The sequence below is a fragment of the Triticum dicoccoides genome, chromosome 3B (genome assembly GCF_002162155.2).
Source record: "Triticum dicoccoides isolate Atlit2015 ecotype Zavitan chromosome 3B, WEW_v2.0, whole genome shotgun sequence".
In the NCBI taxonomy this organism is placed as follows: Eukaryota; Viridiplantae; Streptophyta; class Magnoliopsida; order Poales; family Poaceae; genus Triticum; species Triticum dicoccoides.
Window position 1 is genome coordinate 516,346,423 of NC_041385.1, and position 72,089 is coordinate 516,418,511.

General features: G+C 48.2%; 1 protein-coding gene across 1 annotated transcript; it reads left to right on the forward strand.

Moving 5' to 3' along the window:
- Positions 1 to 35,499: 35,499 nt before the first annotated feature.
- On the forward strand, positions 35,500 to 38,848 carry LOC119281473. The gene is made up of 3 exons (XM_037561984.1): positions 35,500 to 35,797; positions 37,104 to 37,178; positions 38,530 to 38,848. Exons 1-3 carry the CDS (start codon positions 35,584 to 35,586, stop codon positions 38,625 to 38,627), a joined length of 387 nt encoding a protein of 128 aa, XP_037417881.1. The 5' UTR covers positions 35,500 to 35,583; the 3' UTR covers positions 38,628 to 38,848.
- The last annotated feature ends 33,241 nt before the right edge of the window (positions 38,849 to 72,089 follow it).

A 72,089-nucleotide genomic window follows, 5' to 3' on the forward strand; every position in this document is an offset into this window, starting at 1 on the left:
ACAGATCACCCCTACCCCAAAGTCTCGGGAGAGAATAGTATTCCTCCCTCATTTCATCCGCGGACTAGGATTTCCACTCCACCCGTTCGTCTGCGGGCTCATGTACTACTACGGGCTAGATTTCCATGATCTAGCCCCAAATTTTGTCCTCAACATCTCGGCGTTCATCGTCGTGTGCGAGGCCTTCCTCCGCATTAGGCCCCACTTTGGCCTGTGGCTGAAAATCTTATGCGTGAAGCTGAAGATCGTTGGTGGCTAGCAGGCGGAGTGCGGAGGCGCCATGGTGGGCAAAATGCCCAACGCTACATGGCTTGACGGCTCCTTTTTGGAGACCATGAAAGGGTGGCAATCGGGGTGGTTCTACATCACCAAGCCGCGCGACGCCAACTGGGTGGCGGCCCCCAAATTCCGATCTGAAATCCCTATGCGGCTCACCTCATGGGAGAAGAAGGGCCTGGCCTGGGGCGAACCTGAGGAGCTGACCGGACTCGAGACCTACATCAAGAGTATGAGGGACAAGAAGATCAAGCTTGTCAATGTGGTCCAGGTCATGCTCGTCTGCCGGATTCTCTCGTGTCAAAGACAGACATTCAATATGTGGGAGTTCGATCCGGCCGAACACCAGATGCTGCATGAGCTCTTCAGCACGACGCATAAGGACGTCTGGAAGGTGTTGTTCAAGACCGGCGAAGTTCCTCCTCCCATTTCGGAGGACCGCGGGCTCAGCGAAAGTGCCTCGCCAATTCGGTAAGTCGTCTAACCATCACAAGATGTACCTTTCCCAGCATGTTCGTGGGAGGATTTTAAGTCACCATGCTGACAAAACAGGAGTATGTGAAGACGGCGGAGCAGATCGACTGTCCGGCTCCGCTGCCCGAAGGTCCAGCGACCGCACTCCTAGCGGAGATGCTGGCTCTGGTGTCTTATAAGGTGTCGGAGAAGAAGGCCGAAAAGAAGGCCACGGGGACCAGGAAGGGTCTCCAGTGCGAGGTCGCACCGAACGCCTCGCTTGAAGATGATGAGGCGCACTCCTCACACGAAGGGGAGGAGAAGAAGAGGAATAGGGCCGCCCCATCTGGGGAGGCCGAAGGGTCCAAGAAAGCGGCCGCGGGGACCATGAAGGGTCTCCGGCACCGGGTCGTAGTAGACTCGTCGTCAGAAGACGGCGAGGTAGATTCCTCCCATGGAGATGGGGAAGAACATGAAGAAATGCCCCCTCCCCACACGGGGGAGGAGAAGAAAAGGAAAGCCGCCCCACAGGGGGAGGCTAGGACGCCGAAGAAGGGAAAGGTATCTGTCGGTGTCAAAACCGGCGGATCTCGGGTAGGGGGTCCCGAACTGTGCGTCTAGGCGGATGGTAACAGGAGACAAGGGACACGATGTTTTACCAAGGTTCGGGCCCTCTTGGTGGAGGTAAAACCCTACGTCCTGCTTGATTGATATTGATGATGTGGGTATTACAAGAGTAGATCTACCACGAGATCAAGGAGGCTAAACCCTAGAAGCTAGCCTATGGTATGATTGTTGTTCGTCCTATGGACTAAAACCATCCGGTTTATATAGACACTGGAGAGGGCTAGGGTTACATAGAGTCGGTTACAATGGTAGGAGAACTACATATCAGTATCGCCAAGCTTGCCTTCCACGCCAAGGAAAGTCCCATCCGGACACGGGACGAAGTCTTCAATCTTGTATCTTCATAGTCTTGGAGTCCGGTCGATATGATAGTTCAGCTATCTGGACACTCCCTAGTCCAGGACTCCCTCAGTATCCCTTCTGGACCACTCCACCACAATCACCTACAGCGAGGAGGAGTGGCTGCCCAGGGGGAAGCCCCAGGCAAAGTCGTAAGTATCCGCACTCTGTAATATTTTCGAGCGACTCTAACTTTCTGGTTCGTAATAACATCGAACAGGTGTATGCAGTCTGGCCAGGTCCAATCTCAGGCATCCTCTTCAGATGGGTCCTTGAGTGTGTCGGAGATGGATTCGCTCCCGACGGCCACCTCGCCACGTCCTGCGGATGACATCAAGGTGTTGTCCCAAAGGATATCGGAGTAGGGGGCGATGCTTCCGGAGACGCCCCAAGGCAAAATCCCAGATGCCAGGCACATGGGGGGTAAGACCCCCATGGATTATGCGGACGGGAGCCGTAGCAAGTCTGGCTCCCCGCCAGTTACTGCACCGGAGCCTTCACGGGTTCCGGATTCAAGTGAGCAGCCCCTCGCTAAGGAGGGCGAGCCGGCCGTGCCGATGACCTCCACCCAGCCGGAGGCACCGGATAATTTGCTGGAAGTGCTTCGCAGCGCTTCCCTCGATGAAGAGCACCGTACTCTCCTGGGTACGGTGATTGAGAAGGTCCGGTCCGCCAAAAGCGGGTTGACCGAAGCCTGTACCAGCCTCCTAACAGGCTTTGAGGCAAGTAATGAAAAGTGTGAGAAAATATCACCCAATATACAGTAGCCCCTGATAATCTATTTGGTGTTTCGGAAAGAAAAAACCAAACGGAGGGTCAATTTTTAATCCGCAGGAGTCTGACCATTCTTGTCTATGGTAATGAGCATGCGCTGCTGCTGACCACCGCTGCGCGCACAGCTGAGGTTGCCGGACTCAGGCAGGACCTGGGGCAGGCCATAGAAGAGCTCGGCCTCATAAAGAGGCAGCTCGAGGAGAACAAAGGTAAGTGATACCCCGTTCGTGTGTCATGTAGAGAAGAAAAATTGGTGATGCTAACAAAAAGCATCATGATTTTTAATAGGGGCGGCGACCGAAGTGGCAACCCTGAAGAAAAGCCGAAGCCAAGGCGGCCATAGAGTGCACCGAGCATGAGAAACAAGATGCTCGGGTGGGGGAGGTACATCAAGAGCTCTAGGAGTTTGGCAAGAAGTTCGAGTCCTTGGAGCATGACTTCAAGACGCAAGTGTCCGAGCTTGCCAAAGCCCTCGAGAGTGTGCAAGATGCCAAGGTCGAAGCCCAAAAGGCCCTCCAGGAAATCCAGGCGGCCAAGAAGATAGCGGCGGGTAAGGCATTCATTATGCAAAGCAAGCATGTGGAGGAGACATTTCTTTTACTCACCCGCATTCGGAGCTCTCCAGGGGCATTCGCAGATCTTCCACGTAGCATATCAGATGCCGCGGAGTTCTACCGTGCCGAAGAGGGGAGCTCGACGGAGAAGCTCTTCTGGTCCCAGTATACTGGAGCCGAACACCCAATGTCTCTGAGTGACCAACTGAAGCAGTTGGTCGAACTCCACCGCGCGGCCGAATTGGCCATGAAGGACCTCATAATCTGGATGTGGCCTGGTGAGCCCCTGCCCGATAGCTACTTCGTCCTTATAAAGCGGATGGTAAGTGCATGTCCGCGGCTTGAAGTTATCAAGCAGTCCGTCTGTATTGAGGGTGCCCGCCAGGCCTTTGCCCGTGCGAAGGTGCATTGGGCTAGATTGGACGCTGAGAAGCTGGTGAAGGACGGACCCCCGAAGGGTAAGGAGCACCGCTGCCCTGAGAAATATTATGATGGCATCATGAAAGGCGCTCGCCTTGTGGCCGATGGATGCACCAAGAACTTAATTTTTGAGTGAATGGACTCGTGTCGTCTTTGTAATATGAGAACAAGCTCGTGTACGTTATATAACACTTAGGTGATTTAAAATATTACCTTCTGTGCAGCCGTTTATAAAATTCTGAGAGTAGGCCAGTCGTCGGCTTCCGCCCCCGTGTAGCTAGTATTGGGGTGTTCGTGGAAAACCCAAACACTCTTTATCCAAGTTCTTGGTCCTTTAAGGAGATGATCGGCGCAGCGAACGAGGCAATCAGACTATACGGCTTTATAACTCTCACTTGGCCATAGAAGTCTATAATCTTAAATTTCGGTGAAGCCCCTAGTATTCAGAAGGCTGAACTGGGGCGCTATACACGCCTAAATCGGACAAGGCTGATTCCTCGTCTTAAGCGGAAAAAATCTTTAAGGATTTAGTACCTCTCGAACAGCGACCAGCTCTCACCGCATCATGACAGTCAGTTTTCAGCTTTCTCTACTGAGGTGCTCATCCGGAAGAACCGGGACACAATCGCAGCAGTTGTCCCTGCGCTACCTTAGCCGATATAGCGGAACCTAAGGTACCAAAACAAGGGAGCCGGTCTAACCCAACTATTGACCAAGACATGATTCAGAGCTGATGGATATAATGTTATAAGTTCGGGGTGCCGCACTGTCGAAAGTGTTCGGGCTTTTATTGCCAGGTTATGGGGCTCAATAAAAAGCCCCTGGCGAACTGATCGTACCAAAGTGTACAGATCCAACATTAGAAAATATTCAAGGGAAAATATGAAGATAGTAATAAGAAGCTGACGCTATATACTATTTCCCATTGTTATTTGGATAATACGGCAAGGCGTATGTGTACAATTAATGCATTATGCAGAAACAAATAGGACTATTTGACATGTCCTGTCCAAGGGCAGGCTGCATGTGGGTATGTAAAAACAGGTATAACAATCATTGAAAGAGACCACCTGGGTATTCCCTTGTGTGCAAAGCCTCTTGCCTCCTTGGTGTTCCCCTCGGTGATGAATCCGGTAGTCCGGTTCTCTGAAGGGGATGCCCAAAAGTACGGTCCTGAAAAGAAATAAAGTAAAAGGTAGTGCGGGCCTCGTGGAGGCTAAACCGCATTGTGAGCTGCATCGTCGACTTGCCTCCGTGTATGCCCATGGTATTTTTAGTGCGTAGTTGTGTATGCGTGGCACAAATGCCTCCTCAATGGGGCTGGGGCGGAGGCCGGATTGCTAATCGAGCTCTTGGCGTGCCTGGCCATCCTGCTGCGGGGTGCTCCGGACTCGCTTGACGGTGTTCGGGGTTGTTATTGCTGACTGGGCTGTCTATCGAAGAAGGTTGCTTTGTACTTCTACCGCAAGGGCCACAGTGTGCTCTTCCGTACGAAGGGAGCGGTCTGTGTTTCCGTTGACTGTTATGACCTCGCGGGGGCCTAGCATTTTGAGCTTGAGGTATGCATAGTGCGGTACCGCATTGAATCGACCGAACGCAGTTCGTCCCAATAGTGCATGATAGCCACTATGGAAAGGGACGATATCAAAGATTAATTCCTCGCTTCGGAAATTATTCAGAGATCCGAAGACCACTTCCAGTGTTATTGAGCCCGTACAGCGGGCCTCTACCCCTGGAATTACACCTTTAAAGGTGGTTTTGGTTGGTTTGATCCGTGAGGGATCGATGCCCATTTTGCGCACTGTGTCCTGATAGAGCAGGTTCACGCTACTGCCACCGTCCATGAGGACTCGCGTGAGATGGAATCCGTCGATGATTGGATCAAAGACCAATGCGGCTGAGCCGCCATGACGGATGCTGGTAGGATGGTCCCTATGATCAAAGGTGATCGGGCAGGATGACCAGGGGTTAAACTTTGGGGCGACTGGTTCCATCGCATAGACGTCCCTAAGTGCACGGTTTCGTTCCCGTTTGGGGATGTGGGTGGCATAGATCATGTTTACCGTTTTCACCTGGGGGGAAATTTCTTCTGTCCCCTAGTGTTCGGATGTCAGGACTCCTCGTCGTCATCGTTGTGCAGCCCCTTGTCCTTGTTTTCGGCGTTCACCTTGTCGGCCTATTTGAACACCCAGCAATCTCTGCTAGTGTGATTGGCTGGTTGGGGTGCCTTGAATCTGGCACGAGCGGTCGAGTATGCGGTCCAGACTAGACGATCCCGGATTGTTTCTTTCGAACGGTTTTTTTGCTGACCGGATTTAGAGTTGCTGAATCCGGCATTGACTGTTGTACCTTCGGCATTGTCTCCATTGTTCCGACGCTTATGTCTACTGCGCCGTGGTTGTCCATTACTGTCGCGGGCATCTAAAGTGCCGGAGTTTCCTGACGTAGTGTTGCTGCGAGCCAGCCAGCTGTCCTCGCCCGCGCAAAAGTGGGTCATGAGTGTCGTGAGGGCCTCCATGGACTTCAGTTTTTCTTGGCCGAGGTGTCGGGCGAGCCACTCGTCGCGGATATTATGCTTAAAGGCCGCCAGGTCCTCGGCTCCGGACAGTCGACAATTTGGTTCTTTTTAGTTAGGAACCGAGTCTAGAATTTTCTGGCTGACTCTCCGGGTTGTTGGGTAATGTGACTTGAGTCATCAGCATCCGGTGGTTGCACCTAGGTGCCTTGGAAGTTGTCGAGGAATGCGTCCTCAAGATTTTCCCAACTGCAGATGGAATTCGCCGGCAAGCTATTCACCCAATGTCTGGCTGGCCCTTTGAGATTGAGGGGGAGATACTTGATGGCATGTAGATCATCGCCGCGAGCCATATGAATGTGGAGAAGGAAATCTTCAATCCACACCACGGGGTCTATTGTGCCATCGTATGACTCGATGTTGACAGGTTTGAACCCTTCTGGGAATTCATGATCCATTACTTGATCAGTGAAGCAAAGGGGGTGTGCGGCGCCTCTATGCCGGGCTATGTCACGACGTAGTCCGACTAGGTCTGGTCGGCTATGTTTGGCCCGGCCGGATTTATTATTAGTGTATCCGGCATGACGGTCATCGTCATGTGCTATGGCGCGCCCCCGTGATCCGTAGATCGATCTTGGTTGTCTTGCACTGTTTTCCAACATGTCTCGCAGGTCCTGCATATTGCCCCGGGCCATAGTGAACTGGCGTGGGGTGCGGGCTGGTATGTCGTTCTATCCTGGCCACGAGATGGCCAGTTAGCCTCATCTTGTGGTAGTGCGGGCTCTACGGCCTCTTCCTCTATCTGAGGTAGCAGCCTATGTTTTGGGTAACCCTTGGTGGGGGGCTCGAGTCCGTATTCCTCGGCCGCCAGGACCTCAGTCCATCTGTCTACGAGCAGATCTTGATTAGCTTGGAGCTTCTGCTGCTTCTTTTTCAGGCTTCTTGCAGTGGCTATAAGCTGGCGCTTGAAGCGCTCCTGCTCTATGGGGTCGTCCGGTACACCGAATTCATCGTCACCGAGGCTCACCTCATCTTCGGAGGGAGGCATATAGTTATCATCCTCCAAGTATCCATCTGTCGCCTATTCATCTGGGCTGACCTGCCCGTGTTCTTGTTCGGCTTGCTCGAAGGTAGGCTGATCAGGATTGTATTCCTCTTTGGCGCCTTCTGGATTGTTTTCTTGTCCAGTGCTGGTGTTGCTGTGGTGGGGCTTAGAGCAGCGCCGATGGCGCCCATGCTTTGATTTCTTCCTAGAGGGGTTATCTTCTGTTGCCTCATCGCCATTGTTTTCTTTGGGGGTGTCCACCATATATATATATCATATGAAGAGGTGGCAGTCCAGCGCCCTATGGGCGGTGGTTCCTGTTCTTCTCCAACATCGTCGTCTATACCGTCGATGTCTTCGGAGTCGAAGTTAAGCATGTCGGTCAAATCATCGACCATGGCTATAAAGTGGGTGGTGGGTGGGTAACGAATTTCTTTGTCACCTGCTTCCCACTCGAGCCAGACATAGTTCGGCCAGGACTCTCCTGACAGAGAGAGAGACCTTAATGAGTTTAGCACATCGCCAAAGGGGGAGTGCTGAAAGATGTCCGCGGCAGTGAACTCCATTACTGGAGCCCAATTGGGCTTGATGTGCCCGGGCACGCGCGGTTCGGATCCCATGTCCGGACACAGGTCCGGGGGTCCGGTGACGCAGATCCCCTTAACGGCGGAGTCTTTGTTCGGCTCTACCGCCGAAGAGTATGCGGCCTCCGTGGCGGGGTTCATCCACCCGTCCTCGGTCGACGCGATCTGCCCCGGATTTATGTCCGGAGCGACTGCAGGGGCGATATCCCGAATATTGTTCGGTGGCAGATTTAAGTCATGCTCATCGTGACTGTTCGGCACTCCCGATGCAGGCACGAATCCGTCGAAGATCAAGTCTCCGTGGATATCGGCCGTGTAATTCAAGTTCCCAAACCTGATGAGGGAGTCCTGGATTAGGGGGTGTCCGGATGGCCGGACTATGACCTTTGGCCGGACTCCCGGACTATGAAGATACAAGATTGAAGATTTCGTCCCGTGTCCGGATGGGACTTTCCTTGGCGTGGAAGGCAAGCTTGGCGATACGGATATGTAACCCTAGCCCTCTCCGGTGTCTATATAAACCAGAGGGTTTTAGTCCGTAGGACGAACAACAATCATACCATAGGCTAGCTTCTAGGGTTTAGCCTCTCTGATCTCGTGGTAGATCTACTCTTGTACTACCCATATCATCAATATCAATCAAGCAGGAGTAGGGTTTTACCTCCATCGAGAGGGCCCGAACCTGGGTAAAAACATCGTGTCCCTTGTCTCCTGTTACCATCCTCCTAGACGCATAGTTCGGGACCCCCTACCCGAGATCCGCCGGTTTTGACACCGACATTGGTGCTTTCATTGAGAGTTCCTCTGTGTCATCACCTTTACGCCCGATGGCTTCTTCGATCATCAACAACGACGCGGTCCAGGGTGAGACTTTTCTCCCCGGACAGATCTTCATATTCGGCGGCTTTGCACTGCGGGCCAATTCACTTGGCCATCTGGAGCAGATCGAAAGCTACGCCCCTGGCCATTAGGTCAGATTTGGAAGTTTGAACTACACAGCTGACATCCTCGGAGACTTGATCTTCGACGGATTCGAGCCACAGCCGAGCACGCCGCACTGTCACAATGGGCATGACCTAGCTCTGCCGTCGGGCAGTGCCCGGAGGGCCGCTCAGGTGTCCGCTCCGACCCTTAGCTCGGAGCCGACTGCGCCGACCGAGGACGGGTGGTTGGACGCCGCCTCGGGGGCTGCAATCTCTACGGCGATCGAGCCAAACACCAGTCTTGTCCTTCACGAAGCTCGTGACTCCAAGGTGCCGGACTCCTTTCCGGACTCTGAATCTTCCACACCCCTTCTGATCGAACCCAATTGGGCTCCGATCATGGAGTTCACCGCCACGGACGTCTTTCAGCACTCACCGTTTGGCAACATCCTGAATTCACTAAAGTCTCTCTCTTTATCAGAAGAGCCCTGGCCGGACTATGGTCAGCAAGGTTGGGATGCGAACGACAAAGAAATTCGAAGCCCACCCACCACTCACTTCGTAGCCATTGTCGATGATTTAACCGACATGCTCGACTCCGACTCCGAAGACATCGACGGTATGGACGCCGATGAAGGAGACAACCAAGAACCAGCGCCTATAGGGCACTGGAAAGTCACCTCGTCATATGACATATACATGGTGGACACCCCAAAAGAAGGGGATGGCAATGGAACAACGGAGGATGACCCCTCTAAGAAACAGCCTAAGCGCCGGCGTCAGCGGCGCCGCTCTAAATCCCGCCAAAGCAAAAACGGCGATTCCGGCACTGGAGACAATAACACCCCGGACAGAGTCGAAGACAACCCCCTCCAGCAGGATTCAGCGCAGGAGGATGGAGAAGCCAGCCCTCATGAGAGAGCGGCAGACAGAGAGGTTGAGGACGATAATTACATGCCTCCCTCCAAAGACGAAGCAAGCCTCGACGACGACGAATTTGTCGTGCCTGAGGACCCCGTCGATCAAGAGCGTTTCAAACGCAGGCTTATGGCCACGGCAAGCAGCCTCAAGAAAAAACAGCAGCAGCTTAGAGCTGACAAAGACTTGCTAGCCGACAGATGGACTGAAGTCCTCGCTGCCGAAGAGTACAAACTCGAACGCCCCTCCAAGAACTACCCAAAGCGCAGGTTGCTACCCCAATTAAAGGAGGAAGCAACTAAACCTACACAAGCGGCGTATGATGCGGCCGACCGGCCACCCCGTGGCCGCGATAGAGAGGCCTTTCGGCCATCGACTCAAGCCGCACCCCGGCGCCGCTCAAAAAGTACCAAGGCACGGGGAAACGCGCCAGACCTACGAGACATATTGGAGGACAAGGCAAGGCAAACAAGATCGATGTATGGATCGCGTGGGCGCCCCACGACACATGACGGTAACCGTCACGCCGGATATGGCAAATACGACCAGGCCGAACACAACAGACAAAGCTCATCCGAGCTATGTCGTGATATAGCCCAGTACAGAGGCGCCGCACACCCACTATGCTTCACAGATGAAGTAATGGATCATCAAATCCCCGAGGGTCTTAAACCCGTAAACATCGAATCATACGATGGCACAACAGATCCTGCGGTATGGATCCATGATTATCTCCTTCATATCCACATGGCCCGCGGTGATGATCTACACGCTATCAAATACCTCCCACTCAAGCTTAAAGGACCAGCTCGGCATTGGCTTAACAGCTTGCCAGCAGAGTCAATTGGTTGCTGGGAGGACCTGGAATCCACATTCCTTGACAATTTCCAGGGCACCTATGTGCGACCAGTTGTTGAGGAAATCGTTAACTGGTAGCTGCTCGGCTGGCTGGCGAGTAGGGGATTAATAGGCTAATCCGCAAGTTAATCGGCCATTTAATCAATTAATCGGATGATTTATCAGTTTATCGGCTACTTGGTGACCCTACGAGTAGGGATTAATCGGCAAGTTAACTGGTTAATCGGACGAATTCTTGAACAATGCCGACCACCAGACACCGATGACCTAAGCCACATAATTCAGCAGCCAGAGGAATTGGCCAGACAATTCTGGACACGGTTCCTAACCAAGAAAAATCAAATAGTCGACTGTCCGGACGCAGAGGCCCTTGCAACCTTCAAGCATAACATCCGAGATGAATGGCTTCCCGGCACCTGGGACAGGAAAAGCCGAAATCCATGGCAGCCCTCACGACACTCATGACCCGCTTTTGCGCGGGAGAAGACAGCTGGCTAGCTCGTAGAAATAACATGACCAAGAGCCCTGGTAATTCGGATACCAAGGACAACAATGGCAGGTCGCGTCGCAACAAGCACAAGCACCACATTAACGGCGACAACACTGAGGATACGGCAGTTAATGCCGGATTCAGAGGCTCTAAACCCAATCAGCGGAAAAAGCCATTCAAAAGAAATACTCCGGGCCCGTCCAGCTTAGACCGGATACTCGATCGCTCGTGCCAGATACACGGCACCCCCGAACAACCAGCCAATCACACCAACAGGGATTGTTGGGTGTTCAAGCAGGCAGGCAAGTTAAGTGCTGAAAACAGAGACAAGGGGTTGCATAGCGACGAGGAGGAGGAGCCCCCGCCGCCAAACAACAGAGGACAAAAGGGCTTTCCCCCACAAGTGCGGATGGTGAACATGATATACGCAACCCACATCCCCAAAAGGGAACGGAAGCGTGTGCTCAGGGACGTATATGCGTTGGAGCCAGTCACCCCAAAGTTCAACCCATGGTCCTCCTGCCCGATCACTTTTGATCGAAGGGACCACCCCACTAGCATTCGTCACGGCGGACTCGCTGCATTGGTCCTAGACCCAATCATTGACAGATTTCACCTCACTAGAGTCCTCATGGACGGCGGCAGCAGCCTGAACCTGCTTTATCAGGATACAGTGCGGAAAATGGGCATAGATCCCTCACGGATTAAACCCACAAAGATGACCTTTAAAGGCGTCATACCAGGTGTAGAGGCCAGCTGTACAGGCTCAGTTACACTCGAAGTGGTCTTCGGATCCCCGGATAATTTCCGAAGCGAGGAGTTAATCTTTGACATAGTCTTGTTCCGCAGTGGCTATCACGCCCTGCTCGGGCGAACCGCATTTGCAAAGTTCAATGCGGTGCCGCACTACGAATATCTCAAGCTCAAGATGCTAGGCCCTCGAGGAGTCATTACGGTCAATGGAGACACCGAACGCTCTCTCCGAACAGAGGAGCACATGGCGGCCCTTGCGGCGGAAGTACAAAGTAGCCTCTCAAGGCAATTCTCCAGTCCGGCTGTTAAGCGGTCGGACACCGTCAAGCGCGACCGGAGTAACCTAGAACAAGACGGTCTGGCACGTTCCGAGCAAGCATAGCAGTGCGGCCCCAAACCCAGCCCTCGCAAACTCGTGAAACCAGTACCACGCGTACATAATTACGCTCTAGAAATACCATGGGCATAGGGGGAGGGGCACAACCACGGCATGCCCAGAATGCGGCTCAACTGCACCAGGGGCTCCCGATTTTGTCATTTCTTTTTTTACTTTCAGGACTCCACTATTCAGAAGGCCTGTCCGGCAGTACAATCGCCAAACACACGATGCAACAGCCAGGGAGACAACAAGCCACGTCAAATGTCCAAGTGGTCTCTATAACGAGCTAAATACCTCTTTTACTTAAAGTCTCGCATCTTGCCCCTGGAGGGGGACATGTCAAATAATCCCATCTCTTGCTTATCGCACTATTTGTATCGTTCTACTTTCATAGCAGCCCTTCAATAAACAATACATAGCTCTTGTCTATCATTGCATTCATTTTTTAAATATGTTCAGTTATGACATTATGCAACCGTACACTTTGGTACGGCCAATACACCAGGGGCTTAAGTACCCCAGAATACGGTGTGAGAAGACCGAACACTCTCACAAGTGCGGCACCCCAAACTTATAGCATTATATGCATCGGCTGCGAATCATGTCTTGGGTCAATAGTTGGGTTTGTCCGGCTCCCATGTTTTGGTACCTTACGTTCCGCTATATCGGCTAAGGTAGCGTTGGGAGAACTACTGTGATTGTGCCCCAGTTGAGCTAGGTTAACACCTCAGTAGAGAAAGCTAAAACTGACTGTCATGATAGGGCGAGAGCCGGTCGCTGTTCGAGAGGTCTATCGAGTCCCTAAAGACTTATGCCACTTAGAGCGAGGAGTTGGCTTTGTCCGGCCTAGGCGTGGTGTAACACCCACGATGCGGCTATATCTCCCACGTGTCGAAGCACGACTTAGAGGCATATCCGCATTGTGGTTTTGTCGCAAGAAGGGTCATATTCACACAATCCCATGTAATGAATAAGAATGGGATAAAGAGTTGGCTTACAATCGCCACTTCACACAATGAACATAAAATAAATCATACATCATTCAGAGTACACACACATAGTCCGACTAAGGACGAAGCCAATAGAAAAGAAGATAACCCAACTGCTAGATCCCCGATCATCCCAACTGGGCTCCACTACTGATCAACATGAAACGATACATAGCAACGACCAAGGTCTTCGTTGAGCTCCCATCTGAGCTCGGTTGCATCACCTGCACTGGTATCATCAGCACCTGCAACTATTGGTAGTATCTGGTGAGTCACAAGGACTCAGCAATCTCAAAACCTGCGAGATCAAGACTATTTAAGCTTATGGGAAAGGAAGGGGTAAAGTGGTGAGGTTGCAGCAGCGACTAAGCATATATGGTGGCTGACATACGCAAATAAGAGCGAGAAGAGAGCAAACGGAACGGTCGTGAAGCTAGCAATGATCAAGAAGTGATCCTGAACTCCTACTTACGTCAAACATAACCCAAAACCGTGTTCACTTCCCGGACTCCGCCGAAAAGAGACCATCACGGCTACACACGCGGTTGATGCATTTTAATTCGGATCTGGTGCCAAGTTATCTACAACCGGACATTAACAAATTCCCATCTGCCTCATAACCGCGGGCACGGCTTTCAAAAGATAATATACCCTGCAGGGGTGTCCCAACTTAGCCCATCACAAGCTCTCACGGTCAATGAAGGATATTCCTTCTCCCAGGAAGACCCGATCAGACTCGGAATCCCGGTTTACAAGACATTTCGACAATGGTAAAACAAGACCAGCAAAGCCGCCCGATGTGCCGACAAATCCCGATAGGAGCTGCACATATCTCGTTCTCAGGGCACACCGGATGAACACTACGTACAACTAAAATCAGACCTCAAGTTTCCCCAAGGTGGCGCTGTAAGTGGCTCTAGTTCGGACCAACACTCAGAGGAGCACTGGCCCAGGGGGGTAAAATAAAGATAACCCTTGAGTCTGCAGAACCCAAGGGAAAAAGGCTTAGGTAGGCAAATGGTAAAACCAAGGTTGGGCCTTGCTGGAGGAGTTTTATTCAAAGCGAACTGTCAAGGGGGTCCCATAAATCACCCAACCGTGTAAGGAACGCAAAATCAAGGAACATAACACCGGTATGACGGAAACTAGGGCGGCAAGAGTGGAACAAAACAACAGGCATAAGGCCGAGTCTTCCACCCTTTACCAAGTATATAGATGCATTAATTAAATAAGAGATATTGTGATATCCCAAAATAATCCTGTCCATCATGGAGCAATCTTCAACTTCACCTGCAACTAACAACAATATAAGAGGGGCTGAGCCAAAGCGGTAACATAGCCAAACAACGTTTGCTAGGAAGGATGAAAAGGTTAGAGGCTGACATGGCAATATGGGAGGCATGGTAAACAAGTGATAGGTAGCGCAGCATAGCGATAGAACGAAGCAACTAGCAAGCAAAGATAGAAGTGATATTGAGGGTAATGGTCATCTTGCCTGAAATCCCGCAAGGAAGAAGAACGAGTCCAAGAAGAAGACGAACAGACGTAGTCGAACGAATCCTCACAACTCCGGAATGAAACCGAAGCTAACAAGAGAAGCAAACCGGAAAGAAGCAAACAACATGGTAAACAACCATCACATAATCATGGCATGATGCACAATCAAGTATGATGCATGTCCGGTTTAAAAAGGCATGGCATGGCAATATGCACAAACAACACTACAAGTTAAGTGGAGCATCATGAGGCAACGAGTTGCATATTGACGAAACACCAGATCAATTATTTAGTTTCTCTCTCAGTTATGCTACCCAACAATATTAAATGTTGTTAAACATGGCAAGAGGTGAAACATAATTAAACTACCAATCTAGGCAAGTTTAAGTGAGGCCGGAAACAACAAGCAACAATTCCGGAAAATCCCCATATGCCATTTAGCAATTTAATGCAAACACAATTTTAAACATTTTAAATGTTGTTATCATGATGCAGATGACATATACAAGTTTTAGGCAATTTTATGAAAACATTGACATGAGCATGATACGAGGCATTTGTCGCCATGGCGGGAGGAAAAAGGTGCCGCGGCGGTGAAACGGAAATGGTGCCACGGCAACATTCCGGTCCCGGTAACTCATGGAGGTACCGGTGCAAAAGGAAGTGTGACGTGAGCGAGTCATGCAAGATGGTGGGGTGATCCCGGATTACCGAGTTCCCATAGGTCGATGGCATGGCAAACGAGGAGGAACTTGCAAGGACAAACGGGCACGGTGCAAACACGAGCATCTCATACAACACACATTCATTCATTCACGGGCGGTCGTCATCTCGGGATTATACCTTTGAAGCGTGCATTTCGGAGCGGTTCGGGTTTGGCAAAGGAAGTAGTCGTTCTCGCAGCGGTCGTAGTGGAAGTAGTTGTGCTATCGGTCATCAGCGACGGTAGTGGTACACACGACGTCGGGGTACTTGTCGGTCCGGTCTTGGCGGTGTAGATGTACACGTTGTCGGGGTACTTGTCGCATCACCGGGTGTAGTTGTACACGTTCGGAGCGGAACTTGGCGTATCCATGTACTTTTCTGTCTTCACGGAGATGCAACAGAACGACGATGGTCAAGTGCAGTGAGGCCTCGGGTCTATCGAGGCTTGGGTTGAACCAAACGAAGCAGCACAACGACTGATCTTAGCGGGCAGCAAGGGAAGGAGCAGGGGCTCGCTGGGCTACACGGCCATGGCAGGGGGGCCATGAGAACTTGCTGAAGGAGGAGGGCACGAGCTTCATGCGGGAGGTGACTGACGACTTGGGACTCGGCGTGGACGGCAGGACCGACGAGAAGGTGCAGAGGCTCGGTGCAGCGGTGGTCGGCAGGTGCACGAAGGGGAAGCAGGAGCAGAGGTGTGGCGGAGCTCGGGATGCCATGGCAGCAGAATCTCGGGGCCGAGGACGAGGTCGAGCAGAAGGCCGGGAGGCTGCAGGCTCCTCTGGGCGCAGACAAAGACGGCGGCGGGCACGAGGAGAAGAAAGGGGGCCGCTAAACGAGCTTGAGGACGACGGCTGGCGAGGCAGAGGAGGGGCACGGCCGCAGGCGTCGGAGGGCCGCCGGAGTTGGCCGTCCCGGTGGTGTTGCGGAGGCCGGGCACGGGGCCGGCAGGGGCGACGCAAGAGGAGAGGGAGACGAGTCAGAGGAAGGAGATGGGATCGAGAGGATGGGGATCGGGTGTTGTGGTGCTGGAGGGAGGACGAGGGAGAGATGGAGATCGAGCGGAGGGGAGGCTAGGGTTAGAGCTGGTGGGGGCACCGACTGGGCTGGGCTAGCTGCACGAATGGGCCGGCCTAGATGGCCTACTGGGTTGCTGGGCTCTCCTCTCCCTCTCTCTAATTTTCTAGCAGAAAAGAAATAGAGAGAGTAAAAGAAAGAGAGGGTTAGGGAAAGATTTTGCGCAGGGGGGTTATTTTCCCGGACTCGCATAAATGCGCTTGTTCCAAGAAAAATAGAAAGTGAGCATGGGCGAAAGTTGAATTCAAACTCATTTGAATTTATTTCAAATGGGTTTGAACTAGGACTTGATAAAAGGAAGGTCCAAAAATGTTGAGGATTTCGGTGGGGCTTCGGAAAATGACGAAAGAATATATGGCAAGATTGGAGACCAAGAATTAAGATAACAAAGGCATTGGGATATTTTGCAAGTGTGTTATGGTGAATTCCAAATTAATGGAATATTTATTATAACTCCCTAAATATCGAGAGGATATGTTATAAAGAGAAGTCACCCTTTCCTCGATTTAAATAGATCAAAGATCCATACAGTTTATTAAAAGAGTTATAAAATTAATGATATGATGGCATGATGACATGATGCAATGCAAATGAAGCTAAGAAGAATGCCACAAACAAATACATCGCGTGGCGAAACTCAGAATATCTGGAAGTCTTCTGAAGCGTCGGACTTGGGGCGTTACACGTGGATAGCGCCCCGAACTCGGTCTTCCGAATACTAGGGGCTTCGCTGAAATTTAAAATTATAGAATTCTATGGCTAAGTGAGAGTGATAAAGCATTATAAGTCTGATTGCCTTGTTTGTCGTGCTGAGCGCCTCCCTCGAAGGACCCAAGAATGGGAACAAGAGCGCTCAGGTTTATCCCGAACACCCCAGCACTCGTGGCATGGGGGTAGAAGCCGACGACTTGCATCTCTCAGATTTAATAAACGGCCGCACAGAAGGTAATATTTTAAATTCAAAAAGCGTTGCTTAGCGCATATGAACAAGTTTTCAGCGCATAGGACAAACACGAGCGAGTTTACTCAAAAATTAAATCCTTGGAACATTCGTTCGCTACAAGGCGGGCACCCTTCAGGACGCCCTCATAATACATCTCGGGCCTGCGATGCTCCTTCCCCTCCAGTGGCCCTTCTGTCACCAGCTTCTCAGCATCTAGCTTGCCCCAGTGCACTTTAGCACGAGCAAGAGCCCTACGGGCGCCTTCGATGCATACGGAGCGCTTGATGACTTCAAGCCACGGACAGGCATCCACCAGCCGCCTCACCAGCCCAAAGTAGCTCTCAGGCAGGACCTCCCCGGGCCACAGCCGGCCTATAAAGCCCTTCATGGCCTGTTCGGCCACCTTATGGAGCTCGACCAGTTGCTTCAGCTGGTCGCTCAAGGGCACCGGGTGTCCAGCCTCTGCATACTGGGACCAGAGCACCTTCTCCGTCGAGCTCCCTTCTTCGGCTCGGCAGAATGCGGCAGCGTCGGACACACTGCGGGGCAGATCTGCGAATGCTCCTGGAGAGCTCCGGATTCGGGTAAGTAACACGTAATTCACTTTCACATGCTTGATTTGCATAAAGAATGCCTTACCCTCCGCTATCTTTTTCATCGCCTCAATCTCCTGGAGGGCTTTTTGGGCTTCGGCCTTGGCAGATTTGGCGCTTTCAAGTGCCGAGGCAAGCTCAGACTCTCGCGTCTTTGAGTCAAGCTCTAAACTCTCGTGTTTCTTCACGAGAGCATTGAGCTCTTGCCGCACCTCCGCCACCCGCGCCTCTTGTTTCTCTCGCTCGGTGCACTCCATGGTCGCATTATCTTCGGCCTTGGACAACGCTTCCTTCAGGGTCACCACCTTGGTTGTGGCCCCTATAACATTCACGTTGGTCCTGTCATTATTTGCAACCAGGTATTTTTATATACTTACATAAGGTACTACTTACCTTCCTTGTCCTCGAGATGCTCCTTGGCACGGACGATCTCGTTCTCGAACCACTCGAGGCTCTGCTTCAATGCATCGACCTCCGCAGTCAGTGCGGCACAGGTCAGCAGCGCAGCCTGCATTCCCATATTGACATATTTATGTTAGACTCCTGCGTATATCTTTTTAGATCCTCAGTCCGGCTTTTCTTTCTGAACACCAAACTGAGCATCAGGGGCTACTGTCTATGCGGTAACATTTTTACATGTTTTAAACTACATACCTCAAAGCCTGTTAGAAGGCTGGCACGGGCTTTTGTCAGCCCGCTCTTGGCGGACTGAACCTTCTGGATCACCGCACTCATAATAGTGCGGTACTCCTCGTCGATGGAGGCGCCGTTAAGCACCTCTAGCAAATTGTCCGGCGCCTCCGGTTGGACGGAGGCCGCCGGCGTCGTAGGCTTGCCCTTCTTGCGAGGGGGCCGCCTGCCGGACTTCTGAACCCCTGAAGGTTCCGGTGCGGTGTCCGGCCCAGGGCCGGACTTAGATCCCTTCGGGGTTTTATCCCCTTTGGGCCTGGAGTCCGGGAGGTCGCCTTGCGGCGCCTCCAAGACCACCTCCTCCTGGTTTAGCCCCTTTTGGGACCCCACCTCGGCATCATCCATAGGGCGGCGGGAGGTAGCCGTCGGGAGTGAAAGACTATTCACATCCGACGAATCCAAGGAGCCGCTCGACGAATCGTCGAGCTGAGCCTTGGGCGGACTGCATGGTTATATTCGGCGTTAGAAGGTACTGTGAAAATAAAGGAACGCCATGAATTATTCTGGTATCCGGATACTTACGATTTGGCCAGGGGCTTGGCCCTGTATGGCCACTCCTCTCCGCCGTCGTCGACGTCGGAGGCATAGTCTGGAAGAAGGGTCTTCCCCTTCTTGGACCCTCTGGCCTCCCGAGTTGGGGCGGCCTTCCTTTTCTCCCCCCCCCCCTCGCTGGAGGGGGAGAGGCTTCTTCTTCCTCCTCCTCGTCTTCGGAGGAGGAGTGCGCTTTGGGGTCGTCGGGCGATGAGTCTGACACCACTAGGCGCCGGGATCTCCTTCGAGTTCCCGTGGCCTTCTTCTTGGCCTTCTTCTCCGACACCACGTGAGGTGCCGGGACCAGCAGCTTCGTCAAGCGTGCGTCTGCTGGGCCTTTGGGCAAAGGAGCCGGACAGTCGATCTGTCCGGCCTTCTTCTGCCAGTCCTGTTAAAGGAATGGGAGTTTAGATCCCGCATAGAGTCAAACTATGAAAAACAAATACCCTGTAATGGGTAAACTAAGCTTACCGCGCTGGCTTGGCGCTTCACGCAGAATCCGCGATCCTCGGTAGTGGGAGGGTGAACCTCGCAGCTCTTGAAAAGCACCTTCCAAGCATCTTCGTGCATTGTGTCGAAGAGCCTGGACAGAGTTTGGTGCTGGGCCGGGTCGAATTCCCACAGATTAAAAGCCCGCCATTGACATGGGAGCATCCGGCAGAAGAGCATGACCTGGACTATGTTGTCGAGTTTAACCTTCTTGTCCATCAGGTTCTGGACGCAGGTTTGGAGTCCGGTTGCCTCTTCCGGATTACCCCACGACAGGCCCGTCTCTTTCCATGAGGTGAGCCATGTGGGGATGCCAGATAGGAACTCGGGGGCCACTGCCCATTCAGGGTCACGCGGCTCGGTGATGTAGAACCACCCCGATTGCCACCCTTTGATGGTTTCCACAAAGGAGCCCTCGAGCCATGTGATGTTGGCCATCTTGCCCACCATGGCCCCTCCGCACTCCGCTTGCCGGCCGCCCACAACCTTCGGCTTGACATTGAAGGTCTTCAGCCATAAGCCGAAGTGGGGCTAGATGCGGAGGAAGACCTCGCACACGACGATAAACGCCGAGATGTTGAGGATGAAGTTCGGGGCCAGATCGTGGAAATCCAGGCCGTAGTAGAACATGAGCCCCCGGACAAATGGGTGAAGAGGAAAGCCCAGTCCATGGAGGAAATGGGGGAGAAACACGACCCTCTCATGGGGCCTGGGGGTGGGGATGAGCTGCCCCTCATCTGGGAGCCGATGCGCGATGTCGTTGGACAAGTATCCGGCTTTCCTCAGCTTTTTGATTTGCCCCACCGTGACGGAGGAGGCCATCCACCTGCCTCCCGCTCCGGACATGGTTGGAGAAGGTCGAGGTGGGGAGTGCGGACTTGGGTGCTGGAGCTCGAGTGCGCAGGAATGGATAAGCGAAGGAGGAGGAAGGCGTAGATGGAAAGGGTGGATCCTTATCCCCTTATATGGGCGGCCGAAACTATGTGCCCCCACCAGCCTAGTAAAACTCGCTTATCTCCCAAGCGACGTGATTAATGGCGCGGTTGGGTTACCCATGCCCGTATTGATGAGAATCCCGGAATAAGGGGACATGATCTCTGCTTTGACAAGACGTGCCAAGGAAACCGCCTCGCTAAACGCATTGAGGTGGGACAGTAAAACGATTCGAATAAAGGCTTGGCTGTGGCATGATGTCACGCTACGGAGTACGTCAGCAGATTAGATTTGTACAAATATTATTCTCTCTACAGTGGTATGTGGAACTTATTTTGCAGATCCGGACACTATCCTTGTGTTCAAACATCTTCTATGAAGTATTCGGAGGAGGAACCCGCCTTGCAATGCCGAAGACAATTTGCGCGCCGGACTCCTCGTCGTTGAAGCCTGGTTTAGGGGCTACTGAGGGAGTCCTGGATTAGGGGGTGTCCGGATGGCCGGACTATGACCTTTGGCCGGACTCCCGGACTATGAAGATACAAGATTGAAGATTTCATCCCGTGTCCGGATGGGACTTTCCTTGGCGTGGAAGGCAAGCTTGGCGATACGGATATGTAGATCTCCTCCCATTGTAACCGACTCTGTGTAACCCTAGCCCTCTCCGGTGTCTATATAAACCGGAGGGTTTTAGTCCGTAGGATGAACAACAATCATACCATAGGCTAGCTTCTAGGGTTTAGCCTCTCTGATCTCGTGGTAGATCTACTCTTGTACTACCCATATCATCAATATTAATCAAGCAGGAGTAGGGTTTTACCTCCATCGAGAGGGCCCGAACCTGGGTAAAAACATCGTGTCCCTTGTCTCCTATTACCATCCACCTAGACACACAGTTCGGGACCCCCTACCCGAGATCCGCCGGTTTTGACACCGACACCTGACCTGATGGCCAGGGGAGTAGCTGTCGATCTACTCCAGATGGCCAAGCGAGTTGGCCCGCAGTGCGAAGCCACCAAACACGAAGAGTTGTCCGGGGAAAAAAGTATCACCCTGGACTGCGTTGTTGAAGGTTGGGGGATCCATTGAGCCTTACAGCGATGACACAGAGGAACTCTCAATGATAGCACCAATGTCGGTGTCAAAACCGGCGGATCTCGGGTAGGCGGTCCCGAACTATGCGTCTAAGGCTAATGGTAACAAGAGACTGGGGACACGATGTTTTACCCAGGTTCGGGCCCTCTAAATGGAGGTAATACCCTACTTCCTGCTTGATTGATCCTGATGATATGAGTATTACAAGAGTTGATCTACCACGAGATCGTAGAGGCTAAACCCTAGAAGGTAGCCTATGGTATGATTGTTATTGTCCTACGGACTCAACCCTCCGGTTTATATAGACACTGGAGGGGGCTAGGGTTACACAGAGTCGGTTATAGAGAAGGAGATCTTCATCCGAGTCGCCAAGCTTGCCTTCCACGCAAAGGAGAGTCCCATCCGGATACGGGACGAAGTCTTCAATCTTGTATCTTCATAGTCCAACAGTCCGACCAAAGTACATAGTCTGGCTGTCTGGATACCCCCTTATCTAGGAATCCCTCACCCCTGGCTTGTAATATAATGCTTGTATGACTTATTTTACTTTTAGAGTTGTGTTGTGATATCTTCCCCTGAGTCCCTGATCTTGATCATACACGTTTGCATGCATGATTAGTGTACGATTGAATCGGGGGCGTCACAAGTTGGTCTCAGAGCCAGGTTTGCCTGTAGGAATCCCCCTTCCTAACTCCTTGGCCGAAGTTGAGTCTAGTCAGTGAAAACTCTTTATCAACATGGTTGTGTGGCTTATGGGCCCATGTCAACATTGGGTAGTATTAGGATCTTTTATTCCTCGACCTATACTCTGGGACTCTAATCCGTCTTTTATTCATGTTAAAATCAATTTACTAACTCTGAATCTAGGTTCTCGCAACTACTTCCTCCAGGAGAGCCCCTCACTCCAGATGATTACTTGGTGCACTAGAAGATTCTGAAAATACTCTTCGATGTTTTCCAAGCCCCTTGTACCCACCGCCTTTGCAATTCCCTACCACCGATAAATCCCCATGGATAGATACATACACTTGCAGTCCATACCTTCATTTCCAGTTGCTCTTGTTATTACAAGATACCCTGTAATACTTTCAGATATTCCGAGAATCCATTGTGCATGTTGCGTTGCGGCTCCTTTTCTGCATGAATATGTGCACAAATAATTCCTCACAATTATCAAGGATTCATTCATCCCCAATTGTTCATGTGTTTCACAAAAGACTTCGAAATACTATCCGATCTTTCAAGAATCCTCTACAACATATTGCTCTGGAAAGTCTTGCCTGCTTGCATTATGGTTACTTCCGTATGTCTAGCAATATTCGTTAGCATCCCTTGTCATCATCATTTTGAGTCCATTGATTTAATATGTTGTGAATGCTCACAATCCTCAATCAGATCCTAGAATTCATACTTTCGACTCAGACATCGTTTTAAAACATGAGCTAGTTCTCGACCAATCAAATTGTCGTCGATTGTACCCCTAAGTCTATTCAACTTAGACATCCTTAATCAAAGCGTTTGCTCCTGATCACTTGATTTGGAAATTATAATTCCTTTGGCATTGATATTTGAATTAGTCAGTTGTTTCTGTGATATGATCTCCTTGCATTTTTTCTTCATCTGGTTGAGTACTGTTACTCACATCAGCTTCATTGAGGACCGCCAGTTCCTTTGTTGAATTATTATCCGACATTGTCCTTCACATTCCAAATCATTGCGAGTTCTTTCACTGATATATAATGCCTTTGGTAAAATTGTATCCTTGATTTTTCAACCATGCTCTACTTTCAAGCTTGTCTTATTTACTCCTGAAGTTTGTGGTATATGTTTCTAAGATGCCCCGATGGGTTGAACCTATACCTTCCCTAAAACTGTATGAACCCGAAAGTTTTCACAAGTCATACACTTCTGGTGTTTTGCCAGATAAAATTTCAACATGAGAAGTGAATGAAAGGATATGCATTGGAGAAGTGGGAGTCGACCTTGAACTTTGTGTTCACGCCCATGGGCACGATGTAGATCTTATCATGGAAGCTTCTTTTAAAATTAATTATCCCCTGGGCGCAAGTTCATCTTATATCTGGGATTTGGTCTTTTGCAATCGTGGATCCGACCATGATTGTTCTTTGATTCTATTTCTTGTACAAGTTAAAGTACTTGCCTTCTGCAGATCAATACGCCTGCCCAACCTCTATTTTGATCCACCTTCGAGTATTACCCCTTGGTATCTCAAGGATATCAAACCATTGCACTACATCTTATGAATTTCTGATGAAGTAGTACATTTCCCCGTCATAGTCACTCCACGGGTTATGGGTTGTCGCCAACCGAGAACACCGATTAGTGGATGAAATCAACACTGTGATTCAGTACTCCTAGTACTTTGTTGTTGAGAAGTTTAATACTCCATCACGTCGTTCCTCGCCTGATCGGCTATATCGTTATTGTGCTAAATTTTGACTGTGCTACCTAGTCCTTCCCGGAGCAAAATTTTCGACGATGAGATAACCTTATGCCAATCTTCCTCGTCGTATCATTTCGCCTTGAACAGCAAGCTTGGTCTCGAGTTTGTGTCATACCCTTGGTTCCAATAACCTTTCGCTTCATCATTCATTTGGCTTGATGTCATTGCTGATCGATTACATCTTCATGAAATCTCGTGACAAATGTGCTGTGAAGATCATCAACATTCTGAGCTCTTCCAAGCTATCTATCGAATTCTTTATGAGAAATACCAGCCTTTGCCCTTGATGATTTGGATTATCGTCGATGCCATTATTGCATTCCCTCCAACACAAAACTTGTTCCTGTTTTGTATCGTACTTTGAGTTCCTTGCTATCCGACTTATGTTATGTTCAGCCGTGAAGTATTACCATCCATGATGTCAAGAATGTTGTGAGGATTGTTGCACCTCTTGAGGATTCTTGATATATTAACACTTCTCGCCATCTCCATTCTTTTCTTTGTCCCCGTGTTGTTACTAACCGGAGGACCTATAGCCCAGTAAGGTGATGACAAGCCTAGCACACCTGGCCAGAGGACCTATTGTTATAGTTTCCTTATTATCAAGGTTAGCTATTCATCCATGGGGAAATTGTAAGACTTACTCTATGAGTGTTCCTGATGAATCCTTTGTGTATTCGAAGCCTAACCTTTGCTTGAAGACTGAGGGAGTCCTGGATTAGGGGGTGTCCGGATGGCCGGACTAAGACCTTTGGCCGGACTCCCGGACTATGAAGATACAAGATTGAAGACTCCGTCCCGTGTCCGGATGGGACATACCTTGGCATGGAAGGCAAGCTTGGCGATACGATATGAAGATCTCCTCCCATTGTAACCGACTCTGTGTAACCCTAGCCCTCTCCGGTGTCTATATAAACCGGAGAGTTTTAGTCCGTAGGACGAACAACAATCATACCATAGGCTAGATTCTAGGGTTTAGCCACTCCGATCTCGTGGTAGATCTACTCTTGTACTACCCATATCATCATTATTAATCAAGCAGGAGTAGGGTTTTACCTCCATCGAGAGGGCCCGAACCTGGGTAAAAACATCGTTTCCCTTGTCTCCTGTTACCATCCGCCTAGACGCAGAGTTCGGGACCCCCTACCCGAGATTCGCCGGTTTTGACACCGACATTGGTGCTTTCATTGAGAGTTCCTCTGTGTCGTCGCCTTTAGGCCCGATGGCTTCTTCGCTCGTCAATCGCGACGCGGTCCGGGATGAGACTTTTCTCCCCGGACAGATCTTCATATTCGGCGGCTTCGCACTGCGGGCCGACTCGTTCGGCCATCTGGAGCAGATCGAAAGCTACGCCCCTGGCCATCAGGTCAGGTTTGGAAGCTTAAACTACACGGCCGACATCCGCGGGGACTTGATCTTCGACGGATTCGAGCACCGGGTGCGCCACACTGTCACGATGGGCATGATTTAGCTCTGTCATCGGACAACGCCTAGAGCATCGCTCAGGTGTCCGCTCCGACCATTAGCTCGGAGCCCACTATGCCAGTCGGGGATGGACGGTTGGACGCTGCCCCGGAAACTGCAACCTCTACGGCGATAGAGCCGGATACCAGCCTAGTCCCTCGCAAGGCCCGTGACTCCAAGGTGCCGGACTCCGATCCGGACTCCGTAAATCCCGCACCTCTTTAGATTAAGCCCGATTGGGCTCCGGTCATGGAGTTCACTGCCTCGGATGTCTTTCAGCACTCACCTTTCGGCAATATCCTGAATTCGTTAAAGTTTCTCTCTTTGTCAGGAGAGCCCTGGCCGGACTACGGCCAACACGGTTGGGATGCGGACGACGAAGAAATTTGTAGCCCACCCACCACCCACTTCGTAGCCACTGTCGACGATTTAACCGACATGCTCGACTTTGACTCCGAAGACATCGACAGCATGGACGCCGATGAAGGAGACGATCAAGAACCAGTGCCTATAGGGAACTGGAAAGCCACCTCGTCATATGACATATACATGGTGGACACCCCTAAAGCGGGGGATGGGGAGGAGAAAACGGAGGATGATCCCTCCAAGAAGCAAACCAAGCGCCGACGTCAGCGGCACCGCTCTAAGTCCCGCCAAAGCAAAAACGGTGATTCCGGCGCCGGAGATAACAATACGCCGGACAGTGCCGAAGACAACCCCCTCCAGCAGGATTCAGTGCCGGAGGACGAAGGAGCCAACCCTCATGAGAGAGCGGCCGACAAAGAAGACGAGGACGACAATTACATGCCTCCCTCCGAAGACGAGGCAAGCCTTGACAACGACGAATTCGTCATGCCAGAGGATCCCGTCGAACAAGAGCATTTCAAACGCAGACTCGTAGCCACGGCAAGCAGCCTCAAGAAGAAACAGCAGCAGCTTAGAGCTGACCAAGACTTGCTAGCCGACAGATGGACCGAAGTCCTGGCGGCCGAAGAGTATAAACTAGAACGCCCATCCAAGAGCTACCCGAAGCGCAGGCTGCTACGCCAACTTGAGGAGGAAGCAACTAAACCTACATCACCAGCGTATGATGCGCCCGATCGGCCACCCCGTGGCCGCGATAGAGAGGCCTTCAGGCCCTCAACCCAGGCCGCCCCCCGACATCGCTCAAAACATACTAGAGTACGGGGAGACGCAACAGACCTGCGAGACATCTTGGAGAATAAGGCAAGGCAAACAAGATCGATCTACGGATCGCATGGGCGCCCCGCTTCATGTGACGCTAGCCGTCACGCCGGACACAATAAGTATGGCCCGGCCGAATACAACAGACCAAGCTCGTCCGAGCTGCGTCGCGATATAGCCCAGTACAGGGGCGCCGCACACCCACTATGCTTCACAGACGAAGTAATGGATCATCAAATCCCCGAGGGCTTCAAAACCGTAAACACCGAATCATATGATGGCACAACAGATCCTGCGGTATGGATCGAGGATTATCTCCTTCATATCCACATGGCCCGTGGTGATGATCTACACGCCATCAAATACCTCCCGCTCAAGCTTAAAGGACCAGCTCGACATTGGCTTAATAGCCTGCCAGCAGAGTCAATTAGTTGTTGGGAGGACCTGGAATCCGCATTCCTTGACAACTTCCAGGGCACATATGTGCGACCACCAGACGCCGATGACCTAAGCCACATAATCCAGCAGCCAGAGGAATCGGCCAGACAATTCTGGACACGGTTCCTAACCAAGAAAAACTAAATAGTCGATTGTCCGGACACCGAGGCCCTCGCAGCCTTCAGGCACAACATCCGAGACGAATGGCTTACTCGGCACCTAGGACAGGAAAAGCCGAAGTGTATGGCAGCCTTCACGACACTCATGACCCGCTTCTGCGCGGGAGAAGACAGCTAGCTAGCTCGTAGCAATAACATAACCAAGAGCCCCGGCAATTCGGATACCAAGGATAACAACGGCAGGTCACGTCGCAACAAGCATAAGCGCCGCATTAACGGTGACAATACTGAAGATACGGCAGTCAATGCCGGATTCAGAGGCTCTAAACCAGGTCAGCGGAAGAAGACATTCAAAAGAAACCCTCAGGGCCCATCCAGCTTAGACCGGATACTCGATCGCTCGTGCCAGATACACGGCACACCCGAACAACCAGCCAATCACACCAACAGGGATTGTTGGGTGTTCAAGCAGGCAGGCAAGTTAAGTGCCGAGACCAGAGACAAGGGGCTACATAGCAATGACGAGGAGGGGCCCCGGCCACCGAACAACAAAGGACAGAAGGGATTTCCCCCACAAGTTCGGACGGTGAATATGATATACGCAACCCACGTCCCCAAAAGGGAGCGGAAGCGTGCTCTCAAGGACGTCTATGCACTGGAGCCAGTCGCCCCAAAGTTCAACCCATGGTCCTCCTGCCCGATCACCTTTGATTGACGGGACCATCCCACCAGCATCCGTCACGGCGGATTCGCTGCACTGGTCCTAGACCCAATTATCGACGGATTCCACCTTACCAGAGTCCTAATGGACAGCGGCAGTAGCCTGAACCTGCTTTACCAGGACACAGTGCGAAAAATGGGCATCGATCCTTCAAGGATTAAACCCACAAAGACAACCTTCAAAGGTGTCATACCACGGGTAGAAGCCAGCTGTACAGGCTCGGTCACACTCGAGGTGGTCTTCGGATCCCTGGATAACTTCCGGAGTGAGGAGTTAATCTTCGACATAGTCCCATACCGCAGCGGCTATCACGCCCTGCTCGGGCGAACCGCATTTGCCAAATTCAATGTGGTGCCGCACTACGCATATCTCAAGCTCAAGATGCCAGGACCTCGTGGAGTCATCACGGTAAATGGAAACACCAAACGCTCTCTCCGAACGGAGGAGCACACGGCGGCCCTGGTAGCAGAAGTACAGAGTAGCCTCTCAAGGCAGTTCTCCAATCTAGGTGCCAAACGTCCGGACAACGTCAAGCGAGCCCGAAGTAACCTACAACAAATCCGGCTGGCACGTTCCGGGCAACCATAGCAGTGCGGCCCCAACCCCGGCCCCTGTCAAACGGCGATACTGGTACCACGCGTACATAATTACGCCTTAGAGATACCATGGGCATAAGGGGAGGGGCACAACAACGGCACGCCCAGAATGCGGCTCAACTGCACTAAGGGGCTCCCTATTTCACCGTTTTCCTTTTCACACACTTTCAGGACCCAACTATTCGGAAGGCCTGTCCGGCAATACTCTCGCCGAACCAACGATGCAATAGCCAGGGAGGAAGCAAGCCATGTCAAAAGTCCAGGTGGTCTCTATAACGAGTTTAATACCTGTTTCTCTTACAATCCTGCAGCTTGCCCCTGGAGGGGAATATGTCAAATACTCCCATCTCTTTCTTACCGCACTTTTTGTATCGTTCTGCTTTTGCAGCAGCCCTTTTTTAGTGAACAATATATAGCTCTTACCTATTATTGTACTTATCTATTTTTATATGCAAATATGTTCAGTCATGACACTATGCAACCGTACACTTTGGTACGGATAATACACCAGGGGCTTACAACACCCCATAACATGGTGTGAGAAGACCGAACACTCTAACAAGTGCGGCACCCCGAACTTATAGCACTATATGCATCGGCTCCGAATCATGTCTTTGGTCAATAGTTGGGTTTGCCCAGCTCCCATGTTTTGGTACCTTACGTTCCGCATTGTTGGCTAAGGTAGCGCTGGGAGAACTACTGCGATTGTGCCCCAGTTGAGCTGGGTTAACACCTCAGTAGAGAAAGCTAAAACTGACTGTCATGATAATGCGAGAGACCGGTCGCTGTTCGCGAGGTTTCTTCGAGTCCTTAAAGACTTATGCCGCTTCGAGCGAGGAACCGGACTTATCCGGCCTAGGCGTGGATAGCGCCCCGAACTCGGTCTTCCGAATACTAGGGGCTTCGCCGAAATTTAAAATTATAGAATTCTATGGCTAAGTGAGAGTGATAAAGCATTATAAGTCTGATTGCCTTGTTTGTCGTGCTGAACGCCTCCCTAGATGGACCCAAGAATGGGAACAAGAGCGCTCAGGTTTATCCCGAACACCCCAGCACTCGTGGCACGGGGGTCGAAGTTGACGACTTGCATCTCTCAGATTTGATAAACGGCCGCATAGAAGGTAATCTTTTAAATTAACAAGCGTTGCTTAACGCATATGAACAAAGCTTCAGGGTACAGGATAACAAATGCGAGTTTACTCAAAAATTACATCTTTGGAGCACTCATCCGCTATGCGGCGGGCACCCTTCAGAACGCCATTATAATACATCTCGGGCGTACGATACTCCTTGCCCGGCGATGGCGCGTCCGTCAACAGCTTCTCCGCGTCTAGCTTGCCCTAGTGCACCTTAGCACGGGCAAGGGCCCGACGGGCACCTTCAATACAAATGGAGCGCTTGACGACCTCAATCCACGGACACGCGTCCACCAGCCGCTGCACCAGACCAAAGTAGCTCCCAGGCATGACTTCTCTAGGCCACAGTCGAGCTATGAGGCCCTTCATGGCCTGTTCGGCCACCTTGTAGAGCTCAACCAGCTGCTTCAGCTGGTCGCTCAGGGGCACCGGATGTTCGGCCTCAGCATACTGAGACCAGAATACTTTTTCCGTCGAGCTCCCCTCTTCGGCTCGGTAGTATGCGGTGGCATCAGACACACTACGGGGCAGATCGGCGAACGCTCGTGGAGAGCTCCGGATTCGGGTAAGTAGCAGATAATTAACTTTTATATTTTTGCTTTGCATAAAGAATGCCTTACCGCCGCTATCTTCTTCATCGCCTCGATCTCCTGAAGGGCCTTCTAGGCTTCGGCCTCAGCGGTCTTGGCACTCTCAGGAGCCAAGGCAAGCTCGGACTCTCGAGTCTTCGAGTCACGCTCCAAACTCTCGTGTTTTTCCACGAGAGCCTGGAGCTCTTGCCGCACCTCCGCCACCCGCGCCTCCTGCTTCTCTCGCTCGGTGCGCTCCAGGGCTGCACTCTTTTCGGCCTTCGAGACCGCCTCTTTCAGGGTCGCCACCTCGGTCGTGGATCCTGCAACATTAACGTTGGTCCTGTTATTATTATGCAACCAAGTATTTCTATATACATTTACAGGAGGTACTATGTACCCTCTTTATCCTCGAGCTGCTTCTTGGCACGGCCGAGCTTGCTCTCGGACCGCTCGAGGCTTTCTTTCAAGGCATTGACCTCCGCAGTCAGTGCGGCAGAGGTTAGCAGCGCAGCCTGCATTCCCATATTGACATATTTCTATTAGACTCCTGCGTATATCTTTTGAGATCCTCAGTTCGGCTTTTCTTTCCGAACACCGAACTGAGCATCAGGGGCTACTGTCTATGCGGTAACATTTTTTATATATGTTTTTGAACACATACCTCAAAGCCCGTTAACAGGCTTGTGCAGGCTTCCGTCAGCTCGCTCTTGGCGGACTGAACCTTCTGAATCACCGCAGTCATAATAGTGCGGTGTTCTTCGTTGATGGAGGCGCCGTTAAGCGCCTCCATCAAATTGTTCGGCGCCTCCGGGTGGACGGAAGTCGCCGGCGTCGCGGGCTTGCCCTTCTTATGAAGGCGCCGCCTATCGGGCTCTAGAACCACTGATGGTTCCGGAGCAGTGCCCGGCCCGGGGCCGGACTTAGATCCCTCCGGGGCTTTACCCCCTTTGGGCTGGGAGTCCGGAAGGTCGCCTTGTGGTGCTTCCAGGACCACCTCCTCCTGGTTTTGTCCCCTACGGGACTCCACCTCAGCGTCGTCTGTAGGGAGAGGGGAGGAGGCCGTCGAAAGTGAAGCGCTATTCACATCCGACGAATTCAGAGATCCGCTCGACGAATCGCCAAGCTGAGCTCTGGGCGGACTGCATGATTAGCTTCGGCGTTAGAATCTATCAAATAATAAAGGAGTACAATAAGTCATTCGGGTAGCCGAACACTTACGATTTTGCCAGGGGCTTGACCCTGGATGGCCAGTCCTCCCCGTCGTCTTCGGCGTCGGGGGCGTAGTCCGGCAGAAGGGATTTCCCCTTCTTGGACCCTCCGGCTTCCCCAGTTGGGGCGGCCTTTCTCTTCTTTCCTCCCCCCGTTGGAGGGGGAGAGGCATCTTCTTCTTCCTCCTCCTCCTCGTCTTCGGAGGCGGAGGGTGCGTTGGGGCCGTCGGGCAAATCCGACGACACCGGGCGCCGGGAACTCTTTCGGGTCCCCGTGGCCTTCTCCTTGGCCTTCTTCTCCGGCACCATGTGGGGTGCCGGAACCAGTAGCTTCGCTAAGTGTGCGTCTACTGGGCCTTCGGGCAAAGGGGCCGGACAGTCGAACTGTCCGGATGTCCTCTTCCGGTCCTGTCAAAGGAACGGGAGTTTAGATCCCACATAAAGTCGCACTATGAAATTCGGGTATCCCGTAAGGGACTAAATGTAAGCTTACTTCAGAGGCTTGACGTTTGGCGCAGAATCCGCGATCCTCGGTGACGGGAGGGGAGACCTCGGAACTCTTGAAAAGCACCTTCCAGGCATCCTCGTGCTTCGTTTCGAAGAGCCGGGATAGAGTCTGGTGCCGGGCCGGGTCGAACTCCCACAAATTGAAGTCCCGTCGTTGACACGGGAGGATCCGGCGGAAGAGCATGACCTGGACCACGTTGACAAGCTTGACCTTCTTGGTCACCAGGTCTCGGACACAGGTTTGGAGTCCGGTCACCTCTTCCGGATTGCCCCACGATAGGCCTGTCTCTTTCCAAGATGTGAGCCGGGTGGGGATGCCGGATCGAAATTCGGGGGCCGCTGCCCATTTAGGGTCACGCGGCTCGGTGATATAAACCACCCAGATTGCCACCCTTTGATGGTTTCCACGAAGGCACCCTCGAGCCAGGTGACGTTAGCTATCTTGCCCACCATGGCGCCTCCGCATTCCGCCTGTCAGCCTTGCACGACCTTCGGCTTGACGCTGAAGATCTTCAGCCATAGGCCAAAGTGGGGCTGGATGCGGAAGAAGGCCTCGCACACGACGATAAACGCCGAGATATTGAGGATGAAGTTCGGGGCCAGATCGTGGAAGTCCAGGCCGTAGTAGAACATGAGCCCCCGGACGAACGGGTGAAGAGGAAAACCCAGTCCGCGGAGGAAATGGGGAAGAAAAACAACCCTCTCATGGGGCCTGGGGGTGGGGATGAGTTGCCCCACATCTAGAAGCCGGTGCGCGATGTCGTTAGACAAGTATCCGGCCTTCCTCAGGTTTTTGATTTGTCCCTCCGTGATGGAGGAGGCCATCCATCTGCCTCCCGCTCCAGACATGGTTGGAGAAGGTTGAGGTGGGAAGTGCAGGCTTGGGCGCTGGAGCTCGAGCGCGCAGGGACGGATAAGCAGAGGAGGAAGAGGGCGTGAATGGAAAGGGCGGATTCTTATCCCCTTATATGGGCGGCCAAAACTACGGGCCCCCCACCAGCCTAATAAAACTCGCTTATCTCCCAAGCGCCGCGGTTAATGGCGCGGTTGGGTTACCCACACCCGTATTGATGAGAATCCCAGAATAAGGGGACACGATCTCTGCTTTGACAAGACGTGCCAAGGAAACCACCTCGCTAAACGCGCTGAGGTGGAACAATAAAATGAATAAAGAGCCTGGCTGTGGCATGATGTCACGCCACGGAATACGTCAGCAGATCCGGTTGATACAAATATTATTCTCTCTACGAAGGAATGTGGAACTTATTTTGCAGAGCCGGACACTACCCTGGTGTTCAACATCTTCTATGAAATATTTGGAGGAGGAACCCGCCTTGCAATGCCAAAGACAACTTGCGCGTCGGACTCGTTGTCATTGAAGCCTGGTTCAGGGGCTACTGAGGGAGTCCTGGATTAGGGGGTGTCCGGATGGCCAGACTAAGACCTTTGGCCGGACTCCCGGACTATGAAGATACAAGATTGAAGACTCCGTCCCATGTCCGGATGGGACTTTCCTTGGCGTGGAAGGCAAGCTTGGCGATACGATATGAAGATCTCCTCCCATTGTAACCGACTCTGTGTAACCCTAGCCCTCTCCGGTGTCTATATAAACCGGAGAGTTTTAGTCCGTAGGACAAACAACAATCATACCATAGGCTAGATTCTAGGGTTTAGCCACTTCGATCTCGTGGTAGATCTACTCTTGTACTACCCATATCATCAATATTAATCAAGCAGGAGTAGGGTTTTACCTCCATCGAGAGGGCCCGAACCTGGGTAAAAACATCGTGTTCCTTGTCTCCTGTTACCATCCGCCTAGACGCACAGTTCGGGACCCCCTACCCGAGATCCGCCGGTTTTGACACCGACAAAGACCATGTCGGTGCTATCGTGAAGCATGTCTGTGGTACTTCGATTTTCAATAAGAACATTTGAAGCACAATGCTAAATTTTCTTTATCAATTATCCAAACACCAATGTATGGGTAATGTCATGAAATTCCTCTCCCATTACCTAAATGGTTTTCTACTTTCTATACTGTCATGGATATCATGCTCTACTTGTCCTTGGGAAGGATATACCTCTGAATTATGTGTTCAAACACATTTTCCTTTCCATTGTGTTGTTTAACCTTTCTTGTGATCTATGTGATCTAAGCAGTAATATTCTTCTACTTATGTAAACACCTTGGTGTACTACCGTGTCAGTAAAGCCCTGTTCCTTTTGTTGATGGCATCCCGGTAACCATCGATGGACGAGAACCTTGCCTATTGGCCTGCCTCGTTCAACGAGCAGGAAAATGGTTCTCTTCGTCCCTCGCCCTTGGTACTGATGTTGTTACCGACATAACTGACAGGCTAAGCTCTGGCCTGGCTTGCTATCATGACCGTGCAAGATGTTAGGACCCTTCTACTTTTAACCCACATGGTGGGCCCATAACCCACAGGCCCCAGGATCGAAACCTAACTCTCCTGTACATCCCTAATTAAAAGTTATCCCTTGCGCTTGGTTTCGTAGGTAATTCGCGAGCCACCTTACTAGTGATTTATTCTGGTATGACACGCAATACTTATTCTCGTTGCCTGGAAACCCTTTCACCTTCTGATTAGGCATCGAATGATTGCCTGGCTGCTTGAAACTCCTTATTATACCTTCTTACTTTTCTCTCTAAGTTTTCCTAAGTTTCAACACGAGAGATACCTTGGGCCAAAATCCCTGGGCTAATTACCAAATATCAGTCGTTGCAGACATCTGTCCTTGTAGTTTTCCCTCCTATCCTTTCGTAAGTACGATGGAGTTCCTGAAGAAAGGATGGCGACTTCATCATGATGACCTGAAGCAAGAAATGAAAACATAAACGTAGTGGATCTACCTCTTTGAGGAGAGCAACCAAGGCCGAGGAAAATCGTTAGAATTTCGTAACCTAGTCTTCCCCCCTTACTCCACCCCTTAAATCTCGGGACGAGATTTCTTGTAGTGGAGGAGATTTGTAACACCCCATTGTCATGCTACAGTAACCTCACTCTAATGTGCCATGTCATCTTGTTTTATTAAGCCAATTGCCACTTATCCAAAATCAAGTCAAATTCAAACTTAAACTACAAGTCAAAATTGTTATTTCTTCAAACAATAAAACAAAATTTTCGCATTATTCTATAAAGTCCCCCGATCATTTATCATGTTGAAACCACATCATTTGACTCACCAAATAATCCCTAGTAAATTATAAAGTGGGCCATCAATATTTAATCATTTTTTTTAAAGACAACATTTAATCATCCATATTAAATTCTACCAATGTTTGTAAATGTCCAAATATTCCAACAACTTGTGTGTGTGGCACTGTTGTATTGCGTAGTCAATTTGTGCAAAGATCCACTCATAACTATAATCATTTGGATATCAAAATAAATAGAAAACAACAAGCAAAAACTAAAATAGAAAAGGTATATAAAAAAGAGAGAAAAATGTACACTGTAGCCCACAGCTATAGTACATAGCACAGCCCATGGGGAGGTCATCTTCCTCCCTTGTTCATCCAGAGCGTCGTGGACGCTCGTACGTCATCCGTGGCATGGATGCCACACACGGCGACCATCCGCTGCCTCCCTCGATGGATAAGAAGGACCCCCTCGATCCCCTCCTAACCCTAGCACCAACCACTCCCCCTCCCTCACTCCCCTTCGCTCTCTCCCGAGCGCATCTGGCGCCACGTCGCTGTTGATGGCGAGGCCAGGAACCTCCCCGTGTCGCCTAGGGACGGCCAGGGGGACCGCCGCCTTCTCCTTCATCCTCTTTGATGCCCAGGGACAAGCCGAACCGCCCCTGCAGCTCGCCATTGTTGTCGTCTTCCCCTGCATGCGCGCTCCTCTGCCCCGCCTCGTCCTCGACGCTCTGGTCCAGTCCCGGCCTCCCCGACCTCGCCATCGGCCTCGTTGTGAGCTCCTCCTCTATTCCCCCTCCTTACTGCCTTGATCTGTTGCCGTAGCCACCCGTACTCGCCGAGGTCGCCGCTCCTGGAGTCCGCTCTCACAACGTACGCGCGTGCCCCTGGCCGCGCTCGCGTGCCTCTGCCTTGTCCGCGGCGTCCGCGTGCGCCCCACCACTGTTGGCCACTCCGGCTGCGCCTAGCGCATGCGCATGCCCAGCCGTGCCACCCCTGCTCGCCCGCGTTGCTGCCATTGCTCCTAGCCGATGTCACTACTGCTTGTTGCTTTGCTACGCCGCCGCTGCCTTGCATTGTTGCTGTGCTGCCGGCCTTGTTGCCGCCCTATACTGCTGCTCCTCTACACCACTGCTGCGGCCGACCATGGCTAGCGTCGTGGCCACGGGCGCGCCCGTGTGCGTGCGTGCCGTGTGTGTGGTGTGTTCGTGTAGTGTGTGTGTGTGTGTAAAGTGAGGCCACGCCCACCTTTGTTGTTCCTCTGCTTCTCTGCTACAGTAATTGAATGCTACTGTAGCAATAGCTAGCTTTGCTACAATTACACTGGCTACCCCTCTGTACTCCAGCAAAACAACAACAAAACGACTTCTAATGTGGGTAAAGATAATATGCGTAGAAAGTACACTTGACGAACTCTGTTTTATCCCATTGGTCCAAATTCAAAATATGTAAGGATTAAATCCTATGAAAATCACAAAATCCTATGTTCGTATATTTTAACAGTTTCTGGAATTAACTTCAAGTGGAACTTTTCAAATACAGTTTCGATCAAGCAACTGAACTCTAACATGGATGTCAATGATACTATCATGTAGATCACAAAAGGATGATAAAAATTGGGAAAATGCACTAATTCATAGGATGTACAGAACACTAGCTATAGCCTTTGGAAAACAGCTAAGTGATGTTCAAAATCCGAACAATTCTCAGACTTGGCCAATTTCAGAAAATTCCATAATATTGATTAAACTTCAGAAAATCATAGAAAATAAACCGTAGCTCGGATGGAAAAAACTTTATACATGAAAGTTGCTCAGAATGACAAGACAAATCCGAATATGCAGTCCATTCGTCTGCCACAGGTCCCTAGCATAGTGAACCTGCAACCTTTCCCCTCCGGTCTGTCTGTCCGAAAACATGAAACACCGGGAATACTTTCCCGGATGTTTCCCCCCTTCGCCGGTAGCACCTAGTACTGCGTTAGGTCACCCCTAGCCCCGCGTATTGCCATATTATGTTTTTTATGCTTTGATTGCTCTGTTATTTATTGTGTTCCCCCTCCGTTACTTCTTTCCGGTAGACCCTGAGACCGTTGCTGATACCCCCGTGATTGGCTACATCGACGACGACCCCTCCTTATTGCCAGAGCAACCAGGCAAGCCCCCCCCCCCTGATCACTAGATATCGCATATTCCTTCCCTCTACTGCTTGCATTAGAGTAGTGTAGCATGTTACTGTTTTCGGTTAATCCTATTCTGTTGCATAGCCTGTCATTGTTGCTACAGTTGTTGATACGTTATGTGCAATTCTAAATGCTTAGTATAGGATGCTAGTTTATCATCAGTGGCCCTACATTCTTGTCTGTCTGCCATGCTTTACTATCGGGCCGTGATCACTCGGGTGGTGATCACGGGTATATCTAATACATACTTACATACTAAACTGATGGTGACTAAAGTCGGGTCGGCTCGTAGGGTACCCGCAAGTGATTTGGATAAGGGGGGGCTGGAAGGATAGGTGGTTCCATCTAGGTAGTGGTGGACCTGGGTTCCCGACTTCCCCCGAGTGCTACTTTGAGGCGGAGCGACAGGGAAGGTTGTGACCACCTAGGAGACAGGTGGGCCTGGTCCTTGTCGGTGTCCGCGGTTGCATCAATAACACGCTTAATGAGATCTTGGTATTTGATCTGAGTCTGGCCACTGGCCTATACGCACTAACCAACTACACGGGAACAGTTATGGGCACTCGATGTCGTGGTATCAGCCGAAGCCTTCTTGATGTCAGCGACTGAGCGATGTGTGCCAGATTGGACTGGAACGCCTGCTCTTGTATTAGAGAGGTTAGGTCTGCTTACCGGCCATGTACGCAACGTGCAGGTGTGTAATGGGTGATGGGCCCAGAACCTTGTGCGCTTAGGATTTAGACCGGCGTGCTGACCTCTCTATTGTGCCTAGGTAGGGTTGTGACGTGTTGATCTTCCGAGGCCGGGCATGACCCAGGAAAGTGTGTCCAGCCAGAGGGATCGAGCATGTTGGGAAATGTGGTGCACCCCTGGCGAGAAGTTTATCTATTCGAATGGTTGTGTCCCTCGGTAAAAAGATGACCCGGGGTTGTACCTTGACCTTATGACAACTAGTACCAGATACTTAACAAAACACACCCCAGACAAGTTCCAGAGACAACCCGGTGATCGCTTTCCCACAGGGCGACGAGGGGAGGATCGCCGGGTAGGGTTATGCTATGCGATGATACTTGGTGAACTTACCGTCTACTCTCTTCTACATGCTGCAAGATGGAGGCTGCCAGAAGCTTAGTCTTTGATAGGACTAGCTATCCCCCTCTCATTCTAGCATTCCGCAGTTCAATCCACCGATATTGCCCCTTTACACAGATACCCATGCATATGTAGTGTAGATCCTTGCTTGCGAGTACTTTGGATGAGTACTCACGGTTGCTTTGCTCCCTCTTTTCCCCCTTTTTCTCTTCTTCTTGAACGTCGCAACCAGATGATGGAGCCCAGGAGTCAGACACCACCGTGGACGACGACCCCTACTTCACTGAGGGTGCCTACTACTACGTTCAGGCCGCCAACGACCAGGAGTAGTTTAGGAGGATCCCAGGCAGGAGGCTTGCGCCTCTTTCGATCTATATCCCAGTTTGTGCTAGCCATCTTATGGCAACTTGTTTAAGTTATGTCTATAATCAGATATTGTTGCTTACGCTGGCCCGTTTATGTTCAAGCACTTGTATTCGAGCCCTCGAGGCCCCTGGCTTGTAATATAATGCTTGTATGACTTATTTTACTTTTAGAGTTGTGTCGTGATATCTTCCCCTGAGTACCTGAACTTGATCGTACACGTTTGTGTGCATTATTAGTGTACGATTGAATCGGGGGCGTCACAGTGGACATGTTTTTTGATTTCGGTTTTTGGTTGAGGACAAGCGAGGTCTAAGCTTGGGGGAGTAGATACGTCCATTTTGCATCATGTTTTCCTACTATTACTTATGTTGTTTTATTGTATAATAATGCTTTTTAGAGTAATTATAATGTCTTTTCTCTCATAATATGCAAGGTATGCACCAAGGGGGAGAATTCCGATAGCTGGAAATTTGGACATGAAAAAGCCACATTAAGCTACCTATTCTGCACAACTCCAAATGAGCTGAAACTTCCCGAGGATTTTTTTATGGAATATTTAATAAATATTGGAGCAAATAAGTACCATAGGGGGCCACCAGGTGGGCACAACCCACCTGGGTGCGCCAGGAGGCCCAGGCACGCCCTGGTGGGTGCTGCCCTCCTCGGCCCACCTCCGGTGCCCATCTTCTGGTATACAAGTCATTTTGACCTAGAAAAAAATTAGAGGAGGACATTCGGGACGAAGCGCCGCCGTCTCGAGGTGGAACATGGGCAGGAGCACTTTTGCCCTCCGCGAAGTGATTCCGCCGGGGGAACTTCCCTTCCGGAGGGGGAAATCATCGTCATCATCATCACCAACAACTCTCCCATCTTGGGGAGGGCTATCTTCATCAACATCTTCACAACACCAATTCTCTCAAACCCTAGTTCATCTCTTGTGTTCAATCTTTGTACCAAAACTATAGATTGGTGCTTGTGGGTGACTAGTAGTGTAGATTACATCTTGTAGTTGATTACTATATGGTTTATTTGGTGAAATATTTATATGTTCAGATCCATTATGCTATTTAACACCCCTCTGATCTTGAGCATGTTTATAATTTGTGAGTAGTTACTTTCATTCCTGAGGTCACGAGAGAAATCATGTTGCAAGTAATCATGTGAACTTGATATGTGTTCGATATTTTGATGATATGTATGTTGCCATTCTCTTAGTGGTGTCATGTGAACATCGACTACATGACACTTCACCATATTTGGGCCTAAGGGAATGCATTGTGGAGTAGTTATTAGATGGTGGGTTGCGAGAGTGACAGAAGCTTAAACCCCAGTTTATGCGCTATTCCGTAAGGGACCGATTGGATCCAAAAGTTTAATGCTATGGTTAGAATTTATTCTTAATACTTTGATCGTAGTTGTGGACTCTTGCAAGAGGGTTAATCATAAGTAGGAGGTTTGTTCAAGTAAGAACATCACCTAAGCACCGGTCCACCCACATATCAAATTATCAAAGTACCGAACACGAATTAAGCCAACATGATGAAAGTGACTAGATGAAATTCCAGTGTACCCTGAAGAACACTTTGCTTATCATAAGAAACCGTTTTGGCCTATACTTTGCCTCAAAAGGATTGGGCTACCTTGCTGCACTTTGTTACTACTTTTGTTACTTGCTCGTTACGAATTATCTTGCTATCAAACTACTCCGCTACTTACAATTTTAGCACTTGCAGACAATACCTTGCTGAAAACCACTTGTCATTTCCTTCTGCTCCTCGTTGGGTTCGACAATCTTACTTATCAAAAAGGCTACAATTGACCCCATATACTTGTGGGTCATCAGTTCATAACATGGTTTGTAAAACCGAACACAATCAATCGAACATGACGTCCTTTGAACATTGACCCTCTACTACTCTGGCTACTTCAAGGACCTCATCGAAGTACCTCTCCGGCTTCTGATCATTATTATCTTCGGGCGGACCTGCGTTCGCCACTTCAATGGCCTTCATCTTCGCCCATTGCATCTTGACACGGGCAAAGGCCATCCGGGCACCCTCTATGCAGGCCGAACACTTTATAGCATCAATCCGCGCTCGCCTGTCGACAAGCCGCTTCACTAAGCCAAAGTAGCTGCTGGGAATGGGCTCGGCTGGCCAGAGTTGGAGTACTAGATCCTTCATGGCCAAGCCGGCCATGCTATGCAGCTCCGTTAGCTGCTTTAGCTAGTCGTTTAGAGGCGTCGGATGCTCTGGCGCGAGATAATGTGACCAGAACAGTTTCTTGGTCGAATTCCCCTCTTGGGTTCGGAAAAACTGCACGGCATCAGTGACGCTCCTTGGAAGATCTCCAAATGCGCCTGGAGAACTCCAAAATCGGGTAAGCAAGATATACCTCTTACCTCCAAAGCTACTCTGCAAAAGAAAGGCCTTACCAGCCGCTATCTGTCTCGCCTGCTGGATCTCCTCGCGAGCACTCCGGGACTTGATCTGTGCCTCTTTGGCATCATGGAGAGCCTTGGCAAGCTTGGACGACTGGTCCAAAGTCTTCTACTCCAAGGTCTCGCATTTGCAGATGGCATCCTTCAGCTCCTGCTCGACTTCGGCCACCCGAGCTTTATGTTGGCGGCGGGTAGTCTGCTCTGCCTCCATCTTCGCAGCCGCTTTGTCAACGGCTGCCTTATTTGCCTCTGTCTCCTTCTTGGCTTGGGCAAGCGTGCCTTTGAGGGACTCGACCTCGGCTGCGCCAACTATGATCATAATCAACAAATTCCATGAGTTAAACTACTCAATATACATATCACTTTTTGATATAAAAATAAATTCCTTCTTCAAAATTTCTGCATACCTTGCGTTTCCTCGAACTTCTTGTTAATGCGGTCGAGTTCCTCATCGGCCACTCAAAGCTTCCGATTGAGTTCGGAAACCTCTGCGGCATGGGCGGTAGCCACCAACATGGATGCCTGTTACAAAAGTAGCACAGTATATTATTGTCTGAATTATCATGTGGATCCTCTATCCGGTTTTTTCTAATCCGGACAGAGCCTCAGGGGATACAGTCTATACATAGGTTTATCCTTTCATATGAAAAGTCTTTAAAGCATTACATCGTATACCTCAAAGCCTGTCAGTAGGCTGCAGAAGGTTTCATTCAGTCCACTTTTAGCAGACTGAACCTTTTCCATAACTACACCCATCAGGGTGCGGTGCTCCTCCACGACAGAAGCACTTTTCAGTGCTTCCTCCAGAGCATGAGCCGCCTATGGATTAACGAAGGCTGCTGATGGAGCTGCTTATCCTCCCCCCTCTCTTGAAGGGGGCTGCGTATCCAATCCCGGAGCCGCGTTGGTCTTTGGAATGGTGTTCGGTGGGGCCCCGGATTGATGGGGCTCCCCACCGTTGGTTGTCATGGGGGTCGCCTCCCCCGGGTCTTCGGCGACTGAGGTATGAACCTCAGACGCCTTCTCAATGGCCTCATCCGCCCTACCTCGGCCAAGAGAAGTCCTTCGGGATGACACTTTGGTGTCCTCCATGGCAATAGGCAAGGAGGCTTGCGGCGGCGTGTCGCTCTCCTCCTGCTTTGGCGGCACAGAGTTCCCCTCTGATATGGGAGTGTGCGAAACCTCATAGGGAGGGCTGAAAGGCAAATAACAATACAACTCACATAACAGATGCATGCAAACTGAAGACGAACAGTCAGATTAGTAATACTTACGATTTGGCTAGGGGCTTCACCCTGGGAGGTCTCTTGGGGACGTGTTTGGACTCTGGGTCCGAACTGCCCGAGAGGGCCAACTTCCCTCTTTTCGGCACCTCCCCCTCTGGGTCTTCGGAGGCAGTCCTCTTCTTCCTCCTTCCCTTGTGAGGGAAGTCACTTTCCACCTCCTCCTCCTCTTCTTCTTCCTCGTCTCCCTTGTGGGAGGAGAGGACTTCGGTCTCTTCGGACATAGTGTCCGAGGGACCTCTATGGCGGGGGCCGCCCTTGGCTTCCTTGGCCTTCTTCTCCGGCGCCTGATAAGGCGCCGGGACCAACATCTCCATTAGCTGGGGGTGGCTGGGTTCTCCGGCAGCGGTGCCGGACAATTGATCCGCTCCGCCTTTTTTGTCCAGCCCTGTGCGGAAGGCAGGTGATAAAATCTCTATTAATTAAAACATCAGCCGAATGGGTCTTCGGAAAAACTAAATGCTTACCTCTGAGGCAGGATTCTCGATGTCGAGTCTGATGTCCTCGGTCTTCATTGGTCAGCTCTTTTGGGCCTTGAAGAGCAGCTTCCATATTTCTTCGTGTGTGGTGCCGAAGAAGCGCCTCAGGGTCCATGGCCCCTCCGGATTGAACTCCCACATGGTGGAGGTCCAGCGTTGGCAGGGAAGGACGCGGCGGAAGAGCATCACTTGAACCACATTCGTGAGGCCGATGTTCGTACCCAGAACGTTGGTGATGTGTTTCTGTAGCATCTTCACCTCCGTTTGGGACCCCCAATCAAGGCCTTGGCAGTCCATGAGGTGAGTCTTGTAGGGGGTCCAGATCTGAAGTCAGGTATGACCACCCAGTTGGCGCAGCGGGGTTCGGTGATGTAGAACCCCTCCTGCTGCCACACCTTGACAGCCTCGATGAATGCCCCATTGGGCCATGTGGCGTTAGGCAGCTTGCTTATGATGGCCTGCCACAATCCGCGCGTTATCCATCGACCACCTCCGACTTCAGATTGAAAACCTTGAGCCATAAGTCGAAGTGTGGCGGGATGCGGAGCAGAGCCTCACACACGATGATAATCGCTGATATGTGGAGGAAGGAATTCGGGGCTAGATCATGGAAATCTAGCCCGTAGTAGAACATAAGGCCTCGGACGAAGGTGTGGAGGGGAAACCCTAGCCCTCTGAGGAAATGGGGGATGAACACGACCCTCTCGCCGGGCCTCGGAGTGGGAACGAACTCGTCCTTGTCGGGGAGCTTGTGCGCGATATCAGTGGACAGATAGCCCGCACTCCGGAGATCCTTGACGTCCTTTTCAGTGACAGAGGAGGCCTCCCACTTGCCCTTGGAGCCAGACCCGGCCATGGCTGGGGAGGGTGGTGGCGGTGGGAAAGATAGGAGATTTTTGGGCGCTAGAGTTTGGGGATTGGAAGACAAAGGCTAGAGGAAGGCGTGGGGAATAAAGGAGGGATCTTTGTCCTCTTATAGATGGTGAAAATGCCAACCGTCCCTCTCTTAAGCCTTAAACCTCGCGTGTTCCCAATGAGATCATGCGTAAGGCATGGTTGGGTTACCCAAATCCCATTGATGAGAATCCCGTAATAAGCGGGGACGATATTTGTTTTGACAAGACGTGCCAATGGAGGCTCGACCTCGAAACACGAAATGGGAGGTGTGAAAATGGTTTGAAATACTGAAGAGTCAAGTGTGATGCTTCGCCAAAAAAAGTTGTCAGTAAAAGACACTGTCCCTGTTTTGACATCTCGCCTTCGTGGCTAAGGGTTGTATTAATTGTGCAGAGTCAGACATAGTTCCTTTGTAAGGGGAGCTGACGTACGATATTCAAGAGAAGGAACCCGCCTTGCAATGCCGAAGACAATCTGCATGCCGAACATATCGTCATTGAAGACTAGTTCAAGGGCTACTGAGGGAGTCCTGGACTAGGGGGTCCTCAGGTGTCCGGTCTATTCTATATGAGCCGGACTGATGGGCCGTGAAGAAAAAGCAAAAGACCATCCCCCGTGTCCGGGTAGGACTCCTTTGTGCGTGGGCGGCAAGATTGGTGTCCGGATATGCTATTTCCTTCCCCTGTAAACTGACTCTGTACAACCCTAGGCCCCTCTGGTGTCTATATAAACCGGAGGGTTTAGTCCGTATAGGCAATCACAACAATCATAGGCTAGACAGCTAGGGTTTAGCCATTACGATCTCAAGGTAGATCAACTCTTGTAACCCGTATACTCATCAAATACAATCAAGTAGGACGTAGGGATTTACCTCCTTCAAGAGGGCCCGAACCTGGGTAAACATTGTGTCCCATTGTCCCTTGTTACCGTTGATCCTTAGGCGCACAGCTTGGGCCCCCTACCCGAGATCTGCCGATTTTGACACCGACAATGACCCTAGGTTAAACTTCAGGGCCACTAGCTCTAATGCATAGATTTCCTGAAAGGATCGAGAAGAGGTGTCTAGAGGGGGTGAATAGACTCTAAGTCAGAAAAGTTGCAATTTTTAATCTCTTTAAGTTGAAGTGGAGTTTTGGCACAAGTTTTAACATTCACAATACATATCAAGCAAGCATGCAAAGAGTATATGAGCAGCGGAAAGTAAAACATGCAACTTGCAAGAAAGTAAAGGGATGGGATTGGAGTGTGCAAACGCAATTGGAGACATGGATGTTTTTGGCGTGCTTCTGATAGGTGGTGCTATCATACATCCACATTGATGGAGACTTCAACCCACGAAGGGTAACTGCTATGCGAGTCCACGGAGGGCTCCACCCACGATGGGTCCACGAAGAAGCAACCTTGTCTATCCCACCATGGCCATCGCTCACAAAGGACTTGCCTCACTAGGGTAGATCTTCACGAAGTAGGTGATCTCCTTGCCCTTACAAACTCCTTGGTTCAACTCCACAATCTTGACGGAGGCTCCCAAGTGACACCTAACCAATCTAGGAGACACCACTCTCCAAGAGGTAACAAATGGTGTGTTGATGATGAGCTCCTTACTCTTGTGCTTCAAATGATAGTCTCCCCAACACTCAACTCTCTCTCACAGGATTTGGATTTGGTGGAAAGAAGATTTGAGTGGAAAGCAACTTGGGGAAGGCTAGAGATCAAGATTTATGTGGTTGGAATGGAATATCTTGACCTCAACACAAGTGTGGGTGGTTCTCTCTCAGAAAATGTATGTTGGAAGTGTACGCATGTTCTGATGGTTCTCTCCACGAATGAAGAGTGGGTGGAGGGGTATATATAGCCTCCACACAAAATCTAACCATTACACACAACTTACCAAACTTGGTGGGACCGAACCGTGGAACTCGGTCAGACCGATTTAGTCCATAATGTGACTGTTAGGCATTTCAGTGGGACCGACATGATCAACTCGGTAGGACCGATGTGCTAGGGTTAGGGTAAAGCCTCAACTCGGTTTGACCGATTACACAAACTCGGTGGGATCGATTTGGGTAATAAGAAAAACAGAGAGTTGGCCAGGCAAACTCGGTGGGACCGATTGCATACCTCGATGGGACCGAAATTATTGCAATAGGCAACGGAGAGTTTGCAAGCCCATCTCGGTGAGACCGAGATCCCATCAGTGAGACCGACTTGATTAGGGTTTCTGACTGTGGCTATGTCAAGTGAACTCGGTGGCGCCGGATAGAAAGATTCGGTAGGGCCGAGTTTGACTTTTGGTTTGGGATATATGTGGATATGAGAAAGTGGTTGAGGGCTTTGGAGCATATCACTAAGCACTTTGAGCAAGCAAGCCATTAAGTAACACCTCATCCCCTCTTAATAGTATTGGCTTTCCTATGGACTCAATGTGATCTTGGATCACTAAAAGTAAAATGTAGACTCTTGTGCTTCGAGCTTGAGCCAATCCTTTGTCCTTAGCATCTTGAAGGGGTTCCACATCCTCTAGTCCATGCCACTCCATTGTTGAACTTGTCTGAAACATACTAGGTAAGAGTATTAGTCCAACAAGAGATATGTTGACATTAATTACCAAAATCACCTAGGGAGCACTTGTGCTTTCAATCTCCCCCTTTTTGGTAATTGATGACAGCATATGTCAAAGCTTTAGATAAAGATATAGAGAATAACAAGTAAAGCTTTGGAAAGACATGTAACATGCATAGGCTCCCCTACATGTATGCAATCATGTAAATATGGAATATAGGAGCATGTGAATGCATAAGCATGACAGAGTAAGCAATGTGTTACCTGTATCTTGGCTATATGCATCAGAGCAAATGATGTGAATATAGGAAATGTACCTTCATGCTCATGAGTCCTTCTTGCAAACAGTATGTACATTAGCAAGAGATCCTCATACACATGACTGTGATGCATATACTTACCTTGTGGTCTTGATTTGGCTTAGGAGGGAACGAACCTGTGTAAACAAGGTTAGATAACATAGATACACCTACTAGCCAGAGCAAACAAAAGAAACCACAAGAGTACCAAGGCTGGGATGACATGTAGAGAGTGAGTACTGAGTACCCCATTGGATATAGACATGTCCCCAAAGGTAAAGATGTGCAATGAATTCAAGGATTTCCTTACCTTAGATTTCTTGCCCCCCCTGAATCTAGCATGGGATACTGGGAGAAGATAGGGAACAGAAAATCAGAGCAAAGAAAAGAAACAGAGCTAAAGCAAACAATCAAATATGAACATGTCTTTCCCCTCTTAAAGACATGTGACTTCTCTCCTCTTGAACACCAAGCATCTGGGGTCTTTGATGATTACTCTCTCTCCCCCTGAGTATTTTCTCCCCCTATAGAAATGATTAAGCTTTGATGTGATCTCTCTCTCCCCCTTTGACATCAATTTCCAAGAAGGGTTCTTCTGAATTTTTGTTACAAATGGGTTTGGTCCTTGAGTCACAGAACAAAGCAGCAAGTCAAATGTGATGCTAGTAGAGGACAAGAATCATTGAGTGGAGTTGGATCAAAAAAGAATGCAGGAACAAGTGGCAAGATGTATTTCCTGCAATGAAATCGGTGGCACCGAGTTGTGTGCTTCGGTTGCACCGAAAGAATTTGGTTGGACCGAAAACAACAGACTGGTGTGACCGAGTTCATCACAGAGAAAACACTTGTCACCTTAGCTCACTAGTCAAGTAAGATCTCATAAGGATTTGCAAGGAATTAACTGAAACATTTGCAAAGAATTGGATGCAGGGAATGCAGAACAAAAAGGAATCAGAAAAGAAATCTAGATGAAGTTTTTTTTGAAAGGGGAAACAAATATGCATGAGACAAATGCAAGAGCGCAGAAAAGAACATAAGAGAACTTCACCTAGAATTGGTCGGCGACAATGTCACCTAGTTAGAGTATATTGACATAGGAGTCAAGTGAGTTCACTTGATCATAGGTCATACTCATCGTTTAAGCTCAAAATGGGGTTACCATTTTTCGTTTAAGCATTTTGATGTATTTACATCTTGTTGATTTGCTTTGACTCATGACTTGGAGTAAAGCTTCTTTAAGATGGAATAACATACCTTGGGTGGTGGTGTTGATCGTGATCATGTAGTTGAACTTGTGTGGGTTCCTCAAGGTTGATGTAGCTCATCAAGAGTTGGGAGCTCCACTTGGAATTTGAGTTCATCTGCCTACATGGTTCAGTCTTGAAAGGAAGAGCACTTGTGTATCCAAAATGACAATCATAAGACTCAATATAGAATTTTTTCAAAGGATATGTTTGAAGGGTTTCGTGCGTCCTTGTCTTCAACCACCATTGTGTAGAGACTTGGTGATGTAGAGATTTGCTCAAGATGTGAGTGGGTTGCAATCTCATAGATTTAGATTCATCCAAGTACCTACAAGGGTTAGATAGCATGCAAGGGTGCAAATATATCCAAGACATATAAGTAGCAACATGAAAGAAATATCAAGGATTAGTCAAAGGCTCATGCCTTGCATGTATCCAAATGGAGTTCCTACTCCAAGTTTGAAGCATCAATGATGTTCAATTCACCTCTCAAACGGCAAAAGACTTTCTCATCAAGCGGTTTGGTGAATATATCCGCTAATTGCTTATCGGTGCGAACATGCTTAAGATTAATGTCCCCTTTGGCAACGTGATCTCGAATGAAATGATGACGAACTTCAATATGCTTAGTTCGAGAGTGTTGCATGGGATTGTGAGCAATCTTGATAGCACTTTCATTGTCACAGAGCAATGGAACATGTTTCACATATATCCCATAATCCTTAAGAGTTTGGGTCATCCAAAGCAATTGAGCACAACATGAACCAGCAGCAATGTATTCCGCTTCGGTGGTGGATAAGGATACCGAGTTTTGTTTCTTGGAGGACCAACACACAAGAGACCTACCAAGAAATTGACAAGTACCTGAAGTGGACTTTCTATCAACCTTGTCTCCGGCATAGTCCAAATTGGATTAACCAACAAGGTCGAAAGAAGACCTCTTAGGATACCAAATGCCAAAATTTGGTGTGTGTATCAAGTATCTCACTATCCTTTTCACAGCCTTAAGATGACATTCTTTAGGGGCCGCTTGATACCGTGCACACATGCACACACTTAGCATAATATCGGGACAAGTGGCACATAGATATAACAATGAACCAATCATGGAGTGGTAAACCTTTTGATCAACCGGTTCACCATCTTTGGTTAAATCAAGATGTCCAATAGTAGGCATGGGTGTAGTCATACCTTTGCATTCTTGCATATTGAAATTCTTGAATAAGTCCTTGGTGTACTTTGTTTGAGAGACAAAGGTACCTTCCTTAGTTTGCTTGATTTGCAAGCCGAGAAAGAATTTGAGTTCACTCATCATAGACATCTCAAACTTCTCTGGCATTAACTTTCCAAACTTCTCACTAAAGTGAGGGTTCGTCGAACCAAATATAATATCATCAACATAGATTTGGCACACAAATAGTTCTCCATTAACCCGTTTAGTAAAAGGAGTAGAATCATTTTTCCAATTTCAAAGCCTTTTTAAATAAGGAACTTGGTCAAGCATTTATACCATGCTCTAGGAGCTTGTTTAAGACCATAAAGATCTTTGTGAAGTTTGTAAACATTATTAGGTTTCTTAGGATTGACAAAGCCGGGAGGTTGCTTAACATAAACTTCCTCCTCTATTTCACCACTTAGAAAAGCACTTTTAATGTCCATTTGGTACAAGGTGATATCATGGTGATTAGCATAGGCAAGTAAGATGCGAATGGACTCAATTCTAGCAACATGGGCATATGTATCACCATAGTCCATACCTTCGACTTGAGTGTAGCCTTGGGCGACGAGACGTGCCTTGTTGCGAACTACTTGTCCATCTTCATCTTGCTTGTTGCGAAACACCCATTTGGTACCAATGATGTTGTGGTTGTTGTCGGGCTTATCAACCAATGTCCAAACTTGATTTCTCTCAAAGTTGTGTAGCTCTTCATGCATGGCGTTTAGCCAATCCGGATCTTTCATTGCTTCTTCAACCTTCATAGGTTCAATGCTAGAGATGAATGAATAATGTTCACAAAAATTAGCCAAACGAGTTTTAGAGCGAGTGATTCTCCCGGTTTGGATATCATTGTAGATTTTCTCGATGGGATGGTCTTTGGCGACTCTTGCTCGAACTCGTGAAAGCTTTTGCTTGGATCTGGGTGGAACATCTTCTTCATCTTATTCTTCTTCTTGGCCTTCTTCATTGTTGACGTTGTCGTTCTCTTGTTCTGGTGGAGAAGGAGGTTGTCGATGTTCATCTTGGTGTACTTCCTCGTTTTCTTCGTCTTGGTGTGTCCCACTTGTGGATGCTTCCGTATCAACTCTTGGTTCACCTTGTCGTGAGGTGGAAGCTTCCACTTGGATAGACGAAGTATTCTACTTCACCTCTGTTGGACGAATCTTGCCAATAGACAAGTCTTGGATTGCTTCCGAAGGGTCTTTGTCTCCTACATCAATTTTCAATTGCTCTAGTTGCGAGCCGTTAGATTCATCAAACTTCACATCTACCGTCTGTTCAACCTTTCGGGTGAAATTATTGTAGACACGGTAAGTGTGAGAGTTTGAGCCATAACCAAGTAGGAAACCTTCATGAGATTTAGGAGCAAATTTAGAACAATGATGCTTATCAAGAATGTAGCACTTTGAGCCGAATACTCGAAAGTATCCAACTTGGGGTTTGTTACCGGTGAGGAGCTCGTATGCCATCTTGCCGAGTAGCTTGTGAAGATACAAGCGATTTGTTGCATGACAAGATGTCTCAACCGCTTCCGCCCAAAAGTGTTTCGGTGTCTTGTACTCATCAAGCATCATTCTCGCCATTTCGATGAGCGTCCGGTTCTTCCTCTCAACAACTCCATTTTGTTGAGGTGTGTACGTAGCCGAGAACTCATGTGAAATCCCTTCTTCATCAAGAAAGGTGTCCACATTTGCATTCTTGAACTCTGTTCTGTTGTCGCTGCGAACCTTCTTGATCTTCACTTCAAATTGATTTTGGGCCTTCCTAGCGAAGTTTTTGAAGATATTTTGGACCTGCGATTTGTCATCGAGAAAGAACACCCATGTAAATCTTGAAAAATCATCAACTATAAGTAGACCAAAAGAATTTCCACCGAGACTTTTGTAAGCGTTGGGACCGAAAATATCCATGTGAAGTAGCTCGAGCGGCCTCCTTGTGGTCACGATGTTCTTCACGGGATGCCTTCCTCCAACCTATTTACCTGCTTGACAAGCGCTGCAAAGTCTATCCTTATCAAATATGACATCGTTAACACCGAGGATATGATTACCTTTAATAAGCTTGTCAAGGTTTCACATGCCCACATGACCTAACCGTCTATGCCACAACCAACCTTTAGAAGATTTATCTATTAAGCAAGTTATAGGTTGAGCCTTTTTACTGAAATCAACAATGTAAAGATCACCTCTACGTATACCGGTAAAGACCATTTTATGATTATCTCTACGGAACACTTGGCAATCTACTTCGGTAAATAGGACAATGAAACCAAAGTCAGCTAGTCTAGAAACAGAAAGCAAATTATAGCCAAGAGATTCAACGAGCATGACATTTTGTATGGAGCTATCATGTGAGATGGCCACCTTACCGAGGCCAACCACCTTACCCTTTGAGTTATCACCAAAAGTGACATACTTTCGAGGGCCGTTGTTTTCAGCAAGCTCATGAAACATATCTTTATCTCCGGTCATGTGATGGGTACATCCACTATCAAGAACCCATTCCTTTCCTCCTGCCATGTATCCCTAAAGATTTGCCATAAGACCAAAGTGTCTCATTGCATCATCAAGATCAAAGTCACTATCATCATCCTCATCATAGTATCCATGTTCAACATCGTCATGTGATGGATCAATTCCTAGAGAGGGTAATTCATTACATAAATGATTTTAACAATAATCTTCTTTGTGAATTCTAATAGCTTCAGAAATAATATCGCTAATGATTCCAACATCTCCTTTGGCAAGCATAAGATTTGTAAGCTCAAATAGACAATCACCAAACTTAGGATCATTGGCATTCATCTTACTCAAGGCAATAGACTTATGGAGAATTTCATCTACATTTTGCAAGGAATAATTTGGAAATCATTCCTCAAGAAATTTCCATATGGTGTAGGCACACTTAAGAGTAGGCAAGCAACCTATCAAGTTTCTAGGCAAACCTCTAGTGATAAGATCAACAGTTCTAAGATTGCGAATCATGTCAATTGACTCATCAAGGGTAGGATCAACATGAGGTGCACAAGGGCTAGTAATGTACTTGTTCAAATGATATTCATTGAAAATTACAAGCATCTCATTTTTTTCACTCATGAAAATACTCTCCATCAAGTATAGGCACTCTATGTCTAAGACTCCCCAAAGTAGACTCATCCATCTTCCTCCAATGGTGATTAAACCAAAGCAATGGAGACCAAAGCTCTCATACCAATTGAAAGGATCGAGAAGAGGTGTCTAGAGGGGGGTGAATAGACTCTAAGTCAGAAAAGTTGCAGTTTTTAATCTCTTTAAGTTGAAGTGGAGTTTTGGCACAAGTTTTAACATTCACAATACATATCAAGCAAGCATGCAAAGAGTATATGAGCAGCAGAAAGTAAAGCATGCAACTTGCAAGAAAGTAAAGGGATGGGATGGGATTGGAGTGTGCAAACGCAATTGGAGACACAGATGTTTTTGGCATGGTTCCGATAGGTGGTGCTATCGTACATCCATGTTGATGGAGACTTCAACCCACGAAGGGTAATGGTTGCGCGAGTCCACGAAGGGGTCCACCCATGAAGGGTCCACGAAGAAGCAACCTTGTCTATCCCACTATGGTCGTCGCCCATGAAGGACTTGCCTCACTAGGGTAGATCTTCATGAAGTAGGCGATCTCCTTGCCCTTACAAACTCCTTGGTTCAACTCCACAATCTTGACGGAGGCTCCCAAGTGACACCTAACCAATCTAGGAGACACCACTCTCCAAGAGGTAACAAATGGTGTGTTGATGATGAACTCCTTGCTCTTGTGCTTCAAATGATAGTCTCCCCAACACTCAACTCTCTCTCTCTCTCTCAGGATTTGGATTTGGTGGAAAGAAGATTTGAGTGGAAAGCAACTTGGGGAAGGCTAGAGATCAAGATTTATGTGGTTGGAATGGAATATCTTGACCTCAACACAAGTGTAGGTGGTTCTCTCTCAGAAAATGTATGTTGGAAGTGTAGGCATGTTCTGATGGCTCTCTCCACGAATGAAGAGTGGGTGGAGGGGTATATATAGCCTCCACACAAAATCTAACAGTTACACACAACTTACCAAACTCGGTGGGACTGAATCGTGAAACTCGGTCAGACCGATTTAGTTCGTAATGTGACTGTTAGGTATTTCAGTGCGACCGACATGATCAACTCGGTAGGACCGATGTGCTAGGGTTAGGGTAAAGCCTCAACTCGGTTTGACCGATTACACAAACTCGGTGGGACCAATTTGGGTAATAAGCGAAATAGAGAGTTGGCCAGGCAAACTCGATGGGACCGACTGCATACCTCGGTGGGACCGAAATTATTGCAATAGGCAACGGAGAGTTTGCAAGCCCATCTCGGTGAGACCGAGATCCCATCGGTGAGACCAACTTAATTAGGGTTTTTGGCAGTGGCTATGTCAAGTGAACTCGGTGACACCGGATAGAAAGATTCGGTAGGGCCGAGTTTGACTTGTGGTTTGGGACATATGTGGATATGAGAAAGTGGTTGAGGGCTTTGGGGCATATCACTAAGCACTTTGAGCAAGCAAGCCATTAAGCAACACCTCATCCCCTCTTAATAGTATTGGCTTTCCTATGGACTCAATGTGATCTTGGATCACTAAAAGTAAAATGTAGAGTCTTGTGCTTTGAGCTTGAGCCAATCCTTTGTCCTTAGCATCTTGAAGGGGTTCCACATCCTCTTGTCCATGCCACTCCATTATTGAACTTGTATGAAACATACTAGGTAAGAGTATTAGTCCAACAAGAGATATGTTGACATTAATTACCAAAATCACCCAGGGAGCACTTGTGCTTTCATGTCCCGAAGTACGCGCCTCCGCTCCCTTTTAGGGATGTGGGTGACGTAAATAATATTGACTGTTGTCACCTTGTTAGGAAACTTCTTTTGGCCCCCATTGTTGGGCCACCAAGGTTCATCCTCGTCTTCACTTCAACATTGGGTTTTATTCTGACCCTTTGTCACTATCTTACTAGCTTGTTTGAAGACCCAACAGTTTCTATTGGTGTGGGTCACTAGCTTGTTCGTGGTGCCATGAATTCCGCAAGGTCTGTCAAGGATTTTGTCAAGCTGTCTTGGTCCATCCTTGTTCCCTTTAAAGGGTTTTCTTTTTGGTCCGACTTTAGGTCTAGTGAACCCTGCATTGATTGTGGCGTCCTCTGTGTTGCTTGCGACGTTTCTGTGTTGGCGCTTGTTTTTGTTGCACTTGGGATTACCGTTGGCGTCGCGAGTCTTCGAGGTACCTGTTTCATCGTTATGGGTGCTACGAGCTAGCCAGCTATCTTCTCCCGCAGAAATGCGGGTCATTAGCGAGGTGAGGGCTGCCATGGTCCTTGGCTTATCCTGGCTGAGCTGACGTGCTAGCCATTCATCTCGGATATTATTTTTTAAGGCCGTGATGGCCTCGGCATCTAAGCAGTCTATGATCTGGTTCTTTATGGTGAGGAACCGATTCCAAAATTTCCGGGCTGACTCGCCAGGCTGTTGGGTAACGCGGCTAAGGTCATCGGCGTCTGGGGGGCAGACAACATTCCTTGAAAGTTTGCCCGAAAGACGTCCTCAAGGCCTCCCAGCTGCTGATGGAGTGCGGAGGCAGGCTATTAAGCCAATGCCTTGCTAACCCTTTTAGCTTGAGCGACAAATATTTGATGGCGTGGAGGTCATCTCCGTTAGCCATGTGAATATGGAGAAGATAATGTTCGATCCATACGGGTAGGTCCGTAGTGCCATTGTATGATTCTATATTGATGGGCTTTAAGCTTTCTAGGAATTGATGTTCCATTACCCTGTCTGTGAAACAGATCGGGTGTGCTGGACCTCGGAACTGAGCGGTATCCCATTGGAGGTTGGGAGAAAGCCGTGTGTAGGCTTGTTCTCGGGCTCGGCTGTTCATGTCTAACCAGTCATTGTAACCATCCGGCCCGACAGGTGCACGTCCTCATGATCCATAGATGGACTGAGGAGGCACTCGATTTGCCTCGATATGTCTTCGGACATCATGGGGGTCTAAGTAATCCACTGGGTCCTTGCTGTAACAGCATGAAGCGGACTCAGTGTGGAAATCCTCCCATGCTAGCTTGTCTCATCCTCGAGGGGGACATCCAGGTACATCAGTGGTTAGTTCATCGTCGAACTCAGGCAGTAAGTGTCTGTGTCGGTAGGATTTAGGCGTAGTACGGCTCCGCTCTTCAAGGTCTTGTTCAGTTGAAAGTATTTCGACCTACTTGTCATTTAGTGCATCTTCATTGGCATGCAGCTATTGTTGCTTCCGCTTCATGCTTCGGGCGGTGGCAACTAGGCGCTGCTGGAAGCATTCCTGCTCAATACGGTTTTTGGGAACTATGAAGTCTTCGGTTCTGAGGCTCACGTCCTCCTCAAATTTCGGCATGTAGTTATCATCGGCCCATTCAAAGAGGTTATCGGGATCAGAGTCCTTGGGGATTCCCTCGGGGTCGACGTGGCGATCTGGAGAGGCTTGAACGTCCTCCTTAGGACGCTCTACATCATTGGTCGTTGTGTCGACGGTAACATTGTTCCCACTATGTTCCCCATTGGTATCCCATCTATGTCTCTGCCGACGTCCTGGAGGGGATTTTGGGGTGTCGACCATGTAGACATCGCAGGTTGATGTTGCGGTCCATGTGCCAGTATTTCCCAATGGCGAGGCGTTTCCGAGGAGGCCTTCGACATCTTCATCCATGTCGGTTACCTCATCATACTCTAGTACATCAGTTAAGTCATCGATGGTGGCTACTAGGTGGGTGGTGGGTGGGATATAAATTTCCAGGTCATGAGCTTTAAGTCCAATCTTATCATAAACCGAAGTTTTGCCATCTGAGGTTGTCATGCTTTGGATGTGGTCAAGCATATCATTTAGGCGAGACATCTCTTCGGTGCTTACGGCCAGGTTGTAGGTGGGGCTTACTCGAAGTATGGACAGCGTATAGCTCGGTGTGTTCTCGGCGCAGAGAAGACCCACAGGCGGCTCTAGGTCCAACGCTGGGGTAGGCTCTGAATTTGACGTAGCTTTAGAGATAGGGGCAGGATTCTCATCCGAGGCAGGGGCTAAGGAGAGATCGCCCGAGGTTGTAACATCGGGGCCTTCCAGCAATGCCAGAGACCCCGGCCTGACGTTCTCAATGGCGATCGGTCCCAGAGTTGGGATTCCATCATCAGAAGACTCCGCCCCCTGGATGGGGGCCCATCTTGACAGGATGAGTTCGCTGCGGGCATCCGCGGTGTACTCCAGGCCTCCAAAGGTCACGATCTGACCTGGGGCATAGTTTTTCATAGAGGCCAGATGGCCAGCCAAATCGACGTAGAAGGTCATGCTGCACAAACATAAAAAGTTGGCCGGGGACATAAACGTTCCCCCAACCATTATCGCAGTTGATCTGTAGATGAGCCATCGATCCTTCTATCAATCTCACAACAGAACTGATGCGGAGCATCCTTCGGTCATCCCCATGGACCTACCATCGTCTCACCAAGCACCAAGAGGACCCATGACTAGAGCACGAGCTAGAGCTCTCGAGACTGAGGTGACTTCTCTCCTTAGTGATATCTCATATGATCCTCTCGAGACATGGCTACTGCCTAAGTCCGGAATGTTGTGTATGATTAGGTACCAAGAGAACCCTCCCGAGGATGCACATGAAGATGGTCAAGTCCCCAAGTCCATGGAGGAAGAGAACCAATGGAAGAAGGTGTGGACAGCTTCGAGGCCTCGGACATCCGTCCATGGCCCCGGACATCCAGCCCCTAGAGATCTTCCCCGCAACCAGGAGTCTGCAGCAGAAGTTACAGCGGCCGGACATTCGGTCCCAGCCCGGACATCCGGCCCAACCCGGAAATCCGGCCCGATCCCCTGAAATCTCTCCCCCTCCATCACCGAATGCTCAGGAAGCAACCCCGACAGCCCCGACATCCGGCCCCCTGTCCCGGACATCCGGCGCCTCCCGAAGCCCCGGACATCCGCCCCTTCGCCCGGACATCCGGCCCCGCCATCCAGAGGGCACTGAGGCCTACTACACCAGCCCGGACATCCGGCCCTCTAGCCCGGACTTCCGGCGTCTCACGAGCGCCCGGACGTCTGGTCCCCCTGCCTGCGTGCAGTGCCTTTGGGTCGTGGCCCTTGTACCCCTTCGCCCATTAGATTATATATACTCCCTCTCCACCTACGTTTTAGGGTTAGCGTTGATTTAGCTCGTTTATGAGATAGAGCATCGCTCATCCATCCGGATCTACTCCTCTTGAGGGACCAACACCTCCACCCGGAGAAGATCCACCTGGATTCAAGACCTCCATCCGGAGAAGACCATCAAGACCTCCTCACGGAGAAGAACGGTTACCCTTGTATCGTCCCTTGTTGACTTTGGATCTCGTGTTACTTTGTGCCTTGATGATCTAGCACTTGTGTGATCATATTCGTGTTGGTTGAGTGTTCCTCTTGTTTTCCATGTGATTTCCCTCATTTCCCTCCGCGCGTTCTTCGTGTTCCTCATAGGGATCCTCTCCAAACGTGAAAGATCGGCCCCTAGGGTTCTGCCCTACATCATCTTGGTATCATGAGCCACGTTGATCACGTTTTTGGAGCCCCTACCCCGTGTTTTCTAGCTTGATTTTGTTGTTTTTGTCCTAAATTCGAAAATCCCCACCAAAAATAGCCCCAATTTTTTGTGTGATTTGTTTGTGTGATGAAGTTTTGTTGGATTTGATCCATGGATCTGCTTTGCATCGAGTGGATCTAGCTTTTCCCCATCTCTTCCACGATTTCCATCCACAAATTCGTCCGAATTTTGCCCCGGAGTTGCCGTTTTGCCCGTGGTGTTCATCCCGTTCGGCCACGATCCAGGCGTCCGGACATCCGCCTGAGTCCCCGGACATCCGGCGTCCCGGACATCCGTCCCCTGGCAGCTGCAACTCCATCCCCGCACCCTTTTTCCACCTAGTTTCGCCCAAATTTTGCCCCGGTGCCCTACTATGTCTTGAGCTTGCGTTGGTTTTCCTTGAAGAGGAAAGGGTGATGCAGCAATAGTACCGTAAGTATTTCCCTCAATTTTTGAGAACCAAGGTATCAATCCAGTAGGAGGCTCCTCAAAAGTCCCACGCACCTACACAAACAAACAAAGAACTAGCAACCAACGCAATAAAGGGGTTGTCAATCCCTTCACGGCCACTTGCAAAAGTGAGATCTAATAGAAATAGTATGATAAGATAAATATATTTTTGGTATTTTATAATATAGATGCAAAAAGTAAAGATGCAAATAAAAGTAGATTGGAAGCAAATATGATAAGAGATAGACCCGAGGGCCATAGGTTTCACTAGAGGCTTCTCTCAAGATAGCATAAGTATTACGGTGGGTGAACAAATTACTGTCGAGCAATTGATAGAAAAGCGAATAGTTATGAGATTATCTAGGCATGATCGTTTATATAGGTATCACGTCCGCAACAAGTAGACCGACTCCTACCTGCATCTACTACTATTACTCCACACATCGACCGCTATCCAGCATGCATCTAGAGTATTAAGTTCATAAAGAACAGAGTAATGCATTAAGCAAGATGACATGATGTAGAGGGATAAACTCATGCAATATGATACAAACCCCATATTTTTATCCTCGATGGCAACAATACAATACATGCCTTGCAACCCTTTCTGTCACTGGGTAAGGACACCGCAAGATTGAACCCAAAGCTAAGCACTTCTCCCATGGCAAGAAAGATCAATCTAGTAGGCCAAACCAAACTGATAATTCAAAGAGACTTGCAAAGATAACTCAATCAAAAATATGGATTGGGCCTCCGGTTAGTAGGTTAGTCCCAAAAATGATAATAATGTGTAAAATAAAGCCCGTAAACATCCAAAAGGGGTAATATAATAGCATGGAACAATCAAAAATTATAGATACGTTGGAGACGTATCAAGCATCCCCAAGCTTAATTCCTGCTCGTCCTTGAGTAGGTAAATGATAAAAACAGAATTTTTGATGTGGAATGCTACCTAGCATAATTCTCAATGTAATTTTCTTTATTGTGGCATGGGTGTTCAGATCCAAATGATTCAAGATAAAAGCTTATAAAACATAAAATAATAATGCTTCAAAGCATACTAACAAATAATCATGTCCTATCAAAATAGTATAGCCAAAGAAAGCTTATCCCTATAAAGTCATATAGTTAGGCCATGCTTCATTTTCATTACACAAAATACTCCCATCATGCACAACCCCAATGACGAGCCGAGCAATTGTTTCATACTTTTCAACGCGCTTCAGCTTTTTCAACTCTTACACAATACATGAGCGTAAGCCATGGACATAGCACTTAGGTGGTAAAAGATGGTGGTTGTGAGGACAAAAAGAGGGAGAGGATAGTCTCACATCAACTAGGCGTATCAACGGGCTATGGAGATGCCCATCAATAGATATCGATGTGAGTGAGTAGGGATTGCCATGCAACGGATGCACTAGAGCTATAAATATATGAAAGCTCAACAAAAAGAACTAAGTGGGTGTGCATCCAACTCGCTTGCTCACGAAGACCTAGGGCATTTTGAGGAAGCCCGTCATTGGAATATACAAGCCAAGTTCTATAATGAAAAATTCCCACTAGTATATGAAAGTGACAATATATGAGACTTTCTATCATGAAGATCATGGTGCTACTTTGAAGCACAAGTGTGTAAAAAGAGATAGTAGCATTGTCCCTTCCCTCTTTTTCTCTCGTTTTAATTTTTTTTCTTTTTTTTTCTTTTTTTTTCTTTGGCATCTTTTCCTTTTTTTATTTTTGGCCTTTCTCTTTTTTTTTGTAAAGTACGAAGTCTCATCCCGACTTGTGGGGGAATCATAGTCTTCATCATCTTTCCTCACTGAGACAATGCTCTAATAATGAAGATCATCACACTTTTATGGATTTACAAGAATTACAACTCAAAGCTAGAACAAGATATGACTCTATGTGAATGCCTCCGGCGGTGTACCGGGATATGCAATGAATCAAGAGTGACATGTATGAAAATTATGAAGGTGGCCTTGCCACAAATACGATGTCAACTACATGATCATGCAAAGAGCAATACAACAATGATGAAATGTGTCATAATAAATAGAACGATGGAAAGTTGCATGGCAATATATCTCGGAATGGCTATGGAAATGCCATATAGGTAGGTATGGTGGCTGTTTTGAGGAAGGTAAATAATGGGTTCAATACCGGCGAAAGTTGCGCTGTAATAAGAAAGGCTAGCAAAGTGGAAGGATGAATGTGCGTATATCCATGGACTCACATTAGTCATAAAGAACTCATATACTTATTGAAGAAGTCTACTTAGCCCTCGAAGCAAAGTACTACTACGCATGCCCCAAGAGGGATAGATTGGTAGGAAAAGACCATCGCTCGTCCCCGACTGCCACTCATAAGGAAGACAATCAAAAGAGCACCTCATGCAACAAATTTGTCACACAACTTTTACCATACGTGCATGCTACGGGACTTACTAATTTCAACAAAAATATTTCTCAATTTCATAATTATCCACTAGCATGACCCTAACATTACTACCTTTATATCTCAAAACAATTATCAAGCAACAAATTGATCATAGCATCCAATTCACTTCCTATGATAGTTTTTATTATACCCAACTTGGATGCTCATCATTCTAGGACCAAATTTGTAACCATAGCAAATACCATGCTGTTCTAAGAGACTCTCAAAGTAATATAAGTGAAACATGAGAGACTAACAATTTCTATAAAATCAAGCCACCATTGTGCTCTAAAAATTATAAGTGAAGTACTAGAGCAAAAACTATCAATCTCAAAAGATATAAGTGAAGCACATAGAGTATTCTAGCAAATTCTAATCAAATAGGCTTCTCTCAAAAGGTGTGTACATCAAGGATGATTGTGGTAAACTAAAAATCAAAGACTAATATAATACACGACGCTCCAAGCAAAACACATATCATGTGGCGAATAAAAATATAGCTCCAAGTAAAGTTACCAATGAACGAAGACGAAAGAGGGGATGCCTTCCCGGGGCATCCCCAAGCTTAGGCTTTTGGCTATCCTTGAATATCTTGGGGTGCCATGGGTATCCCCAAGCTTAGACTCTTGCCACTCCTTATTCCATAGTCCATAAAAGCTTTACCCAAAACTTGAAAACTTCACAACACAAAACTCAACAGGAAATCTTATAAGCTCCGTTAGTGAAAGAAAACAAAACCACCACATAAGGTACTGTAATGAAATCATTCTTTATTTATTTTGGTGTTAAACCTACTGTATTCCAAGTTCTCTATGGTTCATACCCTTACATACTAGCCATAGATGCATCAAAATAAGCAAACAACACACGAAAAACAGAATCTGTCAAAAACAGAACAGTCTGTAGCAATCTGTAACTAACGCAAACTTCTGGAACTCTAAAAATCGTACCAACATAGGACGTACTGGAAAATTTGTTTATTGATCAGCAGCAAAAAGAATCAATGCAAAATCACGTTTCTGTGATTTATTGAATTTTTTCTCGTGAGCGCAAAGTTTCTGTTTTTCAGCAGAATCAAATCAACTATCATCATAGTTTATCCTATAGGTTCTACTTGGCACAAACACTAATTAAAAGGTAAAAACACATCTAAACAGAAAGTAGATGCAAAATTTATTACTAAACATAAACAAAAACAAAAACACAAAGAAAATTGGGTTGCCTCCCAACTAGCGCTATCGTTTAACGCCCCTAGCTAGGCATAAAAAGCGAAGATAGATCTAAGTAGTGCCATCTTTGGCACTTGATTCATATGTAGCTCGCATGATATATTCAAAAGGTATTTTGACTTTCTTTCTTGGAAAGTGCTTCATGCCTTTCTTTAATGTAATATTCCCTTCCTTCATATCAATAATCGCACCAATCGTTCTAAGGAAAGGTCTACCAAGAATAATAGGGCAAGAAAGATTGCAATCTATATCAAGAACGATAAAATCTACGGGCACCAAATTTCTATGTGCAACAATAAGAACATCATTGATACTTCCCATTGGCTTTTTAATGGTGGAATCCGCAAGGTGCAAATTTAAAGAGCAATCATCAAGATCATGGAAACCTAGAATATCACATAAAGTTTTCGGAATTGTGGAAACACTAGCACCCAAATCACACAAAGCAAAACACTCATGATCTTTAATTCTAATTTTTATAGTAGGTTCCCACTCATCATTAAGTTTTCTAGGTATAGAAACTTCCAAATTGAGTTTTTCATCATAAGATTGCAACAAGGCATCAACAATATGTTTGGTAAAAGCTTTATTTTGACTATAAACATGTGGAGAATTAACAACGGATTGCAACAAGGAAATACAACCTTCTAAAGAACAATTATCATAATCAAATTCCTTGAAATCCGAGATAGTGGGTTCAATGCTATTTAAAGTCATGACCTCTCCAACCCCACTTTTACCAAATTTAGCATCAAGATCTAAAAACTCCGAATTTTTGGGACGCCTTCTAGGTAAAGATGACTCATCTTCAGTCCCATTATTATCAAAATTCATATTGCAAAGCAAAGATCTAATAGGAGACGCATCAATAACTTTAAGATCTTCATCATTATTTTCATGGAAACTAGAGGAACACGCCTTTATAAAGCTATCTTTCTTAGCATGCAATCTAGCGGTTCTTTCCTTGCACTCGTCAATGGAAATTCTCATTACTTTGAGAGACTCATTGATATCATGCTTAGGGGAAGAAGATCTAAGTTTAAGAGAATCAACATCAAGCGAAAGTCTATCAACGTTCCTAGCCAAATCATCAACTTTGAGCAATTTTTCTTCAAGCAAGCCATTAAAATTCTTTTGAGAAATCATAAATTCTTTCACACTATTCTCAAAATCAGAGGGCATCTTATTAAAATTACCATAAGAATTATTGTAGGAATTTCCATAATTATTAGAGGAATTACTAGGAAACGGTCTAGAATTAAAGTTTCCTCTATAAGCATTGTTTCCAAAACTATTCCTACCAACAAAATTCACATCCATAGATTCATTATTATTCTCAATCAAAGTAGACAAGGGCATATCATTGGGATCAAGAGGAGTATTTTTAGTAGCAAACAATTTCATAAGTTCATCCATCTTTCCACTCAAAACATTGATTTCTTCTATAGCATGCACTTTTTTACTAGAAGATCTTTCGGTATGCCATTGAGAATAATTTGTCATAATATTATCAAGAAGTTTTGTAGCATCTCCTAACGTGATTTCCATAAACGTGACTACCGCAGCCAGTGGCGAATCCAGAAAGAAATTCGAGGGCAGGCTCAAGTTAACCACGAAAAAAACGAAACGTTTGCTTGAAGAAAAACAACATCGTGTCATAATTCTTTTGTCCAAATAAGCTGAGATTTTCCCAGAATATTACTTCTAAATACTAAAACTAACAACACTAACATCTATACCTCTAAGGAATCACATTAAACTCATGAGGCAAATGTCCTTTACGATCCCTCATTTTCTGGAATTGTATCATGATTTGGTCATCATGAATGCTTCTGAATATCTCCTTCTCACAGTAGCACACCATTAAATCATTTAGCCAATCATCTGATAGTTTGTTGCGCAAATCTGTCTTGATGATCTTCATTGCAGAAAATATTTGCTCAACCAACGAAGTGGCCACAGGAAGAATGAGTGTCAACTCGATGAGGCGATATACCAACTGGAAAGTTGTGTGTTTCGTTGTTTCAACCATCAACCGAGCAATCTCTAGCCTCATCAATAAGTATTGAGAAATTCTTATCTCCAATGTCATTCTTAATAACTTTGGTTACCTCCATTGCACAAGCTGTAGCAAGGTCCTTCCGGATTTCGGAACAAATCATTTGTGCATTTCATGGCCCCTTATCAAATGCTTCCTTCACATCTTCTTTCTTGTCCTTATACCAGTCCAATAACTCTCTGAAATTGCCCTTGTTAATGGAAGTGGAGGATTCATCATGCCCACGAAAAGCTTCCCCTTGTGCTATGAGATACCTTGCACAATCCAGTGATGCAGTTAGACGGATTTTATAAGATATCTCAGTCTCCTTGCTGTACACACGGAATTGGGTAGCCACACTTGCTCGTTGATTGTTGAAATCATCACAATCTCCCTTAGCAATATTATGGTAACTAGATGGACCACCAACATGCTTTCTAAAATTACCTAGGGCTGTTTTCCAATGAGTGTAACCATCTTTTGTGAAAACATCATTTCCAAATCTAATGACTTGTGATGGTTTCTTGAAAAGAAAACAATGGAAGCAAAAGGCGGCCTCCTTTTCCACACTATATTCCAACCAATCATACGTGTCAAACCACACGGGTTGAAAGGATCTCCAAATTTTACCATCCTTTGTCTTCTCGAAATTATGCCCAATAGCTTTATTTCGCCCTTTCAACAAATAAGCTCTTCTCACATCACTTCTAATTTCAGGAGCATAATCTTCTATTGGTATTCTAAGTCCTGGATCTGAAATAATTTGACTTGGATGAAATTCTGGTATAGGTTGCCTTGGTTGGTTTGTACTCTCATCAATTGTGGTCTGATTCCTCTCAACATTTGGGGGTTCATTTGTAGGTTCATTTGTGGGTTCAGGAGGGATTGTGTTCACAACAATTAAGCGGAGGGGGTTTGCAGTCGCATTGGTTGGGTTAAGTTCAGGTTCGACATCAGTAGGGATTGGAGCAGGCCTTTGGGAAGGGGTTGAACTGCTTGCAAAAAAACTATGCATATCCATAGTCTTCCTCTTCATTTTCAAATCTGCAAACAAATTGTAACTGGCACTAAATAAATTAACAGTTCATGAACTTGCAGACAAACTGTAATTGACACTAGACTAACTAACAGAGAAATCAACAGAAGCCAATAATTTAGAAATTAAACAACTGGATGCAGCGAGCAATGGGTCGCAACCTCCTTGGAGCAGGGCTTGGTGCTGGTGGCGGCGTGCGGCTGTGCGAGCCGAATCGTAGCTCCGGCTGCCGGCGCCTCCGCTTCTCCAGCCAAGAGCCAACGGGGAGGTCGCCAACGCCCACCACGCTTGATGCTATTGGACGGACTGCTGCTGCCTGCTGGATGAGCTCCGTGCACATCGTGGAGCCGCCTGCAAGAGGTGGGCGCGTCGTTGGCCGGATGGCGAGGCGGGGATGGCCAGAGGACGGGATGAGCGGAGGCTGCATGGGTGGGCGGCGACGCGTAGGTTTGCTCGAACCAGGAGCACGAGAGAACGAGAGTGGAAGGAACGGGGCATACAGAGAACTGGTCGCTAGGTTTCCTCATGGGCTCTCGCCTAGGCAGTGGGGAAGTTGGGCCGGGCCGATGCAAACTAGTAGTAATTTTTTTTTGCTTTTTCTGGAGGGCAGGCTTCAGCCTGTTGAAGCCTGCCCACTGGACTCGCCTTTGACCGCAGCCGAATCTAAAAGATTTCTAGAAGCAAAGTTCAAACCGGCATAAAAATTTTGTATGATCATCCATAAATTCAAACCATGAGTAGGGAAATTGTGAATCATCAATTTCATTCTTTCCCAGATTGGGCAACATGCTCATGATCAAGTTGTTTAAAATTCATAATATCGTTCATAAGAGTGATAATCTTAGTGGGAGGGAAATACTTAGATAAAGGCATCTTTGCATTTGTTCCAAGAATCAATACTATTTTTAGGCAAAGACGAAAATCAAACTTTAGCATGCTCTCTAAGTGAAAACCGAAATAACTTCAATTTAACAATATCATTAGCCGTATCTTTCTTCTTTTGCATATCACACAAATCAACAAAGTTGTTTAGATGAGTAGTGACATCTTCACTAGGAAGGCCGGCGAATTGACCTTTCATAACAAGATTCAGCAAAGTAGTATTGATTTCACAAGACTCAACATCATTAAGAGGAGAAATCAGAGTACTAAGGAAATCATTGTTATTGGTATTCGAGAAATCACACAATTTGGTATTATCTTGTGCCATTGCAACAAGTAATCCAACACACAAGCAAACCGAAAAAGGCAAGCGAAAAGAGAGAGGAGATTGGGAAAGAGAGGGAAAATAAAACGGCAAGGGTGAAGTGGGGGAGAGGAAAACGAGAGGCAAATGGAAAATAATGTAAATGCGAGGGAGATAGGTTTGTGATGGGTACTTGGTATGTCTTGACTTTGGGCGAAGACCTCCCCGGCAACAGCGCCAGAAATCCTTCTTGCTACGTCTTGAGCTTGTTGGTTTTCCTTGAAGAGGAAAGGGTGATGCAGCAATAGTAGCGTAAGTATTTCCCTCAGTTTTTGAGAACCAGTGTATCAATCCAGTAGGAGGCTCCTCAAAAGTCCCACGCACCTACACAAACAAACAAAGAACTCGCAACCAATGCAATAAAGGGGTTGTTAATCCCTTCATGGCCACTTGCGAAAGTGAGATCTAATAGAGATAGTATGATAAGATAAATATATCTTTGGTATTTTATAATATACATGCAAAAAGTAAAGATGCAAATAAAGTAGATTGAAAGCTTATATGATAAAAGATAGACCCGGGGCCATAGGTTTCACTAGTGGCTTCTCTCAAAATAGCATAAGTATTACGGTGGGTGAACAAATTACTGTCGAGCAATTGATAGAAAAGCGAATAATTATGAGATTATCTAGGCATAATCATGTATATAGGCATCACGTCCGCGACAAGTAGACCGACTCCTACCTGCATCTACTACTATTACTCCACACATCGACCGCTATCCAGCATGCATCTAGAGTATTAAGTTCATAAGAACAGAGTAACACATTAACAAAGATGACATGATGTAGAAGGATAAACTCATGCAATATGATATAAACCCCATCTTTTTATCCTCGATGGCAACAATACAATACGTGCCTTGCAACCCTTTCTGTCACTGGGTAAGGACACCGCAAGATTGAACCCAAAGCTAAGCACTTCTCCCATGGCAAGAAAGATCAATCTAGTAGGCCAAACCAAACTGATAATTCGAAGAGACTTGCAAAGATAACTCAATCATACATAAAAGAATTCGGAGGAGATTCAAATATTTCTCATAGATAAACTTGATCATAAACCCACAATTCATCGGATCTCGACAAACACACCGCAAAAATAGATTGCATCGAATAGATCTCCACAAGAGAGGGGGAGAACATTGTATTGAGATCCAAAAAGAGAGAAGAAGCCATCTAGCTAATAACTATGGACCCAAAGGTCTGTGGTAAACTACTCACAACTCATAGGAAGGGCTGTGGTGTTGATGTAGAAGCCCTCCATGGTGGATTCCCCCTCCGACAGAACGTCGGCGACGGCTCCAAGATGGGATGTCGCGGATACAGAAGGTTATGGCAGTGTAAATTGTGTTTCGTTGGCTCCCTGGATGTTTTCGGGGTATGTAGGCTTATATAGGAGGAAGAAGTACGTCGGTGGCCGCCCGAGGGGCCCACGAGACAGGGGGCGCGCCCTATAGGGGGGGCGCCCTACCCTCTCGTGGCCGGCTCGACTACTTCTTGACTTGCACTCCGTAGGGTCCGCACGCTTAAGGTTTTGATGACAGTTATATTATGAGTTTATGAGTTTTGATGTACCGAAGGAGTTCGGAGTCCCGGATGAGATCGGGGACATGATGTGGAGTCTCGAAATGGTCGAGATGTAAACATCGATATATTGGACGACTATATTCGGAATTCGGAAAGGTTCCGAGTGATTCGGGTATTTTTCGGAGTACCGGAGAGTTACGGGAATTCGCCGGGAGAAGTATTGGGCCTTATTGGGCCATACGGGAAAGAGAGAGGGGCTGCCTAGGGCAGGCCGCGCGCCCCCCAAGGCCTAGTCCGAATTGGACTAGGGGTAGGGGCCGCACCCCCTCCTTCCTTCCCTTCTCTCTTCCCTTTCCTTCTCTCCTACTCCTACTACATGGAAGGTCTCCTAGTTGGACTAGGAAAGGAGGGTGGCCTACTCCCGGTGGGAGTAGGACTCCTCCCTGGCGCGCCCTCCCTTGGCCGGCCTCCTCCTCCTCCCTTGCTCCTTTATATACGGGGGCAGGGGGGCACCCCATGACACACAAGTTGATCTACGGATCATTCCTTAGCCGTGTGCGGTGCCCCCCTCCACCATATTCCACCTCGGTCATATCGTCGCGGAGTTTAGGCGAAGCCCTGTGCCGGTAGAACATCATCATCGTCACCACGCCGTCATGCTGACGGAACTCATCCCCGACGCTTTGCTAGATTGGAGCCCGGGGAACGTCATCGAGCTGAACGTGTGCTGAACACGGAGGTGCCGTACGTTTGGTGCTTGGATCGGTCGAATCGTGAAGACGTACGACTACATCAACCACGTTGTCATAACGCTTCCGCTTACGGTCTACGAGGGTACGTGGACAACACTCTCCCCTCTCGTTGCTATGCCATCACCATGATCTTGCGTGTGCGTAGGAAAATTTTGAAATTACTACGTTACCCAACAAGTGGTGCATATCTTGACATCACCTTTTGTGTCACAAAGTTATCATCGCATACACAATTGCTATCTTGGTTCGTGAAGTTTTGCATGAGAAAAGAGCTCAAAAGTGAAAGAGCCAACCAAGCTTTTAAGCAAAGAGGAAAATATAAGCAAAGAGCTTATAAGCAAGAACCATAGCAGCATACTACATTAAGATTGTCATATCCGATCATCTTGGATCATATCACTGAAATATCATACATATAGCATATTCGGGATAGAGGTTGTTGCATTTTTGCCTAGTAGGTTGTGCACAAGTTCCGTATCCGCCTATTGTGCAATCGTGCTAGCGTCTCTCTAGTATTGTGCAACAAGAGCATTTTTGTGGACTTCACATTTTGGCTCATTTTTGGTTTGCACAATCCCACTTATCTATTTGTGTGTGTGTTTCCGTGTACCACTACTTGCTTGGTCTACTTGTTGCATTTCCAAATTGGTGAATCTTTTCCAACATTATTGAATCTCACTTACAATTGCATCAAATTTTGTGCCACCATCCTAACCAAGCTCCACCATAAGCATTTACTTGTGTAGGTGTGAGAACCGACAAGAATTGGTACCAATAGTGTTATTTCATTGTCCGCATTTGAGTGATCTTGATCCATCTTCAACATCGGTCAAGGTACATTTGGTATAAGTTCTTCTCCTTCTCCCACTCACATTTTGCTTGGAATGATGGATAGGCCAAGTTCTTCTACCAACCCACTCTTCATCGAGTAAGAAGACGACATGTCATCATTCGTCACCAAGAGCCACCTCTTTGGTGCACAACGAGTGCTGCATCAAGAGCAACAAGCTATGAGCGACCGCATCGACAACCTCGCCACCGACTTGTGACTCTCCGAGCAATGTACAAAGGACTACTTCAACAACAAGCTCGATGCTCACAAGCAAGAGAATGATGCAAGGATGGACGAGATCCGCGCCTTGTTGGTGAACTGCCATCCTTCAACTTCTTCATACTCAAGACGGAGCCACTCAAGTCGACACTCCGACGACACCTTCTCTGGCACAAGTACTTCGACATCGAACACTCTTCGTCGTGCCGCGCGTCAAGACCGTCATGCATCTCGCAATCCTCTACATAACAAGCATTCACAAGAGCAAGTCGACGAGCAAGTACTTCGTACTCAACCACACCAAGTTGCTTTTGCTCAAGCTCAAGAACGACAACGTCAACGTCGCCAAGGGGATGAACGAGCGCGTCTACATCAAGAGGAACAAGACGTCGAGGCTCAACATCTTCAACAACAACAACGTGAAGCACAAGCTCTTGAGGCGCAACGTGCCCTTCAAGAATCGAGTCTAGCCATTGCCAACCGCAACCGGGATCGGCGCAATCAAGAGGAAGCTCTTCGAGAAGAAATACAAGAGCGGCACTACCAGCCATGAGTGCAACGTCAAGCTCCTCAACCTCAAGTTCAACAAGAGCAAGTTGATCATGGACTTCCTCCACGCCTAGAGCAACATGTGGATGATTATCCTCCATGTCAAGGGCGTCATCATCACCCTCGTCAACAACACAATGAAGAGCAACGCTATGGCAAGCTAAAGTTTACCATGCCCAAGTTCAATGGAAGCAATGACCCTGAAGAATACCTATCATGGGCATTGAAGGTCGACAAAATCTTTCATTTGCACAACTATGAGGAAGAGAAGAAGATCGCTATGGCATCACTTGAGTTCCAAGACTATGTGCTCATATGGTGGGAACAAGTCCTTGAGCGCCGTGAAACAAGAGGTGAACCTCCAATCACCACTTGGGCTCAAATGAAGGATGTCATGCAAGCACGTTTTGTGCCCACCTACTACAACCGCGATCTCTTCAAGAAACTCCAACTCCTCAAGCAAGGAACAAAGAGTGTTGAAGAATACTACAAGGAAATGGAGATAGCCATGATGCAAGCCAATGTCACGGAAGATGATGAGAAAACTATGGCACGCTTCTTGAATGGCCTCAATCATCCCATCAAGAAGATTGCCGACTTCCAACCCTACTCCAACCTCATTGAGCTCGTGCATCAAGCTACCAAGGCCGAACGTCAAGTGCAAGGTGACTTCAAGTACGCCAAGTACTCATCCAAGACCTACGGCTTCTCCAACACCCAAGCTTCAACGACTCCACCTCCTACCTCAAGCAACGACGACAAGTCAAGTTACAAGAAAACTTCGACAAGCTCAAGTCGTCCTCCTCCTACTACAAGCAACTTCAAGCCGCGCACTTCATCATCTACTCCGACCGATGAGACCGTCAAGACAAGCTCCTTCAAGTGTTTCACTTGCGGCGGCCGAGGCCACAGGTCTTTCCAATGTACCAACAAGCGCACCATGATCCTCAACGATGATGGAACCTATGACTCCATGAGTGAAGAGGAGATGGAAGCCCTTGAGAAAGTGGACATGCACTCGCGCGTGAACGAAGATGAAGACGATCAAGTCTTTTGTGATGAGGATTCGAGCCCCACTCTCGTTGTCTCCAAAGTCTTGACTCTTCAACATCAACAAGAAGAAGACCACAGATGCCACATCTTCCACACAAAGGCCTGCATCAATGGAAGGTCCGTCAAGGTCATCATCAATGGAGGTAGTTATCACAACTTGGCAAGTGAAGAACTATGCTCCAAGCTTCAATTGGTCAAGAGGAAGCACCCGCACCCCTACAAGGTCCAATGGCTAAGCGATTCCGGCACTATACGAGTTGAGCATACGGTCCAAGTCTCCTTCAAAATTGGTGCATATGAGGACACCTTGGAGTGTGATGTCGTCCCGACGTCCGTTTGCCACCTCCTTCTTGGTCGACCATGGCAATTCGACCGCGGCGTCATCCACAACGGGCGTACAAATCACTATAGCTTCAAGATGAAAGGGAAGGAGTATGTGCTACGACCTATGTCTCCTAGTCAAGTGATAGCCGACAAGCAAGCCACCCATCATGGAGAGAAAAGTGAGAGAGTGATCCACTCAAAAGAAAGTGAGAGCCACAAGCCAAACTTGAGCGCCTCTTTGCCTAGAGAGAAAAACCTAGTCCTTTTTGCCACCAAAAGTGAGATCAGAGAAGTGTGTGAGAACCCATCGAGTGTTATGCACTTTGTCCTAGTGTGCAAGGATGGAGAACCAAAACCTAACACCTCTCACGATCTACCTTTAGTGTTTCAATCTCTTTTGTAGGAATTCCAAGATGTTTTCCCCGATGAGCTACCTCCGGGTCTACCTCCTCCACGAGGCATTGAGCATCGAACCGACCTCATCCCCGGAGCACCTCTACCAAACAAAGCTCCATACCGCGTCAACCCCAAAGAAACTAAGGAGACCCAATGGCAAGTACAACAACTAATCGACAACAGACATGTACGTGAAAGCTTAAGCCCTTGTGCCGTTCCGGTTATACTTGTTCCTAAGCAAGACGGAAGTTATCGCATGTGTTTCGATTGTAGACCCAT

Coding starts and splice junctions, on each gene's coding strand:
- LOC119281473 (XM_037561984.1), top strand. CDS start 35,584: ATGGCGAGGCCAGGAACCTCCCCGTGTCGCCTAGGGACGGCCAGGGGG. Junction 35,798..37,103: donor ACCTCGCCATCGGCCTCGTT/GTGAGCTCCTCC, acceptor TCTTTCCGGTAG/ACCCTGAGACCGTTGCTGAT. Junction 37,179..38,529: donor CTTATTGCCAGAGCAACCAG/GCAAGCCCCCCC, acceptor CGTCGCAACCAG/ATGATGGAGCCCAGGAGTCA.